Genomic DNA, 71,031 nt, shown 5'->3' with positions numbered 1-71,031 from the left:
TGTTTTTACGATTCCACATGTAAACCGATGTTGATTAAACAGAGCGCATGATACGTTGTACAACAGGTTGTTAAGCTCACTGAGAATAATTTTAAAGTCAAGCATGCTCCTGGCCACGCACACACAGGGTTTGATGAATGTTGGATGAACTCTTGAATGCCGCTTTTAGAATTATTTCAATTGTAGGTCAGTCTCAAAACAGTAATATTACATGAATAACATAATTAGTGTTAATCAGCCTTGAATGATTATTTTAATTAAACACATATCTGCCAAATTAAATATAAATGTTGTATTTAAAGTCAAATACATTATAGAGCACAGATGAGAAGTCACGATCTGTGGTAGAGCTCTGAAAGGGAAATGTCTCAGGATGAGAAACATCTTGTTTGATTTGAACAATATGGCTTGCGTGTTATTTGGGAACTCCGCAGTGGTGGAAGTCCTGTTTCGATGCTTCTGCTTTATTTATTTATTTTTTCTTTAGACTCTTCAGCAGATGCTTGTAAAGGCTGAGCCTCTGGATGAGATTGTTTTTGATTTTTGGATCTGACTTTGGTCAGAAGGATTCATCTTCATTGAAATGTGAATAAATATTTCATTAGTAATCCATCCAAGGCCAGCTGACCAACAGACTGATGCTCCTCTCCCGAGAGCCATGCTGCTATACTGGCTGCAAACGGTCTGATCTGTAACTGTCAATTAATTCTCTCTCGTGTTAAAAGTCAGTTGAATGACGCAACGTCGTTGGTTTAACTGTGGGGATCTCTAGACCACAGACTTGACACTGCCCATCCAGAATATTCAATAGGTCAATTTGGCTTTCTGTACTCAAGGAAAGGGTCATAGCAACAGATGTAGCTATGAGTTTTATAATTAGAGAGGTTTAAAATGCTTCTCGTGTGAGACATCAATGATTCAAGACTAGTGAATAAAAGTGGTTGTGTTTAACTGACCTTCAACCCTGGAATGTCTGTGTGTGTGTATGTGTGCGTGTGCACGCGTGTGTGTGTGTCTGAGTCACTCAGTTCAATGAAGAACAGAACGGATGAGTTACAGGACTACAGCGTTCACAGTGGAGATCTTAATAAATCAAAGCAGGCTAGCAGAGAGAGCGGTTCTGGTCTTCTCTTTCCTCCCTTTTTCTCTCCAAATCTAATGTTCTCTTCTGAGATTCAGATTTTGCAACCCCCCCCCCCCCCCCCCCCCCAAGTGCTCTGGGTACAACAATACTCTATTGTTTCAATAAGCCAAATCTGTGGCAGGTTGCAGCTTTCAAATGATGGTGAAAGCTTGCCAAAAAAAATGAAGGCTAATTTGCCCTGTGTGGTTTGTGTGCAGAGTGCTGTAGATTGACACACAAGACTGGCCCAATGACGTGGAACGTCATAGGTTCAGTTTGAAGGGGAACGATGTGGAGTTTTGACTTTCAAACATGTGGCCGGCTTTAGGTTTCAGAGAGTTTGCATAGATAAATAAACATATTTACCAGTAACAGTACTCGTCGTCTAGTAACAAATGTTTTCTCTCACTTATATTAAAGCAGTGAAATCATATCGAGGATAAAGTTCTCCCGTTGTAAGGAAAACATTTATGCATGGCTCATTTACAATGTCCATTTGAAATGGTAAATCAAACAAACGACAAGCAGAAACGTTGGCACCTGTCCACATTGAGTTCAGTGTTTGGGCCACAGGTGTTTTCCATCATCTGTTAAAGGGAAAACACCTGCCGTAAAGTCACAGAGCGGAGCTCAGTAACATGATTCAACTGCTCAGCACGGTGGAGGAAGTCTGCAGTATCTGAGGAACAGATCAATTTTTCAGGATTGTTCAGGACCGTTGACATAATACATCTTATTAATGCACTTTATTCATTAAATCCAAGCCAGTGGCATATTTGTAGACGCTTGTTGCAATAAAAGTCAAATAGGGGCAAATTTTTCTATGCAGCAACAAAACTACATGTGTTTGCCAAAATAATTTTCTTGGTGATGTCTTTATAGTTATTTATTTATTCATTTCATTTGATCTGCTTCACTTTTACGAGTGGCTGGGGCATCTATTTTCTCTGTATATTATCACAACCGCCCCTACTGTCACCATATTTGTTTTTGTTTTTAAAGGTCACATATTAGACCCTATATAATTGTAATTGTAATATATTATATTGTTGATACTATTTACATTATTTTGTTATAGTGTAAACAAAATTCATTCATCTTCTTAACCGCTTTGTTCGTTACCAGGTCGTGTTGGAGCCTAGCCCAGCAGTCAATGGGAAAGAGGCGGGGTTACACCCTGGACAAGCCGCCAGTTCATCGCAGGGCCACACACAGACAGCCAAACATTCACACAAACACTCACACCTATGGACAATTTAGTGTAACCAATTAACCTAATTTGTATGTTTTTGGTGGTTGAAGGAAGCCGGAGAACCCACGCAGACACGGGGAGAACATGCAAACTCTTCACAGAGTTTGCAAGTCAGATTTGAACTTGTGACCTTCTTGCTATGTGGCAACAGCGCTTACCACTGCGCCACCATGCTGCCAGAGCATGAAATTATAGGCCAAAGCTGTTGTCCTCAAGCAGCGGAACTTGGCTCTGTTATGTCTTTCACCTGCCTCTGTCCTGCATTTCCTGTCTCCTCTTCAGTAATGAAATAGAAAAAAACTAATAAATAAACATGCAGTTTATAAGAAATAGACCATCTAAGTAGCCTACAACTTGTATTTCTGTTTTTACAGAGTACCACCAAATACAAAAGGTCGTAATTCATGCAAAGGAGAAAAAATACTGAAGAAGCAAATTGTGGAGAAATTTTATTATTATTTATTTAACAGTGAGCGACTATCACAATAAGTATTTCCATACTTCAGCATGGCTGAAAAAAAAACCCCGCAGGTTCCATGCAGTGTCATGTCAAATTATTGCTATGTTCTTATGATCCTGTTTTGAAATGTGTGTGTGAAAAATGTTCACCTTAAGAATAAACATTTGTTGCATTTTGAAATGGCAGTTCCTTCTTTGTCAGCAATTACAATGGCAGTTTGGCTAAAACTGAGGAAGTTTCTGTAAAGTAAAATAAATGAAACAGCGATTTGAAGTTTGTTATGGGAAGAGAAAGAGGGAGAGGATCTTAATTGATGTTCATTCTTAAATTAAAACCAGAAGCAGCAGAGGCATTAAAGTTGAACAATTCTGGCGTTATTTGTTCTTTCGCTCTGGTTTCCATCAGAGAAGCCCAGATCTGGATTAGATGCATTTAATACAAATCCTATGTTCTCCATCTATGTATGTACATGTTTCTCCACATCTGTTTAAACTGTGGCCATGAAATACTGCGCCAAAACATATGCTTAATATTAACATATGGGAGGATTCCCTGCCAGTGAATGGCAGGACAAACAAATGTATAAAATCATGGCACTTGTTAAATGTTTTTTTGCTCAAAGGAGAAAGAAAAGAACTCTAAAGTTAAGGCTGGTAACGCACGAAAAGGGAGGCAGCAGAACAGCTTGAGTGATTTATTAAAAATATTATAGACAAACTGACAGGCAGCTCCATGGAACAACAATGCAAGCGCAACTTCAAGGAAAGTCCAACCGAGCAACTTGGATGAACAGGCACAAAGAAAAAGGCTGTTGAATATCTGAAGGACTGATGGAGAGAGTGGAATCAGGTGAGGTGAGGTGGGTGGAGAAGGTCAGGTGACTGCGGCAGAGAAAGGAGAGAATGTCTGTTGAGAAAGTGCAGAAGAGCAATAGCCCATGACCTCCACTACCCACCACCATCCGTGGATGCACGTCAAAAGTCCCAGCAAGATTGACACTGAGTTGAGTCGGGGTGAAACTGCTTCACTAGATTGTCAGGTTTAGGAAAAGATCACCAGCATCTAGTTTCACGCAGAGCCTGGACATCTGCCTCCTAGATGAAGGTCTTGTGTGTGACCTGTGACTTTGTTGCACTGCAGATCACTCCAGTTAGGAAGTTGCTTTTTTCATGTTAGCTAAACGACATTTCTCCAAGCTCAATGTAATTCTTCAGGAAATCAGACCTTTAAAGACAGCCGATGAGCAGCAGTCTGCAGATGTTTCTGTATCACTAACGGAGGATGGCAAGCCTTCAACATGCTGCGACTCTGTAACTGAACGATTACTGTGAGCAGCTCTGATGAACAAGAGTGATAGCGCTGCAGCGACACAGACATGAGCAAAGGGAGAAAGGGGGATTTCCATTGCCCTAGTTTTATAGTTTTCACAGTGGTGTGTGTGTTGGGGGGGGGTTGACAAATGGTGGGATTACTAGTAGTTCTGATGAGAGCTGCAGCTTTAACTGGCATACTTTCAAAAACAAGTGAAAGAAAATGTGAGAAATGGGAAAAAAATTATACATAAAAAAAGTGTGTGTGTGTGTGTGCACATGCACACACTCACAGGTGGGCCAAATACACATCATTCTTGTGAAGTTACTTTGCAACCACAATACTCTCATGTTACTTGCAGCACTTTATTTGCTGTAGAGATCATCAGGCATCAAAGACCATATGGCAGTGAATAAAAGCAGACTGAGGCTGTCTGAGGCGAGAGGAGAGAAGAAACCGTAAAGCGGATCCAACTGTTAACAACACGCAAGTTCTGATGGATTTATGGAGAAATGCTTGTCAAAATACAAAAACAGAAATTGTTCAGATTAAAAATATGTTATTATATAAATGATGTATCACAAAGGAAACCAAGGACGATTTAACTATCTAGATGCCAAACATGTTTCCGGCGTGCGCAGCAGCTCACCACTGCAGTCATTCATTGCTGACCTGATGATGGTGCTAGAGAGAAAACAAATTAGGCGTCCTTGAGAGAAAAATATCAATAATAATGCAACAAATTTCATGACATCAATGAAAAGATAAATATCAAGAGTAAAAGTCGGTAAATCACCAAAGTCATTAAAGATTCAACAGCTGGGAACAATTATTGTGGTTCCTAGACTTTGGTTTCGGGATCATTTTGTCTCGACCAGAATGGTTACTCAGCAACCAACCGACCAATGGTGTTGCTGTTGCTTTCACCATTTAGATCTAATGTAGAGCCGTATTTTAGCTCTTTCGTTCTGTCTTTTAACAGTAAGAATGAGGGATAGAATTGTGTGGCTGTAAATCACTGTGCGCTACACAGTCATAGAACCTTCAGTGAGGCCTTTGGCTCAATCACGTCTCACTCCAAGGCTGCTCCCCAGGGCTTCATAACACCACTGCTACAATCCTGCGAATGAAAAAGAATTATTCACATCCCCTTTTGAGCTTTTTCTGTCTCCACACCTGCAGCGGGTATTGCGGTTTTATGTACAGCTTGCGATAATTTGTTCATATTTGGCACAAAGATCCACTTGTTCTCTATTTTAATTTTAGTTCTTAAACATCTACCGTAGGTTTGAGAACTAACATCTAAGTTTGGTGATACTGCGCTTCAGATGAGCTGTTGCACTTTGAAAATGCAGAATCATGAACTGCAAAAGGCCTTTTGCCTGGTTATGTGCAGTTTGTGGTGTTTCTGCTTGTTTGTTTGTTGTATAAATATTTGTGATTATTCAAATTATAATTGAATATTTGGAAATACAGCCAAATTAATAAACATTATTATCACTGGTCACATAATAATATCGGAATCTCCTACAGGTCATGCGTTTTGATAGCCCTAAAATAAAACATCATAATTTGAATATGTCATCTAAGCTTGTGATACCTTACTGAGGTATGAATGACAGGGAACTTCATTTTGACATTTTAAAGTGTGCCCTGCGATGTTATCCAGAGACGCGTTGGAATCCTGAGAGGTGGCATGGAACATGGAATACACTGAAAAACATCCAGTACATGTGAACCTGGAAAAACATGGTCCAGAGATAGTCGCTGTATTAGTGATTAGTGGAATTTAGCTTAACTGAAACACAGTTGTATAAGGCTCTTGAGAATTCTGAGTTAATTCTGAGCAATGCTTTTTAATGCATCTTGGAACATTCAAGAGAAAACACAGGTGTTTTTTGTTTTTGACGAAGCGTTTTTCTGGAAGACCAACAGAGGAGGTATACTCAGCAACAACACAATATCTCCAATGGATGTCCGACTCCAGGGTTCTGTTTAATGCATTACATCATCTGAACAAACTGAATAAGTTAAAAGAAAATGCTGCCTGACCTGATACAAAGTGTTTTCACTTTTCTTCAAAAAAAAGAAAAACCCTCTCCCAGACCCCTCTCCCAAATTTTCCCTGACTGAAAGGAAAAGCAAAGAATCTCCAAAGGAATTGATTTGCATGCCAAGTAACATGCATGGCTGATTCTACAACCTGAAGACTAACACAGCCACATGATTACATTTCTTATCAACACTTGAGAAGCTGAATCAGACTATTTCAAAGCCTTTTCAGTGACGGATTAAACAGTGACCCGTTTGGAGTGAGAGGAACTTCCAGAGGATGACAGAATATGTTTTGCGAGAAGGAAAATCCTTCCCAGATATTCCAGTGTCAAACAGGCAGCACTCAAGCTAATGTCAATGTTTTGATAAACTCACTCTGGCGGCGGTAATTCGGTCTGTAAGGACTTGGCTCGGAGACCGGAGGGAAGCAGGTTCAAAACCAGCTCATATGGGCCAAGAGATGTGGAGTGAGGACTGACAGTTGGCGAGATGCCCCTTAGCAAGAGACCCCCCCGAAGTTGCTCCCTGGGCACCGCTACTTGGCTTCCACTTTCACACCCCTAACTGGCATGTCTGCACTCTGCAGGTCATTTGATTGTCCCTTCTTCCTATGTTCCTGTCCTCATGAAGTGTTTCTTTAGTTGCGAGTCCACAAAACCTACCATCTACCTACTGTATCCGCTCTCAGCCCACTTTCGTCTTCAAACTTTCAGACCAATCAAAAAATTGTAGAAGTCAGGATGAGAGAAACTTTGGAAGTAGCAGCTAACAGCGTGTGATATAAGAAAAGGCATTTTTGTTGACAATTTTCCTTTTTTTAATGATCTGAAATAGACGTCTAGGCACAGACACAGACACAGAGCATGTTGATGATCGCAGGATTGTTAGCTTGTCCTGAATAGTTCTTGATGATGATGATGAATATATTTATTAGATAGAATGTTAGAGTACAAGTACAGTCACACAGTAGCATGTATTACAGTACAAATAAAGTCAAACATCCTGTCTAAGAGGAGCATTTCAAAAAAGCCCTTGCGGTCTTGTTTCCGTTGAAAGTCCTTCGTACATAAATCATCGACAGTGCATCATCTTGGGTGCAAAACTAAAAATATCCACGTCATTCAAACATTTAGACTGCTGCATGCATTTGTGTGGGAAAAAAAACCAACATGTCAGTGCCGTGGGGCTGCTTGTCTGGAGGACTTTGGCCTCATTCAAAACAGCCCTGAAAATTCACCTTTCAGGGGGGCAGAAACGGAGATAGTCATGACGGTTCTCTCCAGATCAATCCCCCCTTTTTTTTGTCTACCTACGTTGCACATATTATGTGTCTTTTAATTTATTGTTATTTTGCATCATTGGAGTAATTTATTTTTATTTTTATTGGTATTGTTAAATGTCGATGATTTATGTAGTAAGGACTTTCAACGGAAACAAGACCGCAAGGGCTTTTTTGAAATGCTCCTCTTAGACAGGATGTTTGACTGTACTTGTACTGTAATACATACTATTGTTTGACTGTTCTTGTACTGCTCCAACATTCTATCTAATAAATATATTTGTCATCATCAGACTGGCCTTTGGACAGACATCACCATCCATAGAACGACTGCGCTCGCATGGAGAAAGTCAAGCCAAAAATAACAGCTGCAAGCGTGTCAGGCCTTACACCAGAAAGGCAGTTATTTAAAATGCAAACTTCAATAATAAGGTATGTTTGTCTTTTGTGTTTTGTGTCTTTGCATCTGTCCTGCAGGGCAATGCTCACTCAGCACATTAAAATGAAACCCAGATGTTAACGGGATGCTGTCTGCAGAGAGAATGACATCACAGCACAAAACCATCACAGTTACACAACCGGTCCACTTCTACCATGCTGATTAAGTTAGAGCCTTCTCATTAATAGCCCTCCCGATACAACAGCGATCATATAATGCACAAATTGAACAGCCTGCAAACTTCAAAATAAGCCATTCATTCTCAAATGTGTGTCGTGACTTTAGTTGAGGTTGTGACACGAGATATCGACGTAATATCCCATGAATCTGTTAGATCATCCACTCCGTTTAAATCCCGGGTGCCCTTACTGACCATTGCCACAGGAAAACTAATGGCAAGCAATTGTAAAGACAAACTTGCTACTGAAAGGAGATGATCGGTATTTATTTACACAAACTCAAGAGAGCACTTGAAAAGCCACACACAGATTATTGTGCATTTTTGAACCAATGAGCGATGCTTGTGTTTCCCTGCTGAGGGCTCTAGGCTGAAGTGGGAGATGTTTTTTTTGGCAAGTTACAGTATCTGTACTGTGAAGTTTACTACAATAGAGTTGGGGCACTGACTCTGGATTGTTTGTCCATCTGTCTTTTGCATTAAAATACACTCATATCAGATGGCATTTGGCTTATCCTTACAATCTTTGCTGCATTTAGGAACTCATGCATTTGTCACTTGGGACTTTTGACAAACTTATGGCCCTGCTTTGACCAAATGTAATAAAATGAATCTCTCTGCTGAATTCCAGCATTCAAAATGACACTTAATAGCCAAAAAGGAAACTCTAATACCGTATGAATCATAACATAGCCACATATTATGAGACACCTCATTTTCATTATGATAAAATGCCAACATTGTATTGATTTGATGTTAATCTTCGCTATCTTTGAAACACCCATGCAAAGAATTACCCAAAACTGATTGTACGCTTGCGTGACATTTGAGGGAGTCACCAACCTTTTCTCTTTGTTTATCAGGCATTGATCGCCATAGTGACCGAGGGGACATGGCCCAAATCTAGAGCTGATGTTGTAACATTTAATCCTCTGATTGAATTACCAGTGAAGCAGAGGGACTAAAGTTACTCTGCTTTCATAAACATTTACTCTTCTGAGGTTTTGTCTCATTTTACAGAGGTTCCAGTCGTCGTGAAGGAGGGTGGGTCATCATTCAATACCCGTGACAGGTTCGACTTTGCTCTCATTGTTAATGGTTTCTTTTTTTTTTATTACTAAGCTTGCCTCTAAATTGTCCGGCCCAAACTCAATTCCTCCTGAGCCTTCCTCTCAGAGCATTCGGGTTCGGTGAAACCGTATACAGTGCAGGTGCCTGTGTGGCTGTAAATTCTGTACAATCTGTTACGTAAATAACCTTGAACATTAGCATGAATGTGTTCGGCTGATTACCGTGTGTAGCTTCCTAGGTGCACTGCAAACAAAAAAAACTACGAAAACGAAATCTTATTTTCATTGCACCATCAAACCGAGCTGAATGTGGCTTTTTAGCATTTTAGTAGACAGAAGTAATTTTGCTTTTAAACATGTGATTCACAATCATTTTATGAATGCTAATCCAAACGAAAATCAGTGTGCCTGTAAACACTTTTCAAATCTATTAAAAAAAACAATACATGGGCAGTCTGAGGAGAAGACAGGAGGAAACACTCCAACCAGGTTGGATAGGATTAGAAATGAGACAATAAGATGGACAGTGAAGGTTTGGAGATAAGGTCAGAGAGACCAGACTGATGGTTTGGACATGTCCAGAGGAGAGACGGGGACTATATCGGTGGAAGGATGCTGAGGATGGAACTGCCAGGGAACAGGGCTAGAGGTCAACCCAGGAGAAGATACATGGACATAGTGAGAGAGGACATGAGAGTGGCTGGTGTTGGGGAGGACGATGCAAAGGACAGGGTGAAGTGGAGAACGTTGATTTGCTGTGGCAACCCCTGATGGGACAAGCCAAAAGTACATTAGTAATAGGGATGGGCAGATCAATAACAAATGCTAATTTGTTTGTCATTCAGCAAGAATAGACTGCTAATTTAATAATTTCATTTTTGACCTTTTATGAATGTCCAAATATTCAGAATTCAATACCCATCTTTATATCCAACATGTAGTTTTTAGATTGCTCTACTGCCCACACAAAAAAAAGAAAGAAAGAAATCTTTCAACTAATTAAAAATAATTACTCATTATTTAGCGACACAACTGAACTGAGCATGTTTATTATTTATAACTCACTTTGCTGGCTGCATACAAGCAAATCAATGTTTGAACGATTATATGGACAGAATGGAGACAACAGAAATCTATGAACATACTCAAATGTTACGATGTAGAATATTTTTACTGAGAAGTTGCAATATAACATCCCTCCTACGGCAGTGCAGCTTCATAAATATTATGTTTATGTTGCAAGAAATAAAGTACCTTTGCTTCATTTGGCTGACTGACAGGGTAAACCGTCTTTTATTCTGTTGATGGAGCCATTAAACCCTCTTAAATGCACACACACACACACACACTCACCCTATTGTTACCCCCTGCTCTCTCTCTTTCTCGTTTGCCTCAGATTCCTCCACCCCACCGCTCTATGTGTGGGTTGTATACACAATGTGGCTACAGTTTCCTCAACACATTAGGAATAGAACCAACGTGAGTCCATGTGTTGTTGGGAGTGAGGGCCTTGTTTAGTTATTGCACAAATTCATCATCATTATGCAATCGCATATAAGTACTCCAGTCTGGTTTAAATTTACACTGGCGCGAGCAGCCAGCAGGGGAAAGTGTATACTTTTGTACGTCAGTCTGTTTCCATCCATAGAGTGGCACGTTCACCTCACACCGATAAGTAATTTCATTTAAGACCAAATTAAGCCACTGAAAATGGTTCCTCAAATTCATGAAGAGAAATCCTCAGCAATATCTGCATTAGGAAAGCTAGCAATAGACTTATTATATTCCTTCAAATAAGAAAATAGAACACTGTATGTCGGTTGCCTGTATACGTCACACATACCCTAACTATGTCGCACAATTTCATGGCAATGACTCAATAAGAAAAGGACTTGTGCAAACAGATCAAAAGCAGCCCTTGCAGGGCTGTAAATGTTAACGCAAGTTTGATTTAAAGGTCCCATATTATGAAAAACTCACTTTTCCCGTGTTTCTGCACGACCATTATGGAGGGTTTGGGTCATTATCGACCCAAAAACAGCTAAATAAACCATCCAGTCAATCTTGCGTAGTTTGTGTAGTTCTGTAATCAAGTACAGAAACACATACACATTCATTGCATGCACGCACGCAGCTGAATTTAGTTTCGGTTTCATCTTCAGAGGTGTTTCTGACAGTGCTGTGTGAGACAGAAAAGAGGGACGCTGTCCTGCAGCATCTGTTCGCAATTTTGACCAAAGACTGTCACAGATATTTCATATAAGTGTCTGGAAACTGCGTTAACTTGTGGAAAAAGAGTATAATATGGGATCTTTAATGACCAGTGGAAACAGTGTGATGGAAATAAAATGACACACACAAAAAGAAACTCCTGCTTCAGTGCCATGTACTGGATTTGGATTTGCTTGGCTGATTTAGAGAATAATCCAAAGCCTCTGTCAGTGCCGTTTCAGCACAATAACAGATCAATGAAATGTGTGTGAACATGTACTGGAGGGCATGAAATCCATTAGAAATTTGAATTGAACAAGAGAGACAGACATGGCAAAAGATATAGGAAAGAGTTCTGTTTGCTGCAAGAATTATTTGAAATACTCCAAAAGTCTTTTTATTTCCTTGTCAGCTGGGCAGCTATACTGCTTCAATGGAAGATGGGATTTTAAAGTACACTGCTTATCACTGTTACGTTTCAGTTTTGTATTAAAAAATGATATGTTTAATTGGTCATTAGGCAGCTTAAGAGATGCGGGTATGTTCATGCATGAAACACATACTTTTTCTGGCTGTCATCATTTCTGCTGCACTAAGCTAATGTGTCTTTGCTCTAGCTGCATATTTAGTGTGGATATAAAAAAGTAGTTTTGATTTCTCATGGCATCCCTGTGATTGTGAGCAGTTAGTTAACTGAATTTGTTTCATCAGTGTAGCAGAAGATTTGTAGTTACATGAACCAGATTGCACAAACTGCTGCATAACGATATACTTATTAAAAAAAAGAACATGGACTGCATACAATGCACTGGGCTTCCATCCAGATCTGTTTAATGGACCACAAATCTGCATCGCCAGCACAGACACACAAGTTTGGCATTCGCAAAGTGGCCTGTTCATATGTTGCCGAAGGATTCGTTCACCTCTGTTTTGAAATCATTCCCGTTGGAATTATATCTGTTATTTTTGCAGTTCATAAAACCGCAGCTCCATGTAAATTCTGTTACAATGCTTTTATTGCTATTAAATATATATAATTTAAGGTTGACGCAATGGCGTGTTTGTTGTGCAAAGCAATTTAAGCTGGCAGAAGCCTCTGAGAATTAATGTCTCCTGTGCATAGATTTCGATGTTACATACATTTACCATTGTTGCTGCTACTTTGTTGTCTTTGTTGTTTCAAGTACTTTAAAAACATCCTGTAATTCAAATATATTTGAAGATATTTATTTGTTCAGTTGACAATGGCAGATTGAAGATGATGACCGCGTCCTATATAATAGAGATGAATCTGCAGATGATCACTACCTGTCTCCCACTGAGACCTTGACTAACCCTAAACCCCTAGTACTGGTGCGTCATCCTGTCCAGGGAGGATCATATAAATGGTGTGTCTGTCAACAACTGCCAAGTTGCAGGTAAATCTACTGGAGATTATATTATATCATTTCATAAATCCACCTGATATTGTAGAACACAGATAAGTAATCCACCGTTATGGGATGTTGCGTCACTCTAAATGCCACCTGAGTCTCCTAAATCACAAATCAAACTGAGTGGAATGTCACTATCAGCGCTTGGACTGAGGTGAAGTGAATTAATTTATTGATGAAGATAAAACAACCTGAAAGAAAACATTGGCAAGACAGCAGATAGATTTATATCAACTTGAAATAGAACAGTTCTGTCTAGAAAAACTCATGAATTAACAGTGCAGTAACTGCAGTTCATTGCTCTCTCGCTCTCTCTCTCTCTCTATTTGTGTGTGTATGTGTCTCTTTCTAAATTGAAATAGCAAAAACAGAAGTCCCAACAACAAATCATAAATTAGTGTATAAAATTAAAGTTATCTTACCCATTGCAGTTGGTATTATTTTCTTTGCACTGCAGTCTCCAGGTGCCCACGGATGTTTACAGGTCTATATGGAGCCTGCAGAACAGTGGAAAAGCTGGAGGTGGAGGGAAAGGGACTAATAGAGCTGAACTATAATTAATTAATTATTAAAGGAATGATTCAATGAATGAGAATGGTGACTGAATGGTGTCAGCCCACCCTGACACAGACTCCTATTTGGTTGGATGCATGTTAATAATGTAGGGCCAGGGTTCTTAACCTTTTTTATGCCTCACACTCCTAGAAAACTTTGAATATGTTCTCACACAAAAGTAATGAAGATCATATGAAGATGAAGGATGCAATTTATACTAAATTTTTGCAACAAGTTTATTTAAGCTAAATGTTTAAAGGTATTGGCAAAAAATACTACATAGATAAATTCAAATGTTTAACTGTCAAACATTTAAATTTATTAATTAATTATCTTTGCAAATGTGCACAGGTTGGTTGGGAACCCCTGGTGTGGGAATTCTTCTACAGATGAACTTGAAGGGGACTGTTCCCCTTCAAATGCACAACTTCCTCCCTTCACCCACATCATTTAACAAGTCAGTCAACCCATATTAGTTAGGGTTGCTTTACCCACAGAACTGTCTACAACTGTCAGCAATTAAGTGTTTCCAATTATCTGTCTCTGACCACCCACCCACTTCCCCAATCTCTGCTGGAAGGTATTAATTGTGTGGTCAGACTTCATCAAGATGGAAACAGTCCAGGACGTATATTGCAGAAAGCTTGTGCAAAAGTGGCATTAATCTGGAGCGCAAGAGAGCTTGTCCCAGTTCCACAATTGCTGGGGAGTACGAAGTAAAGAGGAGAAGAGGACCCTCTACCTATTCCGGTCCCTGATGTCCGTCCGGATGCCACAGCCCACTGGATGGTCATGGATGAAAAAGAGAAACATGGAGTCCTTCAGTTCCCCACAGGAACACACATTCGTAAAATAAAATATCATGCCATAGAGGGTTAACTAGATGACACTTATTTTATGGCTTTGTTGTTTTGTTGTTTACAACTTGTTGTTCTGGCGCAGTAGAAAGCGCCCGAATCCGACTTGTGGCCTTTCTGTGCTGAGTTTGCATGTTCTCCCCGTGTCTGCGTGGGTTCTCTCCGGGTTCTCCGGCTTCCTCCCACCACCAAAAACATGCAGCCTAGGCGGATTGGTGACGCTAATTTGCCCGTAGGTGTGAGTGTGTGTGTGTGGCTGATTGTCTGTCTCTGTGTTGCCCTGCGATGACCTGGCGGCATGTCCAGGGTGTGCCCCGCCTCTCGCCCATTGACTGCTGAGATAGGCTCCAGCTTGGCCCGCGACCCGGTGCCGGACTAAGCGGTGAGAAAATGATTGAATGAATGAATGAGCTTGTTGTTCTGCCTCCAGGTAGCCAGAAAGCTCATCTGTAGTTAAATGTAATTGAATGGATAAATGGGTCACTGCATCACATTTTGAAATGAGGAAATGTGGATGTAAAGCACAAACTAATAATATGATTCCTCCCTCGAGACCGGGGGGGGACAATGAAAGATTGTCTCAGAGTGTTTGAATTACATTCATCTGCTGGCTCAAATGTGTGTGTGTGTGTGTGTGTGTGTGTGTGTGTAACCTCCTGCTGCCTTTTTCCGTAACAGGCCACCACCAAGCAGGACCCCCACCCCCCGGTCTGCTTTCAGACATGCTCATAGACTGAACAAAGCCCCCACAGTGAGTCGGTCAGTCCTCTGAGCTGCACCGGGGTTGGAGTGTGTAAATGGTTACACATTCCCTCTGCTGCATGGGTAGAAAAGCAAGCGATGGTGACTTCAACATGCGAGATCAAAAGATCCAAAAGGAAAGGCTCACTAGTGAACCTGTTAGCATGAAAGAAATAGCGCCATGCTGTTTGTTTTTAAATTAATCTTACAGGAAAAGTGTGAATACCTCAAATTAAATGTCAGTATTACCTTTCAGTCGAGATCAATGTAATTCTCGACCAGCCAGTGTTGAAACGTTCCAGTGTAATGTCATGCATTAATGCAGGTTGTCAGTCGTCATGTTGCCATAGAATATTAGATGTCCTTCTCCATGTGGTGCTTGTATTGCAGAACAGGACTCATTGATTGGTTGTTGTAATTGCTGTGACCCATCAAAAATTACATCACCCCTCACTCTGACACACACACACACGCACACACACACACACATTCACGGGCCAAGTTATTATTTCAGGTTATCTGTAGGTTGGTGGTGTTTGCACTCACCCTGATTGCCCTGTGGTCTCCTCAGGATGAGCTCTTATTGAGTCATTTGGAGTCCACCCAAAAACAAATACTGCTCCTGACCTCTGACCCCTGCCACACACGATGCCCTTTCTGTCTCTTTATTCCTTTCCCAATGAACATTTAACATCAACACAGAAGGTCACAAAAACAGCCTGAACACAAAGAAAGAATCCAGTTGGGGATCTGAGGTAGGCGGTTGCTAAATCCACTCGCCATATCTGTTACCAGGACTCGTTTTGTTTAAACCTCAGGAAAGGTAAACAAGACAAGTAGTCCACCATGCTTGATGTTCTGTTCGGCTGTGTTTGGGGCGCAGTGGTTCTTTGAGGTAAATATCAGTATGCTAACATGCTGTTCGGCTTTTCCATCCAATAGCTGTGGAGTAAATTCACCAGGAAAACCAAACCAATAAACCTCACGGTGGGCAGGAATCACCAAAATCAATAGGACTCATCATATGATGAAAAAAGCTAATTCAAGGAAACTCAATCATGAGTTGTTTAGTCTTATTGATGCACCAGCCAACAGATCATCATCATCATCATCATCATCATCACCCCAAGGGCCACATTGGCAGCTGGATAATAATCAGTGGCTATTGAACTTGTTTGTACGAATCTGTGACTGTTTTGCACTTTATCCTACTAAACAGGTGTAGAAACCATCATTTTGAGGCTCCTGAGCTTAGTCTGTCAGATTTATGCAGCTTCAAGCCCCAAGACTTCCAGTAAACAGTTGAATTCTGTAAGTTTATTAAATAATTTCCTCTCTGATCACCATTGTTTATCTCAATGTCTTCCTTAAAGGTACAACTCCAATCTCCATTCTGAGAGAAGGGATTTAGGAAATGTGGCGTCACTAATATCACATCAGACCATTTGTATGTAGATAACAAAACTATGACGAAATTTATCATACATATTTTTAAAGGCTTTTTTTCCTTTACAGATTGCTGTTGTTGGTGTACCAAATACAAATTAACAATGCCAGCATAACATTCAACCCAAGGGTCAGGAATAACATCACAGTAGCAAAAGAAGCCGGTGTGACAAAATGTAGAAGTTATCACACTAATGGTTAAAACTATAAACCAACACAAACCGCTCGGCTCTCAACAGACACATTAAAAACTCTAAGACAAAGAGACATTTGCATTTGGAACATAAAACGGCAAACTTAACAAGCTGCTCACCGTAGCACAGCACGATCAGAGATGTGGGCTGTTGCTATGGCTTCATACACAGTTGTGTGTATGTTTGTGTGGCTGGTCCTGGTCCAGAGAGCAGGCGCAAACCTCCACCTAGGATTCAGAATATGCATTAAAGCATCTTCTTTCAATTGCTTTTCAACCTCATGTTTCTCCTGAAATATAATTAAATGTATGAAATGTGCAAGCATTTCAACCAGTAGCAAACAGTAAGAGTGAAAACGTTGCCCAAGAGACCAGGTTATGATGTAACAACATGAGCAATACTATCATAAATCTAAATATTACTGTAATATGTAGTCAAATATTTGATATTCATGCTCGCTCTGATATAATTTGGATGAAAGTAGTGTAATCAGTGAAGCATTACTTTGCCCAAGTGAGTTTTCATTTGTGACATCATTTGGTTTAGAACAGAAATACATCTGAAGTGCATGTGTTGGTAATGAACGCGTTGCCCAAAGCATATCGGGAGGTTGACCATGACTTTTCATTTACCAGTTACGGATATGAGTCATACCGCTCCATTGTAGTGCTCAGCCTCCAAATCTGCAGAATTGCCTGTGGACAAGGTTGACTCCGTGTTCAGAGAGCATTTCTGGATCAAAGAAACCACCAAATGGAATAAAATGCCTCCTTGATACAGCAGAGTGGCTCACATTCTCAGAACTGGTGCAGATGTCCAATGGCTTTTCTTGTTGGGGTTAGAGTCAGTACAGAGGTGACTCTGCTGACACTTAACAAATGCTTCCCAGGCTTTCACGTGGTTGGGGAAAGGAAACCAGAGTGACATTCAATTTCCTTTAAGTGTCACGCAGACACACAGAGGCTCAGGGGCTACATGCCACTACAAAGTGACAAGGAGGGGCCTGACTGTGGTCATGTGTACAAGAAAAATCTACCCAACAGCAGCCATTCAGTCAGATTTATGAAGGGTTGTATTTTGATTTAGATCATCTAAATAAAACAAAGGAAACAAAACATAAATTAAAGCCGCAAGCGGCATCGTAGGCCCTCGCCAGCCGACAGGCCGATGAGCTGACCCAGGTTGTGCAGGGTGACAGAGTGGTTTTTGGGGTCGGTCGGCGGTGCTGTGGGTCAGGCTTCCCGTGGCCACGCTCTCCCCGGACCGCGACACCTTCAGGCTGCCCAGTTGGCTGAGCGGAAAGGGCGCCACATCCAGGAGGCAGCGGTGGGAGCTGCAGCATCTAAACACAGAGACCTGGGCAGTGATGCATTCAGGGGCACAACGGCGTCTAAACAAGTCAATGAAGTCGTAACTGCCTGAGTGGGGGGCATGTCCTGGAAAGGCACCCTGCCACTCACCAGCTCACAGGCCACTATTCCTAAACTGTGGATATCGGACCTGACCCCGTAACCGCGCAGGTCCTACTGAGGCCGACGCCACGCGGAGAGTGCAGACAGACCGTGTTCATGCTGCAAACATAATTGTCTCGAGTGCTTTTGCTTTACAACAGCATTTTCAATACTAGAATGAACCAAAAAAAGAAGCAAACTTTAGACGCGTTGCAGAGAATACAGTTTAATCATGTGAGAAAACACCAGAACCAATCAAAGGGACGCTCTTCAGTAGTATTTGGTACTCAGCCTTGACTCCGTTGTACATCTCTATTCAGAGGATGACTCTCCTCTTCAGTCTTCTCAACGCGATGTCACCCAGGGGACCACACTTGCATCGCTTTGATTTATTTGCCAGAGGCGGCTTCAGTTAATCCAAGCATAAAGAATAGAAAACATCCCTTTAATGCAAGCATCATGCTCTGCAGCCTTTTTTTTTTTTTTTGATAACTTTCATTCCACATTTCAGATCTCAGAGGCTCTGGAGTGCAGCTGGCCAAAGAACGTGGCGAGACCTTCCACAGCGGTCAGGCCAGCCTGCAGTTCTGCACCGAGCTGCAGGACAAACCGAAGAAGGTTCTCCGTCAGGTACGCACTGTCCAGTCCTTTCAGTCACAGATGGCGGGGGGGGCAGCGGGAGCCCTCATGTCTCTTGACTGCAAAGAGAATCTTGACTTCTGTCTTTTCACCTCACCACAGTAATATATTCTAGACCGTATTTATTGACGGTTCACTTCACACTTCACTTTTATTGTTTTGTCCCTCGGAGGGCAGTTTGGTTTACAGCAGTTCCACACACTTTCTACAACATTTAAGGGACATGTAAGACGAGAGTTAAGAGCAGCATCGTTGTAGAGGTGCATAGTATACGTAATAAAAACAGTGCAAACATGCAAACAGGTGACATCCATACATAAACACAGGCAGGGTCACCTCCTTTCCGTGTCATTCAGGGCCCTGATGGAGAGTGGGACAAAGGAGAACTTGTACCTATTTTTAGTGACCCCGGGGAGTGCCAGTCAAACGCCCGATGGAAGCAGCTTATATTCCGGATTTAGGGGATGATTTTTGTCCCTGCGAATCGACTTCGCTTTCTTCAGCAGGTGAAGCTGAAAAACTTCATCCAGACTGGACGGTTGGACTCGTTCCCGTCTTTAGGGTCGTTTGACGTGCCGTCCCGCTCTGGGAGCTGCAGGAACCGACTTCCAGGTGCAGAATCCGCTCGGTAAAGGTGCCTTTGGGTGAGTCAGATAAGAAGTTCTTTTGCTCCTACCGACTCTCTTGATTCTCTCTCCAGTCACGGAGGATGCTGACGTTCTCTTTCGCGTCTCGCACAGGTCCGTTGCCATGGTGAGCAGCAAGGCAACGGGTCAGCGCTTTGCCATGAAGTCTGTAAAGCACGGGTTGGTCTCCCCCACCAGGCTGGGCTTGGAGCGAGGCATTCTGGCCTTCACCAGAAGCCCATTCATCGTCTCCATGCTGTGCTCCTTTGAGACCAAGGCGGACAGCTGCATGGTGATGGAGCTCATGGGAGGTAAGCGTGTTGTTGCTGATCAGTCATGTAACAAGTGTTTTGTGTAGCGCACGCTAACGCTTCATGTATCGAGTACACGTTTGGACCCAACACAGCTAATGGCTGACTGTCTCTGCTCTCTGTCTCCTTCCGACCTCGTAGGGGGTGATTGTGGTCGTCTGCTCCAAAGGGGGGGGACCCCTTCCATTGGATCTGGCCCGTCTCTACTTGGCAGAGACAACCCTAGCGTTGGAATACATCCACGCCTACGGGATTGTCCACAGGGACCTCAAACCAGACAAGTGAGTCCTCGCCAGAGAAACATTTAGATTGAGCTTCCCAAATGTGTCTGGAGAATTTAGCGGTAGCCTTTTGTGACTATCGTAGAAGGGCGGTTAGCCAGACATGCTAACGAATGTAGCCCAGCATAGAGCAGAGACAGTCTTGAGGTTGTCATAGAATCTAACAACAGTCGTGTTTCTGCTGTTTGCATTGCAGCATATTGATCGGTTCCACCGGCCACGTCAAGGTCGCAGATTTTGGCCTGGCCCAGATCGGGGAGAACAACATGGCCTCCAGGCTGCTTGGAACGCCGGGTCGCCCGGAAGCCATCGCAGAGCTTGAATGTTCTGAGGTTATTCTCTTCTCTTCCTCTCTACATCAATCAAACGTGCATCGCTGGGATTATTACTCAGGTTTGAATTCCTCTCATTGATTTCTTCCTGCAGACGGTTGGAACTCCAGCATATATGGCTCCTGAAATCATCCACAGGCGCGGGCATGGGAAGCCAGTCGACTGGTGGGCCCTCGGCGTCGTCTTGTTTGAGTCCTTAACGGCGCAGCTTCCGTTCAAGCCGAGCTTAAACGGAGACATTTACTATTCCATCGTTCACGGTAAGACTCTTCAGATCCACATCACAGCAGATCTGAAAGTTGTCTTGAGCTTGAACAATGATTCTAAGGTCTGTTCTCCAATACTTTGTGATTGACCTTCTAAAAATTCTCGCCTCAGTCCTTTTGGTAACAAACGTCTTCTTTGGCTTCTTTTCCAGATGACGTCCAGTGGCCCTCAGAGAGCGATGTGGCGGAGGAGGCCCAAGACCTGGTCTGAGTGCCCCTATACCAGGACTGACAGAACCCACGCCGTGCGTCTGGTCCGTCCACAGTCCAGATCTCTGGTACTGGCTCGCCACTGAACCCTCCAGGGTAATCGGGTCTTAATCCACTAAAAGAAAAAAAAAACAATCAACACACATTAAAATCAGGCAGTATCATACAATCATAATCATATAATCACTGTATTTTAACATAAACTTTCATATTTTAACATTCAAAATTAAATGAACTGCATCCAAGTCTTAATCAGCATGAAAGCATATTTTTACAATAAAAATGACTTAACAGTCAACAGAACTACGCGTGATGCATCTCCAATGCTGCACCACGTTATCACTGCAGTAGCTGGATGATAGCTAGCTAACGGATAGCTGCTGTTAGCATTCGTATTGAATTTGGCACTGAACTTGGCTGTTAGCTCCGTGCTAGCGCTATTAGCGCCTTTTTTTCCCAATCATTCTTTACAATTTAGATTATATAATATACCATTTTACTGCTAAACATCTAGTATCATATCTTCGATTGGTTTATTTTAGAAAGATAATCATCAGAACTAGGTGTTATTTGCCCAGAAACAACTTGGGCCTTGTTAGCAAATAGCGCTAGCATTTTAGCCCCCGTAGCTTCCTTACCGGAGCTCACGTCGAGAGGGCCCGCTGGATGATAGCGGCTCCTCCGTTCAGTTCAATACTGGATTCGGTCCTAACAAGCAAGCACTTATTAATAAAAGCGATGTGAGGACTAATTACTGATTTGTGGTTTATAAATCTTGCCTCCTACCGAGGTTTTCTTCAGATCTCTCTTGTGACGTTCTCTTGGGCTGGCCTCGATGAGAACGAGTGAGCGCGTGCATACAACGGCACTTACTGAGTGCAACACGGAAGGACGCGTGCGCCTCCTTCTGGCATGGATGTACAACTACACCTCTAAATGATGTACTGTATATGGTTTTATCAACCATGTTTCATGTGGGTTAGTACAATTTAAAGATGTTGTACGCATCGAAACAGCAGCTTTTACTTCATCTCGACTCACAGTGAAATCTGATCAAAGTTTTTTTTCTGCTTTTTTTTGTTGTGCACTCATTTGATTAACATGGGGAATGCCGGCCATTGCCACGGCAACACCGTCAAAAGAACAACATGGTTACGATTGTGTTTTTTGATCGGGACCACATGAGGGAATTTTCTGGAAAGTTTCAATAATTTCTGTCAAACTATTTTTTTAATTCCCATTCAATTTTTGTTATCGTGTTCTAGGGGGCGCTGTAAGGCCGATTGTCAAGGTTTCACTTTTAAAGTGTCCAGGTAGGAAGGGTCCATAAGTGTTTAAAATTTGGTTGGAGTGTGTATGTGCAAATGAGATCATCCCCCCCCGATGAAGCGCAGATAAATAAAACATCCTGAACTTTAAAACCAGAAGTTCCAGTGACAAATTGTGTGACTCACATGCCAGTCTACAGTGTACTTTCATGGGTCTTACAGGAAGTAAGCATGACCATGCCATTCGTCATGTTTTCATGCTGCCATGTTTCTGTGAAATAAGCGTGCAGCAATGCCACTCACAGACTGGGAGTTAGCTGTTGTCATAATTCTTAATGTCCAAAGAGCAGAAATTATCTTGTATAAAAGTAGGGAGATCTATAGATGGCCAAGTTTAGCCTTTAGCCTTGAGAATACTCCAGACAGCTTGGCCCACTTCCTTCCTCTCTGACACCACTGACCGCAGCACCATGGTAGTAGTAAGGGCTGAGTAATCCAAGGGTATGCAGTGCTCCTGTCAGTGCTGTTGATTGCTGTAGATTAATCCATGAGCCTATATCTCTAAAGCAGTCCTTCTGCCTGAATTGCATTTAAAGCAACACATTTATCCGGAGCTGGAGAATCTGCTGCATCTATCCATGCCACCATCTGGACTGTCATTTCTTTCCCTCTTTTCATCCAATTACTTCCGTTTCTTCTCACCATCCTTTAGACAAATATTCAAATATCGTGGATTGGTGCAGACCATTGCACTTAACTTTATTATAATCGAGTTGTGCATATAGTACACAATATTAGCCCCTCCAGGCACTGTGGCGTCTACCTAAAAGACCAACAAAGTGGGATTTGTTATAAAGCGCCCTGAGATCAGGTTGTAGTTCAGATATCAGACTGAACATCAAGCAGTGTTCATGGAGTTTAAGCAATTTTCCACTTCAGTTAGTCGTATTCATTCTGTCCTGTTCTGTCTATTCTGCAAGGAAAGTGTTTAACCTGTCTGTAACCGTGGGTCAGCCATTCATTTAAAACAGTAAGTCCAAGTGAATCAAGCTTGAATAAATCCTCGTTTCCAGATGAGTCCAAATTAAGTTGACCGAATCAGGCTAAGGTCACAGCAGTGCTTCCATTCACTCATTTACTGTGTTTGCTTCACTTGACTGTAAACAGACACCATCAGTTAGTGGCGTTGTTAAGCCATTTTAGACCAATTAATTTCCCTTCACATGCAACGCACCCTGCTGGATGCTGCATGTTTGGATTTTTGCACAGAGAGAAGAAGCAGACAAAGAAGACAACAATAATTGGAAATATATTCCCATGCATGTCCTTTCATCTTGTTTCTATCACAAAGTGTATTATTGTGTGGGGTTGATGCTGTACTAATTAAAGACTGACTATATTTTGGTGCAGAGGTTACCACAGTCAATGCAATGGTGGGAATGAGAAAGGAACTAAGTGGGTTTAAAAAAAAAAAAAAAAATTGGGGGATTTAAGAGGAAGCCGAAAAGTCACTTGAGGTGACATAAATTGTTTGGGAGGAGGGAAAAGGACAAAATGAAGTGCTGAATAAGAACTTTGCTTTTGTTTTAATTCCGAATCCCACAGTGATTTTCCATATTCCCTGCTCTATACTGAATGAATATTCTGTATGATGTCCACGTACCAACAAAGACAAACAGATAAAGAACTGCCAATGATGTGGCTTTCAAATAACAGAGGAAAGAGGAATCCAGTAGGCGTGAATGACTCACTGATAAATATACAGACGGTACAAGCAGAAGCAGAAACAGTGATACGGAGAGGATGGAGCGCACGTCAATGTAATATCCTTAAGGAGATTATAGCCTTACTCCCACCTTCGTTAAAGTATGTACTATACATATTTACATAAATACACATTATTGTTTATAGCTATGCTACTGTAGATATGTGTTGCGTATTGGACAAGCAAGAAGCATTCTGAAATGCCATATACACCGAAATGAAAGGAAAATCATATCCCATAAGGTCAATGACACTGTTACAGATAGCATGCTGTTGTATTGTTTGATTATGCCAACAACCTGAGAGCATCATGCACCTGTAAACTGGCAGATAAAAAAAGAAACCAATAGAAAATATGTATTTATGCACATAAAACACAATGGGGACAGCACACAAAGTATGAAACGTGACAGAATAGTTGGATGGTAGAAATATGTAAAATATGATTTGATATTACATACAGTAGTACTTTTAACCAGGAGGTATTTTGTCTGTACCGCTGCACCAAATATGCCACAATGGCAGCATTGTTACTGAGTGCGGGTCGGTTTCCTCCTGCACATGGAACCATTCAGCCTCTTCCGGTGTCATGTCTTGTTTAAGCTTTAATGAAGAGAGACAATGAGTAAAGGCCCATGCTTTTTTGCGGTGTTTATTGCAGCAGATATGTGGCAACTGCTTTGCCGTAATGTCTCAGGTTATTCAGAAAATTGTGATCAAAGGGCGTGTGTCCTACGCAGCAGCAATAAAATGTCACCCTTTTAGTCTCCAAAACACTGGCGGTGGTGCCGGCGGATGACTCTGCTGAGGACGATGAAATTATGGAGTTGATGAATCTCTAAAAGATGAGAAGTAATGTGGCGGGGGACCAAATACGACCGTGAATGAAGTGGAGTTGCAGAGAGAATCGTGTGTAAATAGACATCAGGCGGATGAAGGGAGGACAATGAAGCTGTGACACTGTGCTGTTGGATAGATGTGGATGGCTATTGATAATTGGCGTCCCCAGCGAGTCCCAGCATGAAATTTAAACTAAGCATGCATGAAGTATGACGGACAAAATGGCATGAGAAATGAACTGTGACCTGTGTCACTCGGGCTTCTTTTCAATGCTTTTTTATATGGTATAGTGTGATTCATTTAAACGATGGGTTTATTCATACCACATGGTGGCACGTTTAAGACTTTCAATATCCTTTTTGTTCTTTATTCATCATTTTCTTTACCATCTTTCTCTTCTTCTCTGTAGCTTCAACATCCTGGAAAGTGAACAAGTATCCATGTATCAATTTTCCGCTGCATAGCTGAGTCTGGGTCACTCTGTAAGTAGGCTTCATTATGTTCTTACCCCAAGCCCTCCGTTTCTTGGGGGGGGGGGGGGATCCTTAAATGTCCCCAGGCCAGTTGAGATACAGTCTGCCATACTCTTTCTTAATGGTTTAGTGTAGAGTGTCCTGCAGTTAGACATGCCTTGGGCGCCTCCAGGGTCCAGGAGGCACCTTAATCCTTTATCATTTCTACCTCATGCTCCATTGGAATATCTCATTTCCGACCTCACATGTTGACCCCAGCCACCAAAGAGACTTATTTTGGTCTCTTAGGTGGGGATTGAAGCTCAGCTCAAATGTTAGCCATTATCTTCACCTTTAACTTCAGCCTCCGCTTCAACAAAACCATCCTTTACAGTGTCTGTCTAGATAGTTTACACAACCCCAATCCACTGGTCATGCTCACATTCTGTCCCAAAGGGTTTACTCCAATTATAGCTCTTATCAGATGACTGATCACTGTTTGAAACCACAATGTCAGAGTCACTGGGACCGCATTCAGTCATTTCTTTAACTTCCTCTAAATGGTAATCCAACATTCATGGAGGCTGCAAATGTTGAACTCTCCGGTCCTTTTCATTCTTCACATGACCGCTTTATGGATGCACAAATAAAAGTAACACTATAAAGTCTTATTATTCTACTATGAACATTGTTTTATGCACCAACAGAAAATCTTATACTTTAAGTTCATCAGACTTTTCAACCTCCAAAATGGTTGGACTCTTTCATCGTAGGCAGTGACTTTCTGGTCATGTTCTCATTTGGGCAGCAGAACTACATTAACTGCTAAAAGCCAGCATGCAATCCCGAGACCACCATCACCATGATCTGACTCACTGGACGCAGACTGCGGGCCTGAAGCATGCATGTTACTGTTGGAAACATTACAGCCTCAAAGCAAGTGGCCTACGCACCAAAAATAGGATGTTACCAGAAACCTTATTTGGTCATTAACGGTAAAAACAACAATTTAGTGACTTTTTCTTTTAATCAGAACTTAGACATTTTAATACTGGAGATTCCTTCCCCATTTGGGTCTGAACCAGTAAAAACAAGCCAACACCCTACCACCACACAATTTTAAAGGCCTCTATGGCTGTATCCAGGGCTTTACATCGACTTGGATGATTGTGATTATTTGCAAGAAATATAAACAAGCTTGAGGGGTTTTTAACTGATGGAAAAATAATAATGGGTGCAAGAAGGCCTTTCTCTATTTTTCCCCTAATAGTATTTGTGTTGATACTCGGTGGCGCTTGCAACACAGTGCAAGGTTTTGCATTTCTGACTCAAACGTATGTTGCTGCAGGATCATTTGTAACATGGCCTATGTTTTCAACATTTATTTCTGTTTCCTGTCATCAGCAAATAATAACCGAAGTGCTCTTTATTGTCTGGTCACATAACGCAAACACTCTCTCTGTGTCCAGATACAGCTACAAAATGCTTGTCCTCCACTCCTGCATCAACTTCCTATTGACGTCATGTGACCTATGCAATTTATTCACATAGTGTGACTGATGATAACATAATATTAGCTCCTTCATGACACACTGCACAAATCTGCTTCTAGTCATCGTTGGCATTGATTCTGTATATATTTGTGCCATGTGAAAAATGAATGCATTATATTTCGTGTGCATGCTCCATTCAGAGGAGGGCCTAAAAATAATTAAAAATAAATACAAACTTTACCAGAAAAGTGAAAAAAGTAACACTACTACCACTCTTATACCTATAGCCAAATATGTCTATGAAAACATAAATTGCATGCCTGGTTAGAAGAGGGTGAATAAATGAAGGAAATCTTCACCCTTTATTGCCAACATTGGAAAGCAAACGGAGGGATTAACAGAGAAGCTACCATGAATGACACGTTCACTCTATTTGTGTCTGTTTTCTCTTACTTCCCCCACAATTCCTACTTTTGTTCTCCAGTTGTCCTGCTGTGCCTATTTCATTTTATCTTCACATCTCCACTGCAATGACTTCATCTGTACCCGTTCATTCTTATTCCATTCACTCTCTCCCTTCTCTTCTCCTCTATGTACCTCTGTTTTTAACTTTACCTTATTTGCTCTCTCTTCCTCTCTCTCTCTCTCTCTCTATCCTGCCATTGCCAAAAGCCTTCTGGTTGAATTGTAACCATGTGTGTGTTTGATGATTACAGTGGTCGCTCTGTCAGACTCTGGGAGACTTTAGTCTCGAAGGTAGAGGTGGCACCAATAAAAAAACATTTAATTAAACATATACTTGTGTGATTTTATTGTGCCATGCCAGAAAACAGATGCAAATTTAAATTCATGCCACTGTGATAAACGCTTCCATACCTTGATTTTGTGACGTGACAGTTCCACAAACCACAGGAAGGAGCGCTTCATATTAATGGGAAGATAAAACAATGCCACCTCTTTATTTGTTCAATGGGAAAACATAGTAGTGCCAAGCTTTATTATGCAATACACTGTTACATTTCTCACTTAGAAAGAATGCTGATTTGTTATTATGAAGATTGAAATCAAAGAATGCTGAGTTAAATAAGAAAGAGCTGTAGGAGCAGAGGGCATGGAAGAACAATGAATTGGGTTTTAGTCATCAAGTTCATTGAAGGAAAAGAACGAAATAATAGTGTCTTTGGACATGCTAACATTACATGAAATACTTTTGCAAATCAAGGAACTGCTGCTCCTTTGAAAAGCGCTCGTAGGAAGACAAGCCAAGGAATATGTAGTTCAGCCAGAGCCAAAATGGCAATTGGATGTATTGTTTAAAAAGCAGATCTCCACTGTAAAATAGCTTCATCTAAAACAAGTATTAGCCCCTTTCTGTTGGCTGAATTAATGAGCCTGCTAAACTGAGCAGGACAATGAACTGAACTGACCTCCGGGATTGCTGGAGTTCATTAAGTGCTTCCTTCCTGCGACTGAAGGAGGGTCTTACCACCACAGTATGTTCATTCTGTGTCGAGCTCTCACTCCGGCCGCTGTGGGAGCGCAGCTGTGGCAGGACGGTCTCTAACCACAAGGTCTTCCCTTCCTTCAGTTTGTGCTCTGCAGACCTTTCCAGTACACGAGTCACAGTTATCTGAATTGGGGGTCTTTGATACTCCTCTGCTATCACTGCTTCACTTTTCCTTCCTCTCTGTCTTCTGCCCTCCTGAAAGTTTCCTCATGCTTTCTAACTCCTCTCCTTCATTTACTGTGATGGGTGTTGCAGCAGCTGAACCTGAACATGGGACGTTGCAGTTCCGATAACGGGGTTCATGAATTCCCACTGGATGAGCAGTTTGTGAATGCATCATTACCGAACAGCTTCTTGACGATGCTCCAACTGTGGGTTCGAAGTGTTTTCTGAGGAGGTAAAAAGCATGGAAGTCATAAATGCACACCTAGTCAACAAAACTATATATATATATATATATATATACTGTAACAAATATTTAACCATCTATTGATATTGTAATGGAGGAACACCTGATTGATCGGTTTTTCTATGTCTGTTTAACTTTTCCTTGTTGCTTATATCATATTATGCAATTTGTGAGGCTTATGTCAGAGACCCACCATTTAACTGAGCACCTATTGTTTTCTTTTGAAGTTTTTGAAGCATTCTGAACGATACTCCATGCTCTCTGCTGCTTCAACACATTGAAAGATCTAAAACTCTTGTGATGAATTATTCTTCAGTTGCTTTGGCTCACAGTCGGAGTTAGCTAATAGTCAATCAATATAAAAAAGTACTGGACTTCCTTCTTATTACAAAGAGGTGATTTGCACGGAAATGAGTATACAGCCTTTTGGCACCATCTAGTGTCTATTGATTATAATCACATCCTAGCTCAAAATGTGATATTTATCTATCTATCTATCTATCTAGCTCCTATATGGAAAAAAAATATTAATTATTTTTTATACAAAATTAATAAATTAAAATAAGTGCTATTTCACCAAAGAAATGTGGTTGCCTGTTTGCATTACAGCAAGATGATATCTTCAATGTCCAGTTCAATATTCTATATAGTCCTCTTTCAAAAGAAAAAAAGTATTTGCTTTGTCAATGACATTGTGATTAATATTTTACTCTCAATTGGATGTATAGAATTTTCATTTTCATTCATAAGAAAGGAATAAAGGCGCTAAACAGAGAAACAGAAATCTGTTCCATGATGATGATGAAGATTATGATGATGATATTTCATTTCAAAATGCAGATAGCTTCACAACTGATTTGCATGGATAATTTAACATGAAGAGTTTCATGACCATCCAAACTGAAGCTGCCCTTGTCACCTGTCACTTTAAATGTAAGAATAAAAGGAGACATCAGCATATTTATTTTAGGGGAAAAGCCAATAATGAGTATTTCAGTAATTTATTGGAGAAAAACATTTAAAAATTGTTGCCAACAACTTTCAATTGAATGAACAAACACGTTATTGTCTTCTGGATTTAATTCATGCAACTTATTTGGCAGTACATTTGACCGACTTTGGTTCTGACATCAGTGTCTTGCTCCGACGGGAGAAGTTTAATAGAATATAATTTGATGCTTTTTGATACTGAAGTTCTCGAGGGAAACAACATGTTAGGCTACTGGTTAGCATCAAGGGAATTACCGCATCCATTTGTTTCGTAGCAACTAAAAGTCAACATATCTTTCCCTGTGCAGCACCAATCTCAACTAGACTTTTTAAAAAGCTGTCTCACATGATCCCCCAACTTTATTGAATGCAATATTAATAATAATAAAAAAAAAAGTATTAAGAAATAGCAGACATGCTTTGTACAATTTAAATCTTCAATATCCAGAAAGCAACCTAAAAAACCTAAGTGGGATCAGTTCGTGTGTCTTTGTGTTTGTTTTTAACTGGCAGGGAATACATCTGCAAAGCAATATTCCTGGATCGACTCATTCCCAAAGGAATAAACGGAGGCACCGGTGCGTATCTTCTCCAGGACTCCTCCATGCTTGAGCCAAGGTCAGAAACAATTCCCCAGCGGCTCCAGTGGAGGTCGCTGCAGTGTGAGAGCCGACTGACCTTTCTATTATGGTGGAGACTGTGAGCATCAGCTGACCTCTGAATGACCTTTGTGAATCCAGATGTCCGCGTGCGTTCTGCGTGCGTGATGAAAAGCTGGCCATGTTTGCAGCGTTCTCGCTGCAGTAACTCCAGAAAGAAAGAGGAGTGGGCGGGGAGAAAGCAGAAGGGGCGTGTCTTGGGGGGTTTATATACGCCCCCCCTGTGATACTTTAATATTCAATGAGCTCCAATGGCAGAGGCTGGCGGGCATCAGCACAGGGACAACTCGCTGCTTTTTACGGGAGGCGGCATGCTCCGCGGACCCCGCGGCGCTCCTCCCGCAGGCCGGGCGCGCTCGGTCCACTTTCCCCTTCCCGTTTCTGAAGTTCTCACGGCCGCAGCACTATGGAGCCGCTACGGACGGACACCGGCGCTGCAGGACGGCATGCAAATACGTACTCTGACGTCAACGATCATGTGGCTTTTGGCGTAGATCCTCCTTGTGATCGCCAGTTTTCTCCTTCCTGTCGCCTGTTGTCTGCGCGGCGGTGAGCGCGTTTAATCCGGCTCTGCGTCTCCGCTCGACCAGCCTCTCTCGCGTTGTGCCCGCGCTACCGGAGCATCGCGCCGGAACCGGGGGGCCAGGTAAGAGATGATAAACTTCCTTTATTTTTTTACGTACGCGTCGCCACAGCTACCCCCCCCTCCCCCCTCCTCCCTCCTCAAGTTGAAACTGGATGCGGTTCTTGTGCGTAACCCCCACCCCGCGTGGTTCCCACGCAGCCACGCGTCCGTGTAACGTTATAAATATTTTAACTTGACTCGCCGCGTGAACTTTGCCCCCCCACCCCCCGGGCCGCTAACGTTACACCTGCGGGCTCAGACGACGTGTCCGTCCGCCAAGTTGTTGATTGTTTCAAGTTTCACTTTAACGCGGCGGCGGAAGGAGCCAGAGAGCAGGAACACCGTGTCTACTTTTCCTCCTCCCCGTGTCGACATAACCAGCAAAACATGGCCGTCCTTTGCCGACATGTTGTTACGTCGATGGCGAGAGGGGGGGGGGGGGGTACATTTAGGGAGAGCGGGGGTTTTTTTCCCCCCCCTCCCCTCCCCTCCCCTCCGTCATACCGCGGGCTGGCCGGTAGGACCGGCGGATGAGGCCGGTGGAGCCGTCCGCATTGAGCGGAACTTTTGGAGTCGGACCTTGTTTATAGACTTTGATTTGAGCGACTCCGCGATGTGGGCGTGACCCCGGCCGTGGCTCCTCCCCTCCGACATCAGGGCTGGTCTGCCGCGTGACGTCAGGCGTGGCTGTTCCTGGTCGGAGCACTGACTGCGTGTCACCGGGTTCACAGCGCTCCGGTGGGGTCGTCCCGGGTAACAGTCTAAACCACGAGGAGGATCTGTTTTGATCCGTGTCTCGCCCTGAAGGCGTGTGAACACACAAACCGGTTACGCACGCTGGGAAAACAGGCAGGCGTAGGCCAGTGTGCACAATCTCCTGTTTGGTGTTCATCCATCATTGTGTCACGCAGGAACAAGAAGATGTAGTCGTCGGCTTCGCCCCTCACATGATGCTGCTGTTTGTTTCTAAAGGGCGTTTGTGAATTTAATGTAACTGTGTCTTAATAAATGAGAAGCTCTTCATTATATTTGCTGAAAATGGAGCGTCTGAGTCTGAGACCACCTGATGGGAGTGATTATTTTTTTCTTGTATTATTGCTCGATTTATCTTTTAATAAAAATATATATACCTTCCTGTACAGCTTTCTTCCCTTTTATTTTGAGTGAAATGTCAGAGTTGGTGAATCCGGTACATGAAGCAAAGCAGCTCTATGGATAACTCCTCGATGCCCAGCGGTCTGTAGTACTGAACTACCTGAACATTTAAAAGCCGTGTTCAATCCATTTGTACAAATCTATTATTGTTTTTTTATGTGACTCCATAATGTATGGCATTGAATGGTTTTTGAGACGCTTAAGTTCTGCTTGAGGTTTCCAGGATTAGCGTAGCCTTTTATAGCTTGTACATTGCTGCTCATAGTAAATGATCACTGACCTACTGTGCTGTATTTTGATGCACCGGTTCACGGGTCGGCGCCGTTCACACGGGCAGGCCGGGTAGAAAGGCATTTAGTGTCGTACGTAAACATGCGCGGCTTTCTAAACGAGAGCTGCCAGCCATACGTCGTGTGTATTCGGTGCGTTCAGCAGACGGCGTTCCCTTTATGCTGGCGTGACCTGTTGTGTTGTATTTCCAAACATTCCTTGATCAACAGCAGAGTTGGGTCCATGACAGATGTAAGTGCGTTTGATCACAGAGCAGTTAACCCGCCTTGTCGCGCCGTTACCGGCGATTCCTCTGGGTATAAGCGCAGCTTCACTCGCTGAGCCGCGCTCCCTTGCTCTTGCCATGCATGGCTCGTATTTGTTCCTCTCATGGGTTCCGCTTGTGATCTGCCACATCCCAGGTAATGTTATATAATTCAGGATGACAACCGGCTCCTGTTTTATTGGCTGAACAATCAAAGATTCCCGTTAATGAAATCAAATGCTAACGCTACTAACGACGCACTGATCGGCACTTAGCGTACAGTTGAGCTTTCCAGCAGAAAGCCAAAAACAGGTTTTTTATATATATATATATTAGTATTGTATAAACTGTTATTCACACGTAGATGCCCCCACCCAACATAGTTGTTCATAACATCGCTGATTGTCCCTTCCTGATTGTATTTACAGTCTCTTTGATTTTGAAGAGGCACGTCGTAAACTAAATGTTCCCTCCCTGGATTGCCTCTTTTTCTGGTTCTGCTCGGCTGTGCTGAAGTGCCGGATCCAGGAGGCGTTTATTCCATTTCTGTAGTTAGGCAGTGGAAAATGGGGGGAAAAAGACGGTCTTCTGTCAACTTCACAAATAGAAATTGCCCGTGAGTGACGTATAGTGCAGTCGCATGTCATTTGTACACCTGACAGGGGAGATGTCGTTGCTGACAAAATTGTGTTTGGACGTCGTTTGTATCTATCCTGCTCTCGTGTGCTGGTTGGAGAGTGAAGAACAGTAAGGAAGTTGAGACAGACACTCACACTGCTGCGTGCCCTGAGATGATGATGATGATGATGATGGTATAAACATTATTGTGATGTACAACTGAGGGATTCCAATTATTGTTTTTTCTCTGCTCGTGTAAGCTGCCCTGCTCTGATCAACAGCTGTCAAGCTAGAAAATGATATGTACAAGCAACCGATGCCTCATTGTTCACGAACCCACTGGATATAAACGGATATACTGGCTTGTGATGCAGATTCATCAGGTAAAACCAGAAGCTCATATCACGTGTTGGCTAACTCACAAAATAAATGTTGACACAGCTTCTAAAATGTACGCAGAATTGATCCGAGCTGTGTTTTTCTGTTGCATAAAATTAGAAAAGGTGACTTTTGGGTGTTGGTGGGATTTAATCTTTAAAATGGATCTCTGGTGTATTCCAGCTCTAACCCCGACGGTTCATAATGGACTTGTGCTTGATTATATTTTGCCTGTCTCTCTCTTTATTTTTGAATTCACTGACTGAAACATTGAACGCAGCACTGCAGTTAAGACGCACTAATAAGGACCAATATATTGATGAGTCTCTCGTCGGCAAGTTGTTAATCTCGTTCGTCACGGTCGTGCAGCATTTCCCGACTGCGCATCACTTTCAGGTTTACATCTCCGAGTTGGAGACCGTCAATTCTCGACGCCAGAATGACTCATCGCCGATTGGAGGATGGAGGCCGTTGTCGTCGCCGCCGGGCTGAGCTCTGACGGCAGCGTCAACGTGTACGAGGCTTTGTTCCATGAGGTTCTTCCCACTGTGCCTCCGCCCCCACAGACACGTTGTTAGGTGACTAAGGCAACCGCAGAGATGAGATCATCGCTTGTAGGCGGAGCTGAAAAGGGAAATTGTGATTTTGAAGGAAGACTAAGGAGACGGAATAACACGGGGACAGAAGGAGAGGAAGCTTGAATTCAACACTGTCAGGGTTTTGGTGTCTGAGATGGCACAATGCTGCACAGAGGAAGAGACAACGGAGTGATGGAAACTGATGCCCCCGTATCAACCAAGTTGCTGTGATGTCAGCTTTCGGTGTGCAATGCTGCAGTTTAAATGTTTCGTTCCTGGAAATCTTTAAAGCATTAGTGGAAACCGAAGCGACGTCTTATCTCGGGTAAATCAAAAGCTTCCAGTCGTCCTGCACGTTACGCAGCGTCATGTGACCGCTGAGGTCAGGCCCACGACATTCAACCCCGATCTCCAGTCACCTCGGAGTCAGGCCGGGCTTGACAAACGTTCCTTCCAAGATTTTCAGGCTGTCGGTCGGTAGCGATTTAACGGTCCCGTAATGTGACACCCAGCTTTAGGCAATCCTCCTCTCGGGTTTTCCTGCTGGTGCCCTTGACAGTCTGAACGGGAATGACTGGTCACAAAGAAAACCAAAAAACAAAGAGGAAGGAGACAGATTGAGCACGCAATGAGAATGAGAAGCTGGAGACAACCTTGGGAGTCTGCAAGGTGTGTGTGTGTGTGTGTGTGTGTGTGTGTGTGTGTGTGCTCGTGCACATGCGTGTTCTGGTGAATCCACTCCTTTTCCCAGTCAGTCATTCCATAAGAGGAGTATTTTACTTTAAAGACTTCAGAGCTTTGCTGCTGCACAGATGATTAATGACGTGTATCGGTGCATTGCAGTTTGTACAGCAGTGTGCTTTTGCGTATGTAAGCGTGTATTAATATACTCTGTGTGCATCATTCATCAGTTAGAGCTCATTTCCTGTTACTGCAATGTTTCAGAGCTCAGAAATCCTTACGCGGTTAGCAAACGGGCTCAACTGTTGGAAAAAGTTTAGCGCCCTTGTACGCGTTAGTGTTTTTATGTTATGTAGGTCATTCACGCCTCGGTGAGCATGTATGGGAAGGAGCTCCCTTCTCTCAGCACACTGCCTCCTCCAAATGTTAAGTTTGGAGAGGAGGAAGAGAGAGCTGACTCAAAGGCTTTCTGCAGTGCACCACGTCAGCTGCTGGCAGAGCACAGACACGCCGGTCCTGCCAGGAAACCAATGAGGATAGGCTAGGGGGGGGTTATCAAGCCACACCCACTGCAGGAAAGACGGAGATTGACAGGCTGGAGATCTGGCTACGCAGGAACACTAAATGCCCAAATCTCCGGGCTGTCTCATTTGGAGTCTACAAGACATTAATCCTTCTCCCACTCAATCATGCACGCGTTAAGCACATGCTGTAAAGAACGGAAGGTGAAACGTCTTCCATCTTGGAAATGACCAAGTTATAAAGGGTCCCAATTTAACTACTAATGTAAATATACTCATCACAGTGCTACGTCCATTGGGGGTTCATATCTGTATAGGAAGCGATGTTGGTAAATATTGTGTGTGTGTGATTGTACTGTTTTTAGACCGGGTCTTTCGTTTATCCCACACACAATCCCAGAATGTTTTATTACCTAAAATGCATATTTTACAAGATATTTTACTCACCAAAAATCAGTCATAAAGGGGTCCGGTATGCACCATCATGCAAAATGTCTATCCCAGAAACACAGTCAGCATAAAACCCCGGTCCCCAAACAATTAAAGATGTAGACTTGTTTTATGCGGTAAACGTTGACTTCATGGAGTCCGGTGTTTCCATGTGAGATTACTGTGGCGTTATCTTCTGCGTGTGCACAAGGCCTCCGGGGAAAGGGTAGAAAGAGAGGGGTACGCAGCTGCAGTAATAATTCGCCATGTCAAAATGTAATTCCCACTAGCGGCCCTTGATCAAGCAAATGCTCATTGATTTGCTCGCTCTCATCACGGGTGTCGCATGGTGCAAGTTTTTATGAGTCCTCAAAGGCTTTATCTGCACGGCTTTGGATGTTCAGATGAAAAATCTGAGGCCACCTCCGTTTGCTGCACAGTAATGTGTGTCGTTCAGATGATGCCGCAGTGCATTGAGTTTTATGACCACCACGAGTCCTGTTCCACTTCGGAAGGTATTCTGGACAAATGGGGACAATTCTGATCAATTATTTGTGTCTTGATCAAATGTGAAGTCAGCAATTCTGGAGAGACTTTCCTTTCCAAATACTGAAATTCCAACATTGGCGTGGGTAGCTGCGTAGGCATCAGGTTTATTGATCCTGAAGTAAAATTTGAGAGCCAGTGACTGTTACAGACACAATCTCTAAAAACACAGTAACATAAGTGGAAACAGAAACCATTAACATGGAAAAAAGATCAAGCGGAATTAAATCGACTCCTCCTATCGTCATGTGACACATTCCTTGTTTGCCGTTACGGTAGTTAAGCAGGATCCAACTCGAGCTTTGGTGTTTTCCTTTCAGAATGCCGCGATAACAAAGGCGATGGTCGCTCGTTTGTCCTTAACCTATCTTATCGTACATCTTGCTGAGAGGGGATTATTTTAACCAGAGATTTAACAAAAGATATTCCAGATTTACAAATCGATAGAACTCAAGTATTAAGAGAACCCTAGATTACACTGATTTGTACCAGGTTTCCTCCTAGAATTTCTCAGTCTGACACGCATACTAATAATGTTTACTACCACACAGTCATGGCTGCATGGAGTAAACCTTTTTGCAGTTGATCTTCATTTTTGAGCGTTACTGCTGTTGTGACTCATTGACCTCTGCAGGGTTTCTGCTCCTGGATGAGAACGCACTCGCACACACTTTCTGTGGTTACAGTGTTGCCATAGTAACACAGCTATCAGCCAGAGTGGGTGGCACTTGGATATTTTTATAGCCTGTCCTTTGAGTTGAACTGTACCTGTGTGTGTGTTCATCGGTGCACAGAGCAGAATCACTTGAAGGTTCTTGAAGGCGTGTGTGACCGGATTCCCATCCTGCTGTATTCAGGCCACCGTCACAGATTAAATGGGGTCAACATAATGCAGTGATGCCAGCGTAGCGTTCGCTAATTTAAGTGGGATTTTTTTCTTTTTTTTTACTTGTCAAAAAAAAGATGATTGATTGTGATCAGTTTGTTGAACTTTGACCAAAAATAATTACGGCATATAACCTATATAAAACAGCCAGTAACATGAATTTTACTTCTGTCGCTGCTTACGGTATATTGTAAGTGGAACCGCTTTCTCCACCAGAGAAATCCGTTGAGACTGTTTCTCACCTGTTCAAAGTCAGTTCACTACAGTCGTAGTCACATTTATTATAAATGGCCTGCTCAGTTTGCCCATTCTGTCACTCTAACTAAAGCAATAGTCCCGTTTTATAGTTTGTTCCAAGATTCTGACGTCTCACAACCAGAGTGCTTGGATACTCTGGTTGCTTGCAAAAAAGTATCTTTAAACAAAATCAAAAAAAGGAAGAAAATTAATGAATTAGCACTGGTGGCCCTTTATCAGTGAAGATGGCAACTGCCGTGATCACACTTTACTGGAGCAGGGCTGTGACAAACACATTACCACAGTCTACCATTGTGTTGGGCTCATTAATGCCAGAATCACTTTTCTTTGTTGCTAGTGAAAGCTGTTACCGTCTGCATCTGAAAACATTTGAATGTCATGGAAAAGTTTATTTTCCCCACAATTTGATGCAAACATTGACTGTTAAACGTGCATTTACATATTTTAAGCATTTTTTCATTTAAATGTAAATAATTATGAAATAAAGTTCATGAAAATAAGAAGGAAAAAATATGTTTTTTTTTATTTACAAGATCAGTCGGAAAAGGATTTATAATACAGAAAAGTCAAAGGTCAGAAAAAAATGTGAATACTTGTTCAGGCCTCATTTTGCACCGAGCTGTTGCACTTGGAGCCCATTTCCTGCACACGGCTGTGTGGTGGCTCTTCGTGTTCAGACTCCAGCGTCGTCCGCTCCTTGTTTCGGCCTTGCTTGTCAATCTTCTCGCGGCTGAGGTCATCCATGTTGCTTGTACACCTTCTCCTATGGCACAGCTCTCTGAAAAGAGACAACCCGATCATTAATGATCATCTTTGTCTTCCCCTCCTTGTGGTCTAAGTTGATCTTATCTGTTATTGAGCAGTTCCAGAGACGAGGCAAAAGTTCAGTCACTGCTTTCCTAAATGGTTTTAGGCTCATTGTGACTTTTAAATAACATTTTATTTCTTCCATTTCTACAGTAGCATGCTACGGACAGCTTTGTGTTACCATTTTGATTCATTCTATTGTATTGCAGTACGGTATACTAGAGTCTATTATATTATATATATAGTGTATATTGCTTTATCACCACAGCCCTAAAATAAGGTATTTGTTCTTGCTACACCAGACAGATCTCTAAATAAAAAGCAAACAATTGTACATTTGAATATTTAGCTTGGCGTAAAAACGGTAACCGATGGTTACCCACTATCAAGGGTAACAAAATTACCACATCTTAGCTGTGCTAATTAACATGCTTGTTTGTGTAATCTGTTTTAACAGATTTAGTGTCTGTCGACTAGAGCCAGGCTATATATTTTTATAATAATATATGCAGCATATAGGAATATCAGCGTATTGTTTTTAAATGGCAACTGAGTATTTCTCTACATGTAGACTTGAGCCCAGACAGTAAAAGGAGCGCTGCTCTGTTGCTAGGCAGACGGTCACCAGACACACTGCACCGCTTGGCTGTGGAGGAGCCGTGTGATGAGATTTAAATTAATTCTGCGATGGTCTGAAATTGTGCCTCTGCCATCTCTGCTGGGACATGCGTTAATGGAAGTGGTGCTTCTCTTCACCCGCACAATTTAGATGGACACAATGTCCTCTGTAGTAGCTGACGAGTGGAACATGCAGTCAGGAGGGGAAACGCTCGGAACGAACACGCCCGTGCAGCAGTGCCAACAACTCCTTCTGTGCAATATGTTTTTATGCGCTTGTGAAATTGTGGCGGTTCAAAGATGTAATTAACGGTAAAGTCATGTCGGCCTCGCATTACCTCTGCAGCTCCGTACATCTCTTCTGGTTTTGTTTTTTACCCTCGCCGAAGGGGAGGCGAGGGTATTGCAATCGGGTCCGTTTGTTTGTTTGTCTGTTTGTCTGTCCGCGCGCATAACTCAAAAACTAGTAACCCAATCGACTTGACATTTTTACACAAGCAAGGTTCTGTCCGTGGCTCGGACAGAACCTCCCCGAGAATGGCGTTGATCTGGATCCAGATTCTAGAATTTTTTAAAGGATTCTTTAACATTGCGAGATAGGGCACTTTTTGACATTTTTCTTAATTTCTTCAAAAGGTATGGCGGTATGGATTTGAAAAAAATCACACATAAGTACTCCTTAAAGGTCTATGACCATGACTAATTTCGGCCGGATCCAGATCTGAGAGCTAATTTTCGTTCTAAAATCTGCATTCTTCAGGAGTCCATCCTGACCTTTGGGTGACGGCCTTCCTGTAGGACCGCCTGTGTTTCTGCTGCATTAGATGAGCGGTCTGTCTTCATGCATTAGACTGACTCACTAGTATTGATCCATATTGATTGCTCCTGTGCTCCCCACTATGTTGTGCCAGTGTGTAATCTAAAGTGATTACTGCCAGGACTGATAAATGTTGTTTGTCTGGCAGCATTTATAGTCTTTCAGAAAGCCAACTAATATAATGAACCAATCACACAACAGACGGAGACGGACAGAACGGCTGGCGAGGGGCTTTCCGTCTGAGTGTTCATGCAGGTTTAATGAAAATTCAGGCCGTAGAGTTTGTGGCCCCAGAACAGAGTTCATTCTGCACACACACGTCACACACACAGTGAGAATCTCCATAGAATATCTTCTCAAATCTCAAAGTAGTCAAGATTCTAAACTAATTGGGAAACCACACACTCCTTTGTGATTCTTGTGCCAATCAAGAGTCAGCTGGGTAACGTAAACTACAGTCCTGATGAGGTTGCCATAGTGATCGGATAATAAGAAAAAAAGAACAAATGTGAAACCTTGAATTCATTTTCAAACAGTCAACAGCAGTATGCTATCTTATGTTAGCTTCTGGCGCCAGAGCGTTGGGCATTGATTTCTGCCCCAGGGTGTTTCTCATTGGCCGTCGTTCTGTTCAGATGCAGTCCTAAACCAGATCATCTGGGCTACATGCTGACTGGCCGAAGCTAAAATGGTGGTGATTTTAGCCCAGTTCTCCCAGTATAAAATGTGTGAAACTGACTTTTACCAGAATTACAAAAGCATTGAGGCTTTTCTCTTTGCTTGAGACAGTGATGACTGTGTCGACTCATCTCCAAGTGCAAGAATGTTTGTCTATATATTAAGATGTTGCTTTCCCAATCGGCCTCCTCCCCAAGTCTCTGTGAGAAAGGCCTTCTATATGACTTGCATGGCACATCTTCAGAATGCAAATGACTGTGATGCCAGTGACACAAAGTCACCAAGTCTTTATTATTATGGGAAGTGGAGTCCTCCTCTGGCAGTTCTTTGATCCTCCCGATTGACTTGAATGAAGCTGCATAAATGGATTACCGTCATGCAGGAATGACATTTCCAGGATTCAGAGCACCCTTTCTGGGAGAATTCTGCGTCTCAGAACTGGCCCACATGCGGGTGGGTCGTCCCTTATGTACAGTCTCAGTCGGTGGCGTGGATGTGGCGTCTACTTGACTAGAGCTGTACATCCGCGGTTGCTATAGCGACACCATGGTAATGAGTCGACTAGCTAATGACAGCTGTGGACACTTAAATGTCATGTGTGAGACTTGGGCAATGGTTACTAAGTGCAGTCACAACCTGCTGCTCTGACGGGAGACCCTCTCCTTCAGCGGGGGGGCTGCTCCGAATTAAACTAGATGTTGCTCAAGGAGATCTTTTTATTCATCACAGAGTTTGGGATCCGAATAGGATATTTAATTTACTCTGTTTGGGCATGGTTTATTGAACCTCGGTATGTCCTGATTAAAAAAGAAAAAAATCTACTCATTTGATTTTTACTCCTTTGAGTATGAAGCTTGAGGCTTCCAGAATATCAATGGACATTTTTCACTCAGATAAGCGTCTCTCTCTCTCTCTCTCTCTCTCTCTCTCTCTCTCTCTCCCTTCGTTATAATATTACCTCAGCTCTCGTCTTGATGGAGGTGTCATTTCACAGAACCCAAATGAATGCGCTCTTTGTAAGATGCGTATCTGGAACGGCTTTTGTGGCGTGCGCTCCGCAGCATGATGCCGTTTGTGATCGGTCGATAACTCCCTGGTTGACTTGCAGCGAAGGTGACGCTTCAAGCTGCGGCTGCTCACTGAACCTTTTGGTCACATCCAAGTGAAATTGAAAAGATTAGGTGTGTGTGTGTGTTTTAAAATGGGTTCTGTTACAAGTACGTTTCATGCTGGTGCTCTGATTGTGCAGATGCTTGTTTTTTGTGGCATTCTTAACATTTATATATATTTTCCAATACTTAAACATATTGTTGGCCGAAACGCAAAACCTCCTGTCTGCAAAATGATCCAAAAAAAGTAGTGGAAAACCTTCTATGTGCACTTTGTGAGTCAGTATTGTTTGCACCTGATACAGTAGTAAAGTCTAAGATCAGTGGATTGTGCATTAAGGATCCTTAAATAATAGGTTTTGCGTTTTGGCCATCGATATACTAAATGTACACAACATACATCAGTGAAGCGGCTGACCTAATTCTAACATATATTCTATGTATAGCTGCATACTGGTTACAAAATGCCATTGATTGTGTGGAGGATGGGCAGGGCAATCTACTCTCAGCCTCTGTTTGAATTTCCGTCACAATGACATCTGTGGCAAGAACTTACTTGTGCACTCAAGTCATTCAGAGCAGAAATGGAGGATAAGGGGAGAGCTTTTAATTCATTTAACTAATGTGTATATTAATCAGTTTTCCTACTCTGGCTTTTTCATCCAGGTGACATCCTGTCATGCAGCTCCAGGAGGTCGGCCAGCAGTGGAGCTGACGCGGTCAGCAAGCCCAGCCTTCACTAGAGCAGCTCGACTGGATCCTCGCCTCTCCGACTGTGCTACTGGCTGTTCTTCTGTACCCTTTGCCCACCCGACACTCTGACGGTAGTCCCGCATCCTGGTCACATCCTCCTCCTTTAATCGCCGCTGGTCAAGCAGCTTTCCACAAACCCAGCATCTGCCATCATGTCCAGCCGCCGGAAGACCTCCACCCCCTGTATGATCAGACAAGACCAGACCATGGTGGAGCTGGATGATGAGATGGAGGAGTCGCACGGCTTGGAGGTACACTCCTCTGGGAGAGCACGAGGCTTTTCTTTATATAATTGATCCAGATGAAAAGGTTGCATCCTCCCTGCAGTCTGAATTGTTTTTATAGTTTTTTTTTTTTTTTTTAAGTACGCAGCCGCATCTGTTGCCAGTTGCAGATTGATGATGCCAAGTCTTAAATACAGTTTTAAACTGTGTTTAAAATGGATTTGTGTATTACACTACATTAATATGACATTTTAGATTAACGCAACGCATTAGCGTCATAAATCAGCGAAATGATAACTTCATAGTTCTGCAGTCGAATCTGAAAACTATATTTTCCCCCTCTATCAGACAACAATGGAAAACCATACTGAGGAAGGACCTATGGAAACGGATCTCTCAGCGAATACAGAAGCCTCCGTGGAATTCGATCCGCCAACCGCTCCGGACAAACCGGATAACGAACCCGCAGATCTTTCCAAGCCTGAGCGTAAACAGCAGGGCGGCTACGAGTGCAAGTACTGCCCCTTCTCCACGCAGAACCTCAACACTTTCAAAGAACACGTTGATGCCAACCACCCCAACGTCATCCTCAACCCCCTCTACCTGTGTGCCGTCTGCAACTTCAACACCAAGAAGTTTGATACTCTGACGGAACACAACGAGAGGAGTCACCCGGGGGAGAGCAACTTTAAATTCAAGCGCATCAAAATGAACAATCAGACGATCTTGGAGCAGACTATAGAAGGGTGCAGCAGCAGCGCCGTTATTTACAATACTTACTGTGCCAGTGCTGGCAAAGGGGACAAGCCGGGCAGTGTGCCACACAGCAAAGCCTCCTCGGCGAAGGCCGGTAAACCAAGAACGGTGCTATTGGACAATAAACAGACAGACTCGCTCTTGAGTAAACTGATCCCAGATCTAACCAGGAAACCAATCACAGCGCTTAATGTGAATGGGACAGTCATCATCCCCGAGTCGACACTACTCAAAGCAGACGGCCTTTCTCACATCATGCCTTCCCTGCAGCGGCCTCTGAACTACACCCAGGTAGGACATGCTGAAAAGAGCGTTGCCCTCTTATTTAATTCTCAGGTATTGCGTTTCTTTTCTTGCAAAGAGTTGAGCAGGGGAAAAAACATTCGACCTCAAATCTGAAGCTACGCCCAGGCGGTTAGCTCGCCGTTGCATGGAGCTCTATTTATTTGTTGGAGGAGAAGCTCTTTGACATACGTAGGTAGACTAGTTGTTTCTCTGTACTTTAACCTTTGCGCTAAGCTAATTGTCTCCTGGCTCTAGACTGCCTAATGGTTAATTTACACTGTCATCAGGGTAGTTCTCTTCCTTGTCGCAACCCAAACTCAAATTTGGTTTTTGGTGCCGATCATGAAGAGGGTAAGCACTGAGGAAGCAGTCCTCTGATAGACCTTATATTATTTTTAGCATTAAAATGTCCAACCCCCCCCCTCAAAATTACACAAGCGTGTATTGGAATATTGGCCCACTCTGCTTTAGTACACCCACGTCAGATGGTTTGTGAGCATGAACCTCCCTCCACAGCATCTCATTGAGGTTTAGAGATTGCTCCGAATAGAGAATATTTACCAAAGAGCCCAGATCGTATCGAGGTGTGTGGCAAGGCTCGGGCGGGCCTTAATGTTTCTCCAGGTTATCGGTGGCATTCAGCATCGCCACTCTACCCTGCCTGTCATTTTTGAATGATTGTCTGCCACGGTTTAGTACGAGCGAGAAAACTGGAGCAAGCCTGTTAATATTTGACATAGGAGCTGCCAGAGCGGCCTGATGGAGACGCTTTTCTGCTTTTGATTGTTATTTCAGGTTCCAAAGATCGCAGTGCCCCTCAACACAACCAAATACAACCCTTCGCTCGACGACAACCTGACGCTCATCTCCTCCTTCAACAAGTTCCCCTACCCAACACAGGCTGAGCTCTCCTGGCTCACGGCAGCTTCAAAGCATCCAGAGGAGCAAATCAAAGTCTGGTTCACCACACAAAGGCTGAAACAGGGCATCAGCTGGTCTCCTGAGGAGGTAGGAATTATAGTTTAAATAAAATCAAAACCCTCTTTAATTATATTAAATATGATTTTGTGTATTTTGCTACCTTATTATAAATCAAAAGCTCAAATGAAACTGCAGTCAATAGTATCATTTGTAGTGAATATTACTTTTCCTTGTATTTCTGTCTGTAGTTGAAACTCGAATGTTAAATATGAGCTTTTTTTTATCCGGAATAAGATGAATGATTGCATGAAGGTGAGACATTAAGTGAACATCTAACATTTATGACATAGTCGTGTCAGTCTGGTGTCGTCTTCGGATGCGTGAGGATTTCTTTAACATGCAAAAATAAAAATAAAACTCTTTTTCTTCTGTGACAGGTGGAAGAAGCCAGGAAGAAAATGTTCAACGGTACCATCTCCTCTGTGCCCCAGACCTTTGCTGTGGTCGCTCCTCATCTCAACTCCCAAACAAGCAGCAACCTGTCCGGCCCCATTGCAGCCTCCAAACCCATCCAGCCAGGAGCATCTGTCCTTCAGTCCCTCCCCTGCCAGCTGCTGGCTCAGACCAGTCTGGTTCTCACCCCAGTAGCTAACGGCTCAGCCATCACTTGTGCGCCGCTGGCATTCACCATGGCGAGCCAGGTACAAAATATTGGTGCAGAGAATCTAACTTGTGCAGATGCACAGACCCATGTACTGTACATATCCGGCTGCGGGCTTCGGCGTTGGCAAGAGCTAAAAGTTGGGTTTGTGACAAGAACATTGATGCCTTCTATCCTGTTGCCCTCCGTGTATAAATGAGTGAGGAGCACACACAAAATGAGACATTGACTATTTAAAAAAAAAAAGGCAATTTGTGAAGCTTGATTTGACTTGACTGACAGGATTTGACGCCGTTTCTCCATCATGTTTGACGCAGGTAGTGCAGTCGCTGAAACGACCCCTGCCCTCCCCTGTGATTGCCTCGGAGAGTAAACGACCGTCCATCATTCAGACCGTCTCGGCGCCCGCGGCCACATCCAAACTGATGTCGCCCAAAATGCTAAGTTTCACAGTTGATGCCAGTAAAACTGCTGAGCAGCTGTCTGTGCTGAGGACCAGCTACGCACAGTGTCCTTTCCCTGAGGAAGATGAGGTAAGAATAAGTGCGTGAAAGGACGTATCTGTGATGTGTGAATTTTATTTATTTTTTTCCCTCTGGCTTCAGTGATTACTCTGATAAACACTGATGTTATGTTGCATCTGTTCATGTGACAGATCTACAGACTGATAGAGATGACGGGGCTGTCCAGAGGAGAGATAAAGAAGTGGTTCAGTGAGCAGAGACTTCTCAATCTCAAAGGCATGTGATGGGGTCAACGCTCCACAGACGAGATGTGAAACCACCCCTGGCTCGGTTCACGCTTGCAGGGTTGAGTGCCGTTTGTGCTTTCCTTAGATGAGTTACCTCTGTGTCTCCCGTGCAGGCGTTTCTACTCCTCCAGTGCTGGTGAAAGTTGAAGTGACGCCGCTACCTAAAGATGGCCCTGTAAAGAAAGCGGTGCCCAGCCAGTTTCCCCTGCTGGAGAGGGTGAAGGGGAAATCATCGGAGCAGCTAAACGCTCTGGAGGAAAGTTTCCACAGAAGCAGCACCCCGACGGAGGCAGATATCGGTAAAGACCAGCTCATGCTGTTCAGTCAGTCTTCTTCACATTATACGTCATAAATATGGAAGAAAAGAGACTCTGTGTTTTGCTTAGTGTCATGTTCAGATTATTTACTAGACGTGTGGGAGCATTTGGGGTTTTAAAAACAAAAAGGAAAGCGACGATTTGGACAGAAGTATGGCAGTTTGCAAGCTGTGTCACACAAACGTGACGTTTCTATTCCTGAACAGAAAGACGCTAATAATCAATACAACGGAAATTGTATACATTAATTATTCTTTCTGCGCGGCCCGGTAACAAATGCCTCACGGACCGGTACCGGGCCGTGGCCCGGTGGTTGGGGACCACTGGTGTAATTGATGCTTTCAGTTCAATTAATTCAATCCAAGTCACTGGAACACTCACAAGTAAAGCCTTGTGTCTCCAAAATCACTTTGACCTTTTTAAAATCGTTCAGAAAATGATGTCAGTGTATTGAATCGTATCGTGAGCCGAATATCGTGTATCGTGTCTCGATGCACGATAAAAAAAACATTCTTTAAATCCTTTGAAGCCACAGAATTGTGACTTATTGAGTCTGTATTTACAAACAAATGTTCCTGTAGTTCACTATTTGTTGCCATTAATCGCGTGCTTGGTGTGAACATATTCTATTTGCCTACAGAAACAGTTAAAGTGGTCTATCCAAATCTATTTTTAGGATGTGTTTATGTTGCAAGGCTCCAGAGGAAAAAAATATTACACCATCTTTCAAACCGCTTTAGGGTGAGAATCAGATGGTTGAATTTGCATTCGATGCTAAAATTACCTAAAGAAGTCCAGAAGTGGTTTCTTCTATTTATAAGAGTTCCCAGCATGTGACTTGATTTTCTTTCACACCAGCAGGCCTATCTCTAGTCGGGGGGGGGTGGGGGGCGGGGCTGCATGACAGGAATAGCAAATGTGATTTTTAATGAGCCCAGTTTAAGTCCTCCTGATGAGGGATTTGATTCCCTGGTGGTCCACCTGAAACTAACACGACTTGCTGAACTCTGATTCTGATCTAGACCAGCTGGTTCAAGAGACCAGGCTGTCCAGGACCGATGTGGACTGCTGGTTTTCAGAACGCAGGGGCCTGAGGGACAACATGCAGAAGGCTTTGCTCACAATGACTTCAAAGAACACGGAGGAGAGAGGAGACAGGCCCGGAGCGCTGATGAACGGGGCGTCGCATCGGGAGCAAGACAAGAAACCTCTGCGCTCCCCTCCTCAGCCACCTGTCCTTTCTTCTTCCTCCTCAACCTTGTCCCCTCCTGTACTTGCAGTCTCATCCCCTCATCCACCAAACCTCTCCTCCTCGGCGTCACCTCCCATACTCACATCCTCCTCCTCCTCCTCTTCTCCCCATCCGCCCATCTTGTCTGCCTCTACAAGCCCAGCCCCCATCACCAACCGCTCCCTTTCTCTGCTCAGAGAGGTGAGAAGTGCTGGTGAAAATGTGTCGACAGTTAACTGATGACAAATCTGACGCAGGTTCGATGCTGAGAGACGGTCATGAGTTGTGACTGTAAGGAGATGACTTGTTGAGACGGCACCTTTTTAATATGATCTGAACTGAGGTTCTGTGTGAAATGCATTTGTCTGGAGAATGTATCACGCCGGTACTCGAGATAAGGACTGTGACTGACACTTCATGATGGGATTTGTTGATATTTCAATATTTTGAGGGGATATTATAAAGCAGGAGACTACAAGGTCAGATCTGGCGAAGGAAAGAAAATAAACGGGCTTAAATTAGAAAACTAGTCTCAAAGGATGACACAGCCAAAGAAGAAAGACACGAAACGGACGCAGGAGATATGGCTTGTTCTGCACCATGTTGCACAGGCGCCAGCTGTCAGTTAATGGTGACCAATGTATTTCAATTTCTGGTGGCTGATTTTTAGATCTGCCCAAATTAATTTGATGTAAATTTAACTTTCACCTGAGTTACTAGAGACGAGCGTCGACTACTTTCCTGTGGATGGAAGCTGTATTAGCAAGAAATGGCTAATTAGAACAAATTTGTAAAGTTAAGTATAAAGGGGTTAAACGTTCAATATTCCCTGGAGTAGAAGTATTTAGTGGAATAAAGCGTTATTTATTGTATACTTCATTATCCCTTTAACTATCCTGCAAGTGGAATTAAGACATTCTACACAAAAACTATTTCCTCAGCAACCAGTCTGAATTTATAGCTTTGAGTTCCCTCTAGTTTAGTTTAGTTTAGGTATTTTGTGTTGTGATTTAACAGTGAATTAAATGCCATTTTTATGGTATAAAATGTCACTGATGGACGATCTCTTCTCGGTAGGTGTTCTGTCGGACTCAGTGGCCATGTCCGGACGAGTACAGCCAGCTGGAGGTCCAAACAAACTTGGGACGCACCGACATTGTCCGCTGGTTCAAGGACCACCGCTCGGCGTTGAAAAATGGTGAAACTCTGGATTGGATGGAAGACTTCCAAACGCAAAACCTTGTAGAGCAACCAAAATCAGGCCGGGAACAGAACGGCCAGTCCTGTGAGCAAAAGAGTGTTGCCTCAGAAGGAAGGGGTTTAAAAGGTGAGTGTTATAGCGTTTATAAAGAGTGTGTGTGTGTGTGTGTGTGTGCTCATGTTCACATTTTTATTTCGTGGTCTTCAGTAGAGGAGACTGGTGAGAACGCGGCAGCTGTGACGGAGTACTCCAAACCGCTCGACCAAGACAAAGTCCAGTGGTTGAATAACGGATTAAGTCACAGTGTGGCAGACCTGAGCCGAGCCGGACCGGACCAGACCAGCTCGAGCACTGTTGACAAAGGGAGGTGGGTTCAGACGGGAGGAACGGATCTTAAATCTTTGTTTGTTACAAGACATCTGTTTTCATCTTTTTTGGATCCATCACAGAAACATTCAAATAAAAATCATTACGTTTCTGGTTCCCAGAGGGAGTCTGTGTTTAAACTTTACTTTTCTTTTCCAGGTGGATAAAGGTGACGGTAGCGGTGGAGGAAGAGGGTGAAGAGGCGGTGGAAAGACCCAAGCTGGCAACAGACACGGACGTTCTGAGCTTGGAGCAGCCTGGGAGGGTCACTGGTTGATAGTAAGTTTAAATATCCTAATAGAAGTAATTCTTTGAAGTTTAAGAACCGAGGAAAACGTGAGACACTAATATTACATTGGACGAACAAAAAATTAGACATTTCCTCTTTTTGTACAAACAATATTGAGATTAATTAACAATGTCGTATCCACAAGATCGAGGATAAAAATGGCCAAAATAAGTTTCCTTCAGCTTTGGAGAGAGGACGAGGTGCTCGGACCTCACCCTGGTTAGCGTGCCTCCAGGCTGCCTGCCTTTGGAGGTTTACTCCGATTTTGAGGGGGTCCAGAACTTGTTGGCGGTGTTGCACATCTTCCCTATCCTGGAATGACCATATCCTGGGAGAAGATGGAATGATAGATGGCCAGAGATGAATCGCTAGAACAAGAAAATAAAACGCCTTTGACATTACTGAAATAAAGTTGATGGAACAAAACAGTAAACCCGTGAAGTGTGAATCCAAAACGATGAGCTGAAAAATGCTAAAATGCACCAGAGGGTGACGGATGACTCCTGGTGGTTTTTGAATCGCTGCTGCTGTATTAATAGCTCTACCTTTCACTCAGTGCATGCTGGGATACGTTTCAGCTCTCGATGAGCCCGAATGATGAACGGATGTTGAAGATTTTGAGTTAATGTGTGACTTGCATAAATAATGAATATATTATGATCTGTTTCTTCAAGATGCCACAGCTGTGGCCTTCATCTACTCAGGAAATTATTGGGGGTGTAATTACTCTGATTGGTCCTTCGCAAAGATGGCAGGATGATACTTGGGCCGCACCACCAATTAGCATTAAAAATACACACGGGCAGCGCTGCAAATGGAATTCATTGATCGTTTACAATAATTAGCGCTCTTTCAGGAGGTTAGAATTCTTGTTCCCTCTGCATTTTTATGTTTTTGTTTATACGTTTTATTTGTGATCACTGTAAACAAGCAAAATACTTTTAATTGTCGTGCGGAAACTGTTGAGTAACAAGCAGGTTACTGTGTGAGCAAAGGCTTCGTTGAAATACTTGATGCATGTTCTGACTTCTGAGTCAGGACATCAGAACATATTGCTCATGCTGGATCCTCCATTTATTTTCATTTCAGTCGGGTGAGTACTTCCGTCTGTAGTCCTGGTGTCACGCAAACTAAACTGGAAAAGTAAACATCTTTGCAGCGGAAATAAAACTACAGATCAGCAAGGATAATTACGATTGTCGTTTCTAAAGTATTTATTTGGGCAGTGCATTCATTTCTGTCTTTGTCTGACACTGTTGCAGGTCAGGCAGATCAACAGTCCGGTGATGATTCAGAACAAGCGATCATGGAAGCGGTGGTGAAGCTGGAGACGGGAGGATGGCAGCACTGATGTGCGGTTCAGATGCTGACATTAAGAGGAGTGCCAAAGCTGGACTTGATGCATTGTTCTTACTACTTTCTGTTTTTGTTTTTGTTTTGTTTTTTACAAAATTGCACCCTTGTAAATATTTTTCTGTATTATGAAAACATTTGTACAGTTTAGCATTTAAAGAAAAAAAAAAAGTCAACAAAACCTGGAATGTTTTTTTTGTTTTTGTTTTAAGATCCAAGTCTATGATAGTCTGTTGCTTGCTGAGAATCGGTCCTATTTTTAGTTTATTTTTTACATCATACTTGCATTTTACTCAGTATGGGTAGTATTTTGATGGCACTTGCATATACAGTATCCCTGTTGTAGTTATAGCTAGCTTACATAATAGACCACTTCATCTCAAACTATTAGGGTATGGAAACTTTACTTTTTTCTGCTGCTTGACTCACTCTCATAGATTGTTGTGGTGAAAGTGAAGATCAATCAGCGGTGCTATAGGACGCTTGGCAGTGACGGTGTCTTGGTCAATCTGAACACAGCTGCAGCTTCACTGCCCGAGAGGCTGGAGAAAGAACATGAAGACGCCAGGAAAAACGCATTAAGGCAAATGAATGAATGAATAAATGCACTGTTCACCACAACTTCATGCACCTTTCCTAATCCGCCTGTTCCTGCATCAGTGCTTGAGGCGTCTTTACCAGGCTTTGAACAGCACAGAATGTTCTTTTCTTGATGTAGAAATGAATAATCACACAGAGAAGATCGCACCATGCTGCCTTTTCAGCTCTTATCTGACCTTTGCTGTCTGCCTCAGAACTGAGTACAGTACAGACTGTTAACGACTTCAGCATTCTGCGTCTGTTTTGGAGAAAACCTGAAAGCGTTTGACGCATGACACAATAACTGAAGTTTCTTTATTTGAGCCATGTCGGATCATTTTCCTCTGTGGTGATCTGTGAACACATCCATCTCTAGTCAAGGCATTCTGTTACAAAGCTTGTTAATTTCTGTACAGCCAGTTCAGAACACCCACAATGAGTGAGATAATGACCGTGATGATGCTTAAACATTTGGAAAACTGAGCCGCTCGCATGTGCTTCAGAGGGATCTGCTTTATGGGTCAAATTGCAGGAGCAAAGAGGCGGTTAAGTTGAACCATCATTTCTAAGCTGGTTTGAACAGGTGTATGGCTAAATGTGTGTTGCTGCTACTAATGCATTAGTTTCATGTTCAGACAAGTATCTGAGATACTGTACTTTTGGTTGGCTAGAGAGAAAAATACTTGCAGTTTCATTTTCTTCTTTTCAGCCCGCTTTATAACTCAATAAATGCACAACCAAATGTAAAACTTGATTTGCTCTTCCTGTGTTGTGTGACAAAGATTGCATCACTTCCTAATACGTCAACTGCTAGGCTAAATGCTAGCTTGTTGGATCATTCACACGTCTCTTTGCTGGATGTATTAAAACCATGTTGCACTAAGGAATCACTGACAGGACAGTAATTACACGCAGACTCGTTCTTACTACAACTTTTGTATTTACAACAAAAAGCAATGTCCCATCTTCATCACATCGTGAGAGGCATAAAAACATTTTACATCCATGTCGATCCAGACCAGGAAATAGCGTAATCTGAGACTACAGTCCATCTGCATTGGTGATAATGAAATCTGGTATGGCATCACGGAGAGAAAGGACAGAACCACAGCAATCGAAGATAACAGTGTGCTGGTGAGCAGTCCAATGGCAGGGGGGGCGGAGGTAGTTTGGGGGGGGGGGGGGGGGGTTAAACAGAAGCAGATGGAAAGGGAGAAGAATAAACATAAAAAATTAATCAGTTTAAAGTATTCTATTTGGATTTCATCCGCCAGCAGCCGTGATAGAGCTGGCTTTATGTGGTCTGCTGCGATGTCCCGTCTGCAAAGTGTGCTTCCTCAAACTCCTCCTTTCCGTATCCTCGAAAACTAAAGCGTTAATATGGAAACTTTCCGACACTTCAATTTGAAACATCAACTGCGCAAACGTTTGTTTCTGGGTGCATAGGAGCATTGGGATCGCCGTCGCTCTCTTGCTCCAGCCCCCACTCATTCGGCCCCCAGGCGGTTGCCTTGGCCCCAGCTGTGACGTCCTCCGCCTCCTCCCGCTTGCTCCTGGGCAGCTGGTCTCCTTGTGGGAGCGACTCCGAAGCCTGCCACACCTCCCCTCCTGTTAGGGAAGTACCGATACCTGGAGTGAAGAGCAGAGGGACGATTTATGAATTAAACGTTTCATTTAATAGTTCAAACACGTTATTTCTCCGTTAAAGAGCTATATACTGTATGTTTGATGATGTGTAGTACTATATTTTTTCTAAAGCTAAAAAGAATAGAGCCCAAGGTGGTTATGTAAAAAAAGGAAACTTACAGGATGTCTGGTGTGGAGAAGAAGGAGCGCCCTCCCAGGTCTATGGGGTATTTGAACATGAGGAAGTAGTAGAGGTGACCCACCAGGTTCCCGGTCAGTTCATTCACAAAGCTGCACAAAAACAGCAGAAAGAAGAAAAATCAAACGACATGTACACGTTTACTTTAAACACGAAAGCATACTGTACAGAACAGGACTATTTTAGAATAGAAAGAAACAGATCACTAATGCGTTTAGTACAAATACAACAATGAGTCTTAATATATTCGTTTATATAACAATAGTACGAGTTATTTGGGTTTTTATTCGACTGTAGTTACTTACGAGCCTCCAATGAAAAAATTGAAGATCAGGATGACCCAGGGTAGATAGTGTGCCTGGGACAAAGCATCAGAAGAAGGCGGTAAAGAATACGAGTCGGGCTATTCTATGTTCTGACGAGGTGTGTGAATTGTGATGCAACGAGTGTTGGAAGTAAAGCATGAGGTACCTTGAATCGTGTTCCAAACCAGAAAGTCACAATCATGTCTTTGTTGAACTGAGCCCAGACGTAGAGCACTGACATGATCAGTGGGATCATCAGCAGCTGAAAACAAAAATGGGTTGTTTTTATCTTAAGAGCATGTCAGAGCTATCGGATCAGCTCTTACACAGTGGTGTGAGGAAAAAACACTCACAATATCTTGACGGACAATTATGAACAAAGGCAACAATCTTCATGTGCAGTGTGTAATTGTTACAGTTTCATGTCGCGGTAAAATAAAGAGGAAGAGACGCAGGACCTCACCCGCATGTTGATCAGCAGTCCAGTTATCTACAGCCAGAGTCAAGGACATCAACTTGGGTGAGTGCAATCATAGCTGGAGCCTAAAGATTAGAACAGCTCATCCTTCCTCTTCCCCTTGAGCAAGGTGTAGGACACCGACACATCAGATGTCTCCTAATGCCCCATACCTCAGTTTTCCCCACAGTTACCCCGGGGTAACAAAAGGAACACACGGTTTGGATTTTCAGAGAACAGTGATGATGTCTACATTTGCCTATTAAATAATAAACGTCTGAAGAACCGACAGCGCAGCCATCCGAGCTGAACCCCTGACGGAAGCGAAGCGGGCTGCATCGCTGGTATCGCATGTGACCTACATTGGGTGTCTCTGCTCTGCAGGGGTGCGTTAACAGTCGGCCACTGGCACAGAACCACCCTAATATGGCACAGTTGTGCAAAGAGATGAGGGTAACGCAGAGGCATGAAGATAGCAAAGTGTTATTATCAGTGGTGAAGAGGAAAAGGACTAATTAGATGGGAGCGCAATGATCAGGTGTTGATTGATTGAAATTAATCATTCACACAGAAGGCGTCTGTATTCCCATTATGCCAGTGAAAGGATACAAGAATGCAGATCCAGTTGAAGAGCAGCATGAAGACATAGTCAGCAGGTCTGGTATCAAACACCCCTGGAAAACAAGAACAATATTAGCATGTCAACTAGCACAGTTAGCGTTCACTAATCCGAGAGTGAAGCGCAGTCTCACCTGTCTCTAGTCTCGAGGAGTACTGGTAGAGGAAATAGAGGTTGACGAGGTACAGAAACCCAGTTGGAAAATAAAACGTGGCGGTCAGTGGTCTCCAGAGCTGTAATGAATTGGAGCAATGTAAGGCGTTGGTTTCCAGAATGTAACACTCGTGGCAGACATGCAATATTCACCAGAGGGGTGATGAGCATTTTCATTTTAATTAAGGACATTGACACAGTTACAGTTACAACACACAATACAGATATGCGTGTGTGTGTGTGTGTGTGTGTGTGTGTGTGTGTGAGAGAGAGATATATTTATGTATCACCCAATGCTCTGAAACATATGTACATACATTAAATATGTCACGTGTATATACACAACCACTAACTTATACTGTACAATAAAATCAAGTCACATCTATCGCTGCAGGTAGGGAGCACTCCCAGAGGCTTAGTCCCCCGAGGGGCAACCTGAGGTTCCTATCTGCCCTTGTCTGTTTGCCCTCTCCTCCATTATTCTGTCAGCTCTTCTCTTTAACTTCCTTGCCCAAATAAAAACGGTACAAAATCCGAAAAATATCATTAAAAAATATCTAAGCAGTACTTGAGAAACTGACACAGTACTGCTACGAGTCTGTTCCTTTCACATCTGGCCCCGGGCTTCCACAACTTGTGATGGATTCTTTGCTCGAATTCACTTTTTTGACAGAAACCGGAAGTCGTGCTCCACGTCTCGCCCTCTCATTGGTCCGTCGCGGCGAGGAGGCCTGTCGTATGGCCTAGCTAGCTACCTGCTAAGTGCTAACTTACTGACGTTCAGTGTTACACCAACACACTGCGCCGAACAGAGTCAATACTTACTTGAAATCTACTAAAGACCAGCTCCGGAAAAAGCAAGAAGTTCCTGAAATCAACTAATCCGAGTACCCCGATGAGGGGGAGAGCTACAGAGGCACCGAACCAGGTCCGGGTGATCGGGGGGATGCTCCGAAACCAGTCCCCGATATCTGCCATCTTTCTCCACAATAACTACCAAAGTATCAGAAACAACCGGCAAGAAAGGTCCTCTTCAAAAGATCTGTTACTTTCCCGCAAAGCGCGACTCCTTCGTCCGAATTGCTCCACCGCTAACTTCACATGACGTGGCTAACGAGAAGGAGCTAGCTTTGTGTACAAGCCTGCTAGCAGAGCATATGAGGCATATCCGGTTCGGATTTTCACAGTAAAATGAATGGAATACCGGGAAAACAAATGGCGATAAAACATTAAATTATATTCCAGATGTTTTGGGACTGGATACCAACTTAATTATAGTGCAGGTAAGGCCAATGGAGGCCTCTTTATTTGTTAGTTGAGTATATATACATTGATCTATTTACAGTAGTTTCTAGGCTTTTACTTCATCCCTGATTTTATTCTCACTTGTATCGGTTTAGATTTTCATCATAAGTTCTCACTCACTTTATTTCTCACTAGTTTTAGACTTAAGTGCATTTTAAGTAGATGCGATTTGACATACTTGTTCAATTAATTGAATACGCGTGACATTACATAATAATTATGCAAAACAGTAACAATTATTCGGGACATCTGTACTACAATACAGTCTAATGGCGGTGATCAATACAGTCTAATGGCAGTGATCAATACAGTCTAATGGCAGTGATCTGATCATGTGTTTATTAAAAGTGGTTATATTTACTAGTCAGTCAGCGATTACAGTGACCAGCAGCAGCGTTTGATAATACAGTCTAGCGTCAAACGTTTTCAACTACACTACCCATAATCCAACACTCTATTTACCTTTTACGTCAACATTGAGCGACACGATACCGTCCTCAGAACAAATTAGAAGTCGTAAAACTGAAGTTAAGCGTTGTAGTGGGGTCGCTTAAATCAGTATCTCGGTGGTTGGTTAGCATTTTATGGTTATGAGAGTTTAGGTTTTTATTTTTGTAACTTCAGACTGAATATACAGAATGTTGCTCTTTCAAATTTCGCGCTGTTTACACCGCTGGAATGAGATTAGCCTTTAGCTAGCCATGTGAAGGTAAACTAGCTGAAACTTTAGGGCTCCCAGAGAGACTTTTCAACTTTAATTTCTAAAACTGCTCCGAGTTTCTACGTGCGTCTTTAAAATGGAGGTGACCGACATTGGAAACAAAGACGAGGGGAAACTATGGCATCGAAAACCGGCGCCCGGCAAGGGGTAAGTAGGTCTGTCAGTTCTCATATGCACCCAGTGATGGATATTTATTTTATTTTAATGTCAAAAGAGATCCACTTGTAAACCCAGCGTGACTATATGAATGTGGGTAAGGGTTTGGTTCTGTTCTGTCTAATAATGGGTGATGAGGAAGCCCTGTGCGATCATGTTAGCACAGCTGAACACAGTTTAGCTGATTAGAGAAGCTGTGGGGCTGACCTGGGTGAGCCCAAACCTTTCAATGGTAGCAACAACATGCAATGTCAATTAAATATTGCGTTATAACACAAATTGCACGAAATATTTTTCTTATTGTTGCTTTGGTTGAGTATATTGCACAATTGTCTATTTTCATCTTCATCAGTGGACATGTTAAGAGAGGGTAAAGATTGAAAGTATCATAACTCCGGTTTGTAGAGACGTATTCCTCATTTAAAAACTAATATAAGATGCTTTTAGGAACCAAAATAAAGTACAAGAATGATGTTACCAATGCTACTACTATATTATAAGTGTTGGCATATATCCATCAGTACTTTCATGTAGTGTTCAAGTTCAAGCTCATCTAGGCTGTCTGAGAAAACCTCAAATGAATTACATCAAGTATGGAAGTTTCTACGACTTCCCTGCTTAAAGAACTTAGAAAGAAATGATATCAGACGTGAGAATTCTCATTTATGACTGAGCAACATTTTGGTACCAGATAGTCATCCGAAATGCAAAATGCGTTGAAATTCTGCAAGTTAAGTCCGTGTGCAGGACTCCCTTTGTAAACGCTTCCTGGCGTGTTCCTCTCCTACACGTCTACTCGTAAATAAATGTGCAAAACGTTTTTCTCTGCTTGATGACCAGGAAAATTAAAGTGAATAAAATGACTATGTACTCAAATGTTAGATTCTTATTCTTTCCATTCCATAGCTTTTACCCTGTCAATCTGAAACTCCTCTTCTATGTGTTTTCTAACCACTAGAGGGCAGCCTGGGTTCAGCTTTGAGCACGCTCAGATGTTCTTTTGTCTCCCTCAGAGTTTTAGTGAAAGTGGTCCGAACTGCTCGGCAGGCAAAGACGGTGCGGTTCTTGCATGTGGCTTTTGACACCACAGGAGAGTCCTTTCTTGCAGGCGATCACCATGGCAACATCTATGTCTTTGACATCAGTAGAAACAGGTCTGATTTTCCATGTACAGTATTATATTTGTCTGTCTGTTAGCAAGATAACTTTCAAAGTTCTGGATGGATCTTGATGATATTTTCAGGAATTGTTGGGAATGTTACAGGAACAGATGATTGATTACATTTTGGTAATGATCCAGAATAAATCCTTGATTATGGATCAGCTCTTTGGTCACATTGTACTTAATGGAGCTTCAAAATCTGTTCCTCAATATCTTGGTTGAATATTGACGAATGTTTATGGCCTTTGACAGTCATGTAGGGTGGGGGCCTCTATCTCACCACCATTTCCTCTGGACCTGATCCAGAATGTAGTCGGGGGAAAAATATAACATTTTCATATTAAAAACTAATTTACGGATTGAAAAATCAGTTACAAATACACATCAACTCCGATTAACTTTTACTTTTCATGGCTGGTGTATAAAGATACCAGGAACAATCTAGAACCTTTTGATCATGATCCAGATCCATGTGGACGGTGTAAATCCAATTAGGAGTGGAATGAGCTGCTCGGCGGAGGTCTGCGCTCTCTGAGTGCTTTTCTAGTTTATTTTTATACTTTCTTAAGACTGCTAGCTACGGTACGTGGAAATTCTCTCATATCCTCAAATATAAAAAAAAAACTAAAAATGCGCTACTTTGAGCAGGAAATGGTTGAAAATGTCGATCCTTTGCACAACGTTTCCTTTCTTCTCTAGTGCTCGACCATGTTTTAATCATACATTGTCTTTTTCTAACTGGAGCTGAACCTTACCTCTAAATGAGCAGCTCTTACCCTTTGATTCTATTTTGCTTTTGAATATAATCCTGTGTTTTTGACGGCTTCTTTCCTTGCCAGATTTCGGCTGGTACAGAAGACGGGACAGGCCTGCACCGCATTGGCATTCACCCTCCGGAGGGCTTCAGAGTTCCTAGTGGCCCTGGCTGACTACACCATCAAGTGCTTTGACAAAGGTGGGATTGGCATATTCTCACATTACTTTGTTCTAATTGGGAGTAGCTTTGCAGGTGTTCTCAGGAATGTTTCTGCATCGGTTCATTTTCACTGAAACTTGCGGTTACATCGGTATATTTCTTTTCAGACACGAAGCAGCTGGTCAGTTTGATGCGCGGCCACGAGGGGGCGGTCTCGTATATCTCTGTCCACAGCTCGGGTCGCTACGCCATCAGCACGTCCTTGGATACGGCTCAGCTCTGGGACCTGGACACCTTCCAGAGGAAAAGGAAGCTCAACATCAAACAGTCTGTTAGCGTTCAAAGGGTAAACATGCTGGCCTGCCAAATGGGGGAAAAAAAGAAGATAGTCTCAGTAATGATTCATTGTGGTGTTGTCATTTATTCTAATGGTCCGTGTGAATTTCTTTCTTTTCATTCGGCTTGTGTTGCAGGTGTTCTTCCTGCCGCTCAGCAACACCATCCTCAGCTGCTTCAGTGATGACTCCATCTTCGCTTGGGAGAGCGACACACTCTCCTGCAAATATCAGCTGTCGGTCTCAGACTGCGGACCCAAAATCTCATACAGGGCTTTTGCTGTCACGCGGTGAGTCTCTCGCGTCACGGCCGCTAGTGATCGTCTGTGAAGCCTGTTGGTGTAATACTTTCCGACTACTTTTACCAGCCTATTTAAGCTCGTCGTAGCACACGATAAGCTCAATGACAGTGAGCGTAAATGGGAATTAGAAGGTGACCTCAAACACTGATGTAGCTGACCTGTGATGGCAGTGACGGTAAGAGTTTTGTTGCCGGTGGACGCTCCAACTTGCTGCACTTGTGGTGTCTGGAGAGCCAGCAGCTGGTCAGAGCGATCCAGATGCCAACACAGGTCCGAAGTGTTCGGCAGCTGGAGTTCCTTCCGGACAGCTTTGATGGAGGGGTCAGTCAGGTACGTGGACGACGGGACGGTTCCTCCGTGTCTCAGTCTATATTTATCATGTTGGTATCTCTCCACAGTGATATTGTTTGACGTTTGCCTCTGAAGACATTAGGTGTTCTCAGCCAAGAGGGTGTGATGCGCTTCATCAACATCCACACCTGCAAGCTGCTCTGTAGCATTGGTTCCCATGACGATGCCATCACCGCAGCGGCAGTCAGCCCTGATGGCCGACACGTTGCAGCCATCATGGACAACGGCAGCATCAATATCTACAGAGTTCAGAGCCTCACTCAGGAACTAAACAAGGTGACGGCAGCACGGTGGTGAACTAGCAGACCGAGTTTCAGAGACGTTCATTTCATTTCTGTGCGTCCTGCAGCCTCCTCCCTGCCAGGTGGCTGTAGTCTCTGATCAGGAATCTAAACTAATGGGCAAAGTCAGGTCAGAGGTCATTCAGGAGCCAGCTAAGAGCCCAGGTAGAAGGACTCAGGTGAAGATGCTTCGACACCCTGCTGAGGATAAAGAGGTGGGAACAACGCATTACCCCCCCCCCCCTCCTGAATACAGCCCATAATATATCAGTCTTATAGCTTCCTCTCTGTCGATAGAATGAACTCCCTGCAGGTCTGAATAAGAAGAGACTGGTGCACCTGCTCAAGGCGTTTGGAGAATATCCTGCTAAATACAGGTGAAAATGACTGCCTGGAGGTCGCCATGCCGATGACCTTTTGACTCTCGTGTATTTTACAGAAGCTACGTTGTGTGTGTTGCAGGATGTTTGTGTGGCGATCTTTGCTGTGTCTGCCAGAGAACCATGCGGCCTACAGCAGCCTGACTGACAAAGGCCTGCATTCAGCCTGCGTCGCTCTGCATGAGACGTACCCCATCAAGAGCCACAAGCTGCAGAGGGGACTGCAGCGGTACCCTCTCCTTCAAATGCTGCAACTTGAATGCACACAATGTTTCTTAAATCTATTTTAGCGGCTCATTCCTCCCCCTCCTGCTCTGCAGGGTTCTGTCTGCCTTGGCTCACTGGGCGTCCCTCTTTGGAGAGGTGGAGTACCTTCCCCTGGTCGCCTTCCCTTTCGTCAAGCTCTTCCAGAACAACCCGATGCTCTGCTTTGAGGTGGTGGCTACTATTATAGGTAATTAAAGGCTGTTCATATGAATACAAATACACAGCAGCTCATCGGCATCATTTAGTTCAACTATACGCGATCGGAAGCTTTACTGTGTTCTACGGCGACTTCTTTGAGTCCTGCGTGTCTAACCGTAACAGTCTGTGACCGTAAAACCCAAATAACATTCCTTCTCGGTGCCTGCGGCCTCAGGCGTGTGGCGTTGGCATGTTTGAACTCCTCGTCTTTCCCTGAGATGCATCAAATCTGTTGTTTGTCTGTGCAGTGAACTGGTGTCAGCATTGGTTCGAGTACTTCCCAAATCCTCCGTTGAACGTCCTGAGCATGGTGGAGAACGTTCTGGCTCATCATGACGGGGAGCTGCTGCAGCACCTGGTGGACTGCGGCATCACCTCACAGGTAAGCAGCCGCTCTGGAACAGGAAGCTGCAGGAAGTGATCAGAACTCCGGGCTGACGGATTCACAGCCACATGATCAGATTGTGCTGTTGTACGTGTTACGGAGCGCCTCTACATCTGCCACAGCTGTACGTGTGGCCCCTGCTGGAGACCTTGTTCTCCGAGGTTTTGACTCGTGATGAGTGGCTCAGACTCTTTGACTCCATCTTCTCCAACCACCCTTCATTCCTGCTGATGGCCTGTGTGTCTTACATCATCTGCTGCCGAGAACCGCTGCTGCTCTGCTCCCAGAGACAAGATTTTGAGGTGACTACTTTCTCCTCTCTGCTGTCGGTAAACTTTTCTGTCTCTCTTGACGTTCTCTCTCGTCTCCTGATTTTGTTTCTTCCCAGTATTTCTTCCACCATCGTAACAACCTGGATGTGGGAGCCATGATTAAGGAGGCCTATCGGCTCATGGGAAGCACACCGGCTGACATCCATCCTAGGAATATACTCTCTGATTTCACACCTCTGACCAGAGGCCAGTACCCTGTGTTTAACCATTACCCAGAATTCATAGTGGAATACCGGAGCCAGGAGAGGGAGAAGATCCGACTGCAGGAGGAGGAGTATCTCCGTGAGAGGTGACATAGCAGGCAGTGTGTTGATGGAGAGGATAAAATAATAGAAATTAATATTACATTGCATAATTTAATCAAGGCAACACTTTTGAAAGTAAAAAAAAAAGAAACGGCTGAAATGTGTGGATTTGTCTCCTCAGACAGGAGGCGACGGCCCTGCATGCAGATTTTGTGCGTCGCCAAGCTGAAGAGGAAGCATATTATGCACAACAGGTAGATATAATTTAGGTCAATACATTTAATATGCAGTTAAAATGCATATAAAAATAAGTCTGAATGGAAGATCTTGAATCATTTGCGTGTAGGAGTTGCTGCAGAAGGCGGAGGAACGGCGCAGAAACATCCTGGCACAGGAAGAGGAAAAACTAACTCAGCAGAGGGCAAAGTAATCGGATCATATTACACACACACACCACAGCAGAGCTATGATTGAGTACCAGAATGATGGGATGGTGCAGGTCGCTGACACTGCTCTGTTCACTGCAGGTTGGCGGCCATGAGACGAGAGCTGAAGGGGAAGGAGTTGCAGCTGCTGGACGCGGCGAGAAGACGTTTCCTGAAACACCAGCAGGACCTCAAAGCCACGCAGATCCAAGAGCTGGAGCAAGAGATCAGCAGGAAGGTAAACGGAGCAGCCCGCATCGTCCAGTGAGGCTTATTTCGCACATCTTATCATGACGATATGTTTTAAGGTGTTTAGATGTAATCTGCACGTGTTTCCGAGACACAACAACATGTGGCTGTTTTGTCGTGAAGCAGAGGTCCTGTGCCGTAACATGAAGCTCTGCTTTCACATTTTCTCATCTTGTTTCTGTCGGTGGACTTTGACTGTCCATGTTTGAACACTAACCGTTTTGTTTTTCTGCAGATGGATCTCAGGGATAGAGAAACGGCAGCAGCTGTCCAGGATGTAGAAGTCAGACGGATGGAGCTGGAGGCCCGGAGGAAACGTCTTGAGCAGGTGCACGGAGGGACATTTACCGTTGTTCAGTCGATTTCCACCCATTTTAATTCTAATTGATCAATTCTGTAAATTGTCTAAATTAGTTGAAAAAATTTTAAGGGAGGGAATTTTAGTACCTTATTTTTATTGATGTAATAGAATGTTTTCTTGTGTTCTTTTGCAACTTATTTTCCACGAAAAGCAGGGAAACGTAATAACTTGAGCACGTTTGTTACCGGATTGGCAATTGGCTGCAGGTGACGAATGTGTTTCATTTCCCCTTCTTTCCTCTCAACCGGTGTCCTGGCCTTTTTTATTTGTTTATCCCTTTGTCCCTGTGACTACCTTTATTCCCGTCCTGAATCTGACATTTTGCTGTGGAAATACTTTTTTTTTTTTTTTCTGGAAGCATAAAATGTTACCACGTGTTTTATACCAGACGTGGTGTTGTTGAATTCAAGACATGACAATGTTGTAACATCCTTTATAGACAGAAGTGTAATCGTAATCAATGACTGGGTTCTGCTTAAGGTGTCCTGAGGTCAAACACCAAGTGTTTATTGTGCCCATTTCCCCCAGCACATGTCGAAGGAGCAGGAACGCATGGAACGGGAGATTAAAGATGAAGTGGATATGAGGATGAGGAAAGCAGAGAGGGAGGAAGAGGACTACACCAAGTTACTGCAGAGCACCAAGACAAGCATGCAGGTTGGAAACACATCCCAGCAGGCAGAGTGGCAGAGAAGCGGCGTGTGTCAGCGTAGCGCCTTGATGCTTTCATCCAGCCACACGTTCATCCAGACGCTGATTTGGCAGCGGCGCCTGTGATCTTCTCCCCTTGTATCTGTTAACTTTCTCTCCACACACAGGCGTTGGACGAGTCCCTGGGGGAGGCGTGCCAGCTGGGCTTGGAGTCAGACTGGCAGAGAGAGGTGGCGGATCGCCTGGAGCAGGTGGATGAGGAGCAGCAGAGGAGGAAGGAGACGCTGGCAGAGCTTTACAGAAACACCCTGGTGGAGGAGGAGAGGCTGGCTGACTCCATCAGAGACGTGTCAGGAAGGAAGGTGCGAAAAGAAGAATGTTTGTCGGTGCATCCATCTACATGATACATTGGCATGTATTTGTACACTGAATATCACATAAGAACTCTAAAGGCTACTTTCTAAGGTGGTTCTTAGAGACTTTGTAACAACGGCCTCAGTGAGTGAAATATTAACATTTACTGTTTTTCAGTTGGAAGAATTGATGAGAACCGAAGCTCAGCGAGAGGAGCAGCAGACCTTAGCAGACACAGGTACTAGTACTACTACTACTACTAGTAGTACTACACACACACATGGGTTAGTCTCTGACCTGTGTGTGAACTGTCCATTATCTAGTCGTGGCTTTATCTTCGTGTTGTTTGGCTTTTGGCAGATGGGCACAGACAGATGAGGCTAAGGTCGCCTGGTAGGACCCGAGGGCTTCCTCCTAGACCAAGAGCCCCCGCCGCTGCAGGTCCAGCAGTCAGATCCACCCCCCCAAAGCACACTGGAGCCAACATGGTGTGCCTGAACAGCAGCTCGCCATCAGAGAGCATCTCCACCAACTGTGAGTCGATGGTTCTCTAGAATCTACGCCGCAAAGCGGGAGACACGGTGTTTGTGGCTGCTGCTGATGGAACAAATGCAAAGATCTGGGCTTTTAACGCAATCAGTGTTGTGCCCCACCTGCTTCCTGTCCTGGTGTCGCCCCAGAAAGACGTGATTGATTGCTAAATCAGGATGATGATCAATTTGTCTGGAGATGATGTGTAATCAGCGGTGTCTTTACACTTTATAAAGTAAGTATAAATGTGTATTAAACTTCTGCACTGGTGGCCTGTTTGTCCGCCTGTTTGTCCGCCTGTCTTAGTCTCCCTGGATCGAGGCCGGGCTCAGCTGGACAGCGGCGAGAGAGAGCTGCTGAAGGAAGTCAGGGAGCTGAGGCAGAAGCTGGCAGCTCGAGCCCGAGACAGCAACTCTGCCTCCTCACAGTCCATCTGCACCCCGTCCTCCGTCCCCCAGTGAGGACGCCTCATGTCGCGTCTCCTGTGTCAAAAGCATTTTGTCTGAAGCAATGAGTCAGACTGAGAGGCATAGCAGGCTTCTGATTGGTTCCCTTTAAATACCTAAAGAGGCTTGTGATCCGGTGGGTTGTCTGATAACCGCTCCATGGTGGTTTAGTTTCCTGGTTATTTTGAAATTGTTCATTTAAAATTGAAATTAATCTTTTACAGTTTGTTTTATTTAAAACCAGTTTTGGATAAAATGGGTTTTTTTTTAATCCTGGTTGTGTTTTCATTGTTCCTCTTTGTGTGTATCCCAGTGATTTTTAGCAGCCATTTCACTTCCAAACCAGTTTGAAATCTTTTGGGTTCATCCTCAAATCTACCTTGAACGTGTGTATTTTAAAGGTACAGGTAGTACTTCCTCTAAACAGGCATCATAGATTAAATGCCGCATCATTGATTAGCAAATCCAGTTTATTTGGATGTCGGGTGGAGTCCAACCAAAGACAAGGTAACAGAAAAAGTAAAACCGTAAAAAATAAAACAAGGTGAAGTAGGCTTGAGTGGCATCTTTTCACAACGAGTTCATTAAATAGTTCATTTCAGTTTACATTCCAAATAAAGTGAAACCGAACCGTTAAGACCAAACAGTCTATTCTGTTAGTGAGAAACACTTCAGGCTGTTCTGAGGTATAAATAAACAGAGGCTCCTGTCGGAGGCATCGTAAGCACTATGTTTTTATTTTTAAAGAGATAATTTGACTTTATATCAGATGCACTGACTGACAGGCTGAGTGATAAGCTCCTTGTACAATAGCAAGGCACTGGAACAAGAACAGCAACACTAGACGAGACTAGAATTTGTCTTTACATGTTTGACTTCCTTTAAAAAAACACACAAATACACCATTATAAATAGATCTGAATATTTTAAGGCCTAAGGCCTCGCATGCACTTTTACAGTAACATCCTGCAGTACGTCTAAAAGATTGACCTATCTTTGTTAAAAAATATACGTTTTGTCACCACAGGTCAGTATTTATCTGACTTGCATTTCAAACCGCTCCCGGTGCAGGAGTCGACTTTAGCCTTCAGTAGTTTCCAGACTTTCTTCAGCCCCTTTTAACTTCTCTGTAGACCGATCTCACCGGCGCATGAGGACTGTCCTTCTGCAACTGGTATTGAGGGACCGTCGGTCTCCAACACTCCAGTCAGCAAGATCTTATCCCACCAGCGCTCCTTGAAGTTCTGCACACACAGACTGGCAACGCTCTCGCCATCCTGGTAGTCCTCCCTCATCTTGTCTGCGGTCAGGTCCTCCGACATCACCTGGAAAGTCGAGAGGAAAGAAATTAAGTGATTTAAACTCCGCCCCAAACCTGGGAAGCGCATTTTGTTCCTGTTTTCAGCTTCAGGACTGTTGAGGAGGAAGTGGAAGATCTTTCTTTCCCGGTTGTAGAGACAGGAAACGTCTCACGATGAGCAGCTGCATCTAGCTACTGCCTTCAGCAGAGGGTGCCCTCGAGCTAATGCAATGGACTCGAACTACACCGTTTTACGCATTCATAACACCAGGAGCACGTCGTCACCTCAGTCAGAGCCTGCAGGGTCGTGCCTTTGGGCTTCAGCCGCCGCATCGTCTCGTCCGTCTTCTGGAGGGCGTTTTCACTGCGCCGCAGCACGAAGGAGGACTGCTGCTGCCGGAGGATTCTCAGCAGGAGTCTGATGGAGACGTTCAGCATTACCATGTTAGTTTGAGCTTTATCTTTATACAGAGACAGATCAAAATCCGCGGCGTTACCTCGTCCTGATGAAACAGCTGCAAGCTTTCAGCCAGACTCTGTCCTCATCGAGTCCCGCGGCCTCCTCCTGTTGCTCCTCTGCCGACTCGCACCTCCATAGGGAACAGGATCCTACTGATCATAAATGCAGCGCATCGCACAACATTTAACATTCTGTTTTGTGTTTGTGCTAAAACGGTTTGCTTCACACAACACAGAAACACAAGAAGTCCGTCCCACCTGAGGTTCTGCTGCTCTCCAGCAGCTGCAGACACGTTTGCCCCAGGTTGAACCAGTTCCAGGGGTTGAAGGGTAACAGGCTGCACAGCTGCTGCAGGGACGACACCTCGGATCCTACGCTTCCAAAACGCTGGTAGATACTGACCTTCGTGGTCATTTTAGATTCAATAATGTCATTATGAATGATTGGGAACCAACAAAAGGGGAACATGTGTTTGTGTGTTCCAGTTCTCTGACCTTGAGCAGCAGGAGGCTGATCAGGTGAGAGGAGTTGGAGGTTTCTTTGCTCTGGAGAAAGATCGTATAAGAGTTTCACAAGTTTCTAAATGAAAACTGCGAGACTGATCCTTTGACATTGTGTGTTGTCTTCCTGTCTTGTGCCGGAGGGGAAAGTGATGCAAGGGGAATAAATCTGGTTAAATACCTGGCGTACAATGACTTCTTCTCAATCTGCAGAGAAGAAGTCCAGAACCACAATGCAGTACTGACCTCTGTCCCCAAAGTACACGACAGCTCAACATGACAGCTCACCTGAGGGGTGGGGGGGGGGGGGGGGGGGGACAACGACCCACCACCTAATGGATCCATAAAGACAATGCTAATACTCCTGGGGAGTCTGATCGCCTCTGTGGTTCCTGCTCCAACAGGAGTATAAACATCTGGACGGCTGAGAACCGACAGACGAGTCCAGATCTGTTTTCCGGCCGTACATGCGATCATTAATCAATACACGTGTAACTTTGAGACCAACTAAAACCTTTCCTGATGATTCCATCTGAGCCGTCAAAGAACCGAAGAGTGCAAAGAGAAAAATAAACCGTCCTTTAACAGGGATAAATGTTTTAAACAGATACTTTGTGTTTATTTCGTACTGTAACGTGAACGATTACCAGTAAATCAGCCAATTCCAGCGCCCGGCGCCGCTGTCCCAGATTGGTGCAGCACCGGACCATTCCCTCCAGTACGTCTCTTCTGATGGCCAGATTGCCATCAGCAATCCACTCCAGGCATCTGCTGTATGCATCCAAGGCTTCCTTTACCATCACGCCACAAGAACAGAAACACAACCAGACCTTTGAACACGACACGCCTCGTACTGGATAATAGTATCTAAATGCTTAGTGAGTTTCATTTAATCCCATCTGACTTCAGGCGAGAGGTTGAGTACGGCCCGGACGAGACGCAGTATAGCGGGATTATAAAACGCTGGATGGATGTTGATGAACAAAATCTGAAGATGGGCCTTGGTCTAATTTTGATCGCATTAAATTTTGAGAGTGATCCAGATACATGTTTGGAGACAAACATCCAGATTTTCCCCATTTACTTATATAAATCTGTTAAAAACACACATCAACTCTGATTCACTTTTACTTTTCATGTTTGGTGTTTAAAGATACCAAGAACAATTTAGAAGCTTTCGGTGCTGATCCAGATCCCCATGTGGACGGTGTAGATCTAATTGTGAGGGGAATGAGCTGCTTGGCGGAGGTCTGCGCTCTCTGAGTGCTTTTCTAGATTTTAAATATTTTACTAGGTATACAATTACACAGGACGCTAACAGAACGTTTATTGTCCAGACCCTGCAGGCTTCATTTAACAGCGAACATGTTCATGGACGTTTTAGTGTGATGTCTCCATCCATGTTGCTTCTTCCTTCAACCTTGTTTTCCTAGATGAGCCAGGTGAGTGTTACCTGATGCTTCTTCTGTCTCACAGCCAGGTCGCCTCTGAACTTGTAGACTTTCTGCTTCTCCAAAGAGTCGTCGGTGTCAAGAGCAACACCCCCACAAAACCACTGCAGAGACACACGACATTTAATCTAATCGTGACACGTGTTTCCTTTGCATGTTAGATTTCATGTGTGATTCTTGTTTCGAGTTTTACTTTCTTGGCGAAATATTAATGAAATCAACTTGAGGAAGCTAGTTAGCTGCTGAGCTAGCCAGGTAAATATTAAGAATCTGATCTAATTAACTAGCGGCGTCTTTTTTTTTAATCCGTGGAATATTCCCCGTGATAAAACAATCAGGATACGATCACTTCATCCATCGATCTCGGCATTTAGCGCTGAAAGCGGCATTTCGCAGCCCAACCTCTGGTTCGCACAGCTTGGCCTCGTAGGACGGCAGCGCCGCGGAGACTCGATCCCTCCCCTCTGAAAAGATGGAGTCATCAAACGTGCTTCCGAGTAGCTCCATCTGACGCCGAGAGATAACTCTAATCAATAAATATGTTCGATAATTTCCCTCCGCACGCCTCGCAAACTGTTTACATCCTGCTGGGAGCGAATTGACAACTCTACTACGGCGAAGCTGACCCGCTCTGCACTCCGATTGGCTAATCCTAATATGGCCCTAATTTAAACCAATCAGAAATCCAAACAAAATAAATGTTAACCAATCAGAGGCGGCGTGGGGCTGGACCCTGCTTTCGCCATAGTATGATTTGAACTCCCACCTCTGGGTACGTCTACGGTCCCGGAAGTGATGAGATCAAAGGCGTGTCACGACAACGCAAGTAAATAAATAGTAACTGACTAAATAGTTGAAATGCCTCCACTTTTATTGAGACTAAACATGAACAAACATTGTGAAAGGAAAGTCTGCATTATATTTTCTCTCAAGAAAGGAAAAGGGTTGACCCATGCATGAGTAGAAGTTTTTTATTTCCTCTGCTATGAGAGAAAATATCAGCAAATGTGTTCAAAAATACATGCAAATAATGTGAATAAACCAGTTTTAGATCGCAACAGCCGTGCAAATAAAACACTTAAACAATTTAGTTCACAAATACAAATATAACGACTGTCAGCAATTCCAAATATGAGATTCCCTAATAATTTTAGTATGTAATAATATTAGATGAGCTGGCGTCTCATCCGGGGTGTACCCCGCCTCTCACTCTTAGTCAGCTGGGACAGGCTCCAGTAGACCCGCTGCCTGCAAGGTGCATAAAGTGGCTGCAGACGAGACGACTACAGATCAGAATGGACGGAGGAGCATGGATAATAATAATAATGTTGCACTACCATTAATCACAAATGAAGAATAACCAGAGACAACTTGAAATACAATATGAAAATGCAACAGCCATGCATGCTAATCGCATTTTGAATGCTGCTCTTTGTGAAAGATCATGAAGACATTTTGTAGAGTAACTTCACCACCCAGTCTTCCATGCCATGGGCACCAACTTGACCCCCTACTACTATCACAGCTGGCACCAGCAGTCTGGGTGGGTCTTCTCCTCTTCAGGCCGGAGGACATGGCATCCATGACTTTTAAAAATTATTTGAAGTGTGGACTCAGACATAGAAAGCCATTTATAAAAACATGAAAAGTGTATTTGAGTCATAAAAGGCATTCAGAGTTGGTTTGCGTCCTTGCCCCTAAAAAAAAGCACTTCCTAGGGTTCGGTAAATGAACCGTTACAAAACAGATAAATATCTTTATTCTTTAACACAAAACCTTGTGTGCAAATTTCCATGTTCTGGATGATTCGGCTTGCTGAAATAAATTGATTGGTCTATGTTAAAATGAATATTAAAACCTCTGTAGTCTCCACAACAGACACTGCATCACTGGTGGCCAAGGGAAACAGTTAATGGTCCAAAAGTTTAATCCGTGTCTTGAAGTGTGTGGAACTTCCTCAATTAACTAATAAGGAGCCTAAGATGATTACGTCACATCAGAGTCAGTCAAAGCTGAACACGCAAAAATACAAGCGTACATCTTTTGATCAAAATTTATTGGGTTTTGTCCTCAAACAAGTATAAAATATAAATCATTTCTAAATAAAGCTAGAAATCAAGCCAGAGCCTCAATAACAACAGGGATTTTAAATTAAACCATTGCACAAATCATCTGCCTCACAGCTGGCAGCTACAAGCTGGACATCGCAGGGGCCACATATATAGCGTTCTAAACTAACCTGCAGAGGCAAACACCAACACACACACACACACACACACACACACACACACCGTGACCAATCAAAGGCTAGGACATTCTTAATTTAGCACATTACAGATGTGTAGTCAGTGTAGAAACAACTTGGCGGATGTCAGGTCCACAGACACAGAGCGTTGGGTTCTGATGGGAAGCTTAGTTTATGAGAGATGAAGACGGAGGCCTAATCACCTGCAAAAAGTCCTTCAAGTCATTTCCACGATGTCTAAAGTCTCGGTTGTGAGGCGTACCAGTTTGTGGTGGACTTTTACAGAAATGATTTCTTATTGTGAAAAGAGCTCCAAGTGACCGAATGCCAGATTT

The 71,031-nt window shown here is 43.4% G+C and overlaps 4 protein-coding genes across 4 annotated transcripts; 2 read left to right on the top strand and 2 right to left on the bottom strand.

The window, feature by feature from the left end:
• Positions 1-42,246: 42,246 nt before the first annotated feature.
• On the top strand, positions 42,247-51,867 carry zhx2a (zinc fingers and homeoboxes 2a). Its single transcript, XM_068756771.1, has 12 exons — positions 42,247-42,345; positions 42,667-43,365; positions 44,155-44,367; positions 44,718-44,981; positions 45,259-45,474; positions 45,597-45,681; positions 45,806-45,991; positions 47,032-47,441; positions 48,318-48,567; positions 48,649-48,808; positions 48,967-49,086; positions 50,359-51,867. Exons 1-11 carry the CDS (start codon positions 42,247-42,249, stop codon positions 49,082-49,084), a joined length of 2,700 nt encoding a protein of 899 aa, XP_068612872.1. The 3' UTR covers positions 49,085-49,086; positions 50,359-51,867.
• A 78-nt stretch (positions 51,868-51,945) lies between these two features.
• derl1 (derlin 1) lies at positions 51,946-55,524 on the bottom strand. The gene is made up of 8 exons (XM_068757479.1): positions 55,213-55,524; positions 54,368-54,467; positions 54,225-54,289; positions 53,622-53,648; positions 53,325-53,420; positions 53,159-53,211; positions 52,835-52,945; positions 51,946-52,657 (listed from the first exon to the last, which is right to left on the bottom strand). Exons 1-8 carry the CDS (start codon positions 55,363-55,365, stop codon positions 52,516-52,518), a joined length of 747 nt encoding a protein of 248 aa, XP_068613580.1. The 5' UTR covers positions 55,366-55,524; the 3' UTR covers positions 51,946-52,515.
• A 965-nt stretch (positions 55,525-56,489) lies between these two features.
• On the top strand, positions 56,490-65,105 carry tbc1d31 (TBC1 domain family, member 31). Its single transcript, XM_068756049.1, has 23 exons — positions 56,490-56,560; positions 57,583-57,723; positions 58,571-58,686; positions 58,815-58,993; positions 59,121-59,272; positions 59,455-59,614; positions 59,711-59,911; positions 59,985-60,131; positions 60,214-60,293; positions 60,379-60,525; positions 60,617-60,750; positions 61,010-61,143; positions 61,269-61,448; positions 61,535-61,767; positions 61,905-61,977; positions 62,070-62,149; positions 62,251-62,386; positions 62,633-62,725; positions 63,287-63,415; positions 63,577-63,771; positions 63,941-64,001; positions 64,124-64,297; positions 64,601-65,105. Exons 1-23 carry the CDS (start codon positions 56,490-56,492, stop codon positions 64,753-64,755), a joined length of 3,171 nt encoding a protein of 1,056 aa, XP_068612150.1. The 3' UTR covers positions 64,756-65,105.
• Positions 65,106-65,192: 87 nt separating this feature from the next.
• Positions 65,193-69,026, bottom strand: c3h8orf76 (chromosome 3 C8orf76 homolog). Its single transcript, XM_068756060.1, has 8 exons — positions 68,854-69,026; positions 68,454-68,555; positions 67,648-67,791; positions 66,995-67,045; positions 66,758-66,902; positions 66,538-66,649; positions 66,326-66,458; positions 65,193-66,065 (listed from the first exon to the last, which is right to left on the bottom strand). Exons 1-8 carry the CDS (start codon positions 68,956-68,958, stop codon positions 65,859-65,861), a joined length of 999 nt encoding a protein of 332 aa, XP_068612161.1. The 5' UTR covers positions 68,959-69,026; the 3' UTR covers positions 65,193-65,858.
• Positions 69,027-71,031: the final 2,005 nt, after the last annotated feature.

This window comes from Brachionichthys hirsutus, chromosome 3, assembly GCF_040956055.1.
Source record: "Brachionichthys hirsutus isolate HB-005 chromosome 3, CSIRO-AGI_Bhir_v1, whole genome shotgun sequence".
NCBI classification, from domain to species: domain Eukaryota; kingdom Metazoa; phylum Chordata; class Actinopteri; order Lophiiformes; family Brachionichthyidae; genus Brachionichthys; species Brachionichthys hirsutus.
The sequence above is the reverse complement of the archived record's forward strand: the minus strand, read 5'-3'. Positions and strand labels throughout refer to the sequence as shown.

Coding starts and splice junctions, on each gene's coding strand:
- zhx2a (XM_068756771.1), top strand. CDS start 42,247: ATGTCCAGCCGCCGGAAGACCTCCACCCCCTGTATGATCAGACAAGAC. Junction 45,475..45,596: donor CTTTCCCTGAGGAAGATGAG/GTAAGAATAAGT, acceptor TTCATGTGACAG/ATCTACAGACTGATAGAGAT. Junction 48,568..48,648: donor AGAAGGAAGGGGTTTAAAAG/GTGAGTGTTATA, acceptor CGTGGTCTTCAG/TAGAGGAGACTGGTGAGAAC.
- tbc1d31 (XM_068756049.1), top strand. CDS start 56,490: ATGGAGGTGACCGACATTGGAAACAAAGACGAGGGGAAACTATGGCAT. Junction 56,561..57,582: donor AAACCGGCGCCCGGCAAGGG/GTAAGTAGGTCT, acceptor TGTCTCCCTCAG/AGTTTTAGTGAAAGTGGTCC. Junction 58,687..58,814: donor CATCAAGTGCTTTGACAAAG/GTGGGATTGGCA, acceptor ATTTCTTTTCAG/ACACGAAGCAGCTGGTCAGT.
- c3h8orf76 (XM_068756060.1), bottom strand. CDS start 68,958: ATGGAGCTACTCGGAAGCACGTTTGATGACTCCATCTTTTCAGAGGGG. Junction 68,556..68,853: donor CCAAGCTGTGCGAACCAGAG/GTTGGGCTGCGA, acceptor GTGTCTCTGCAG/TGGTTTTGTGGGGGTGTTGC. Junction 67,792..68,453: donor TGAGACAGAAGAAGCATCAG/GTAACACTCACC, acceptor GTGATGGTAAAG/GAAGCCTTGGATGCATACAG.
- derl1 (XM_068757479.1), bottom strand. CDS start 55,365: ATGGCAGATATCGGGGACTGGTTTCGGAGCATCCCCCCGATCACCCGG. Junction 54,290..54,367: donor CTCCTCGAGACTAGAGACAG/GTGAGACTGCGC, acceptor CTTGTTTTCCAG/GGGTGTTTGATACCAGACCT. Junction 52,946..53,158: donor AATTTTTTCATTGGAGGCTC/GTAAGTAACTAC, acceptor GTTTTTGTGCAG/CTTTGTGAATGAACTGACCG.